This window comes from Bufo bufo, chromosome 8 (assembly GCF_905171765.1).
Source record: "Bufo bufo chromosome 8, aBufBuf1.1, whole genome shotgun sequence".
In the NCBI taxonomy this organism is placed as follows: domain Eukaryota; kingdom Metazoa; phylum Chordata; class Amphibia; order Anura; family Bufonidae; genus Bufo; species Bufo bufo.
Window position 1 is genome coordinate 22,063,107 of NC_053396.1, and position 71,505 is coordinate 22,134,611.

Consider the following 71,505-nt stretch of genomic DNA (forward strand, 5'->3'; position numbering starts at 1 on the left):
AAAATTACCTCTAGATAGGGCATCAGCTGCGACATTCTTTTGCCCAGATATATGTGAGCATATGTATCGAAACTGGTGTTGCAACGAAAGAAGCACTAGTCGTCTGAGAAACAATAACACCTGAGGGGATTTAGATGACCCGTTATTTAGGATATCCATTACTGCTGCGTTATCGGAAACGAATAACACGGTGTGACCGGTCCACTCGTGACCTCAAACATGAGCGGCTGCAACTAAGGGGTAAATTTCAAAGGAAGCTGAAGACTGAAGAAACCCTGGCAGTGACTTGACCTCGTCGGGCCACACGTTCGCTAGCCAATGTGTGCCAAAAATGGCTGTGAATCCAGAACTGGGAGCGGCATCGGAGAAGACTATAGGGGAACTGTTAAACACTACCGGTATGAGGAGAGATATACCATTCCAGTTACTAAGAAAATAGTCCCACATGGCTAAATCGGCTACTATTTGGTCGTCAAGGCATATGAGGCTGTCTTGGGAGGGAGCTGAAGGAAGGAGAGCTAGTAGTCGTGAAACAAATGGCCTACCTTGGGGCACGACTCTCATAGCAAAGTTTAACATGCCTAAACGAGACTGTAATTCAACTTTCTTAATAGTACTGGTCTGCGTGAAATTGTGAAGGACGACCCTAATCCTGTCCAATTTGTTTTCCGGTAATTTTGCGACCATGTTTATTGTATCCAGAATGATGCCTAGGAAAGTGATAACTGAGGATGGACCTTCAACCTTTTTTGGGGATACGGGAATATTGAGTTGGTGAAAACAGCTTAGAAGCGACTGTAGTGCTTTTGGATTGGACCCGGGGTGTTCCAATAATAGAAAGTCATTCAAATAATGGATAACAAAACTACAATGAAACTCGTTGACTAGTATCCAGTGGAGAGCCTGAGCCAATTTGTCAAACAACCATGGACTGCTTTTAGATCCGAAGGTAAGTTTAGAGGCAAAGTAGTAAAGATCTCTCCACTTTATACCATGCCACTGCCACAAAGTTGGACTGATGGGGAGTAGCTTAAAGGCGTCAGATATATCAGCTTTTGACAGAATAGTGTTACGGCCTAACTGCAGTATTATGGCGATGGCCTGATCTATGGAGGAATATTTCATACTGACTTCTTCGGAGGGTATGAGAGAGTTGATACTAGGGGTGGAGTGACCGTGTGGGGCTGATAAATAGATGATCAATCTTTCTTTATTGCTAAATTTGCATGTGACTACGCCTATAGGACTGACTCTCCACCGATCAAAAGGAGGGATAGAAAAGGGGCCTATCAGGAACCCCTTGGCCAACTCGATGGAAATCAGTTCATCCGCTGCCTGAGGGTGAAGCTTCGCTGACAATAAATTCCTGCATTCATAAGACGATTCGGGCAGGGCAACTAGGCCAGTGTGGAAACCTGATCTAAATCCTGACATGAGGAACTATACGAAGCTAGGGTCGTGGTGGTTGCGTAGGAAATGCAGCAGGAAATCAACGTTAACAACACTCAAATATGACTTATCCGCCTTTAATGTACAGACCGATTTGGGATGGGCTCTGAAGCAATTCACACAAACATGTAACAGCCTAAACTGACTAATTGCAGGAGGAAAAATTGAAATTATTGCAGATCTGTGACCGGCCGAGGTAGTGAATGGGCCCTTTCTAACTTGTCAACTAAACCTGAGGCATTCTGGGGTTCAGGGTACCTTGATGGCTGTGCGGAAGGGCTACTATCGGCACTTGAGGCAGCCTTGTGACACCATTCTGCTGTGTGGTAGATGGACTGACACAGAGAACAAGCTGGAGCCCTAAGGCCAGCAAAGTGTCTGCAAAATATTTCAGTATCGATATTAGCCCAGTTCGTGAGGAATTGAAATTGACTGAGGGCCTCCGCAGCCTTGGCGGAAAAGGAACAGTGATAATCGTAGAACGAACTACCACCATATTTGTACCCCAATTCGGTTACCCTGAACAAATAGAGATCTAATTCCTCCCTGCGGTCAGGTCGTACGGAGCAAATCACATCTCTATACAGGCTGAAAGCTAGAAGGAACTCAGGGATGGTAAGCTTTCTGTTTAGCCTGAGATCACGGCCCCTGAGTACTACTGAGACATCACCGCACGCGATGACTTCGCTGTCTGAGAAATCCTGAGTAGCAATCAACAGGGAAGCCAAGTTGATGTCCCTGCCTTCAAGAATATCTTTCTTGGTGTTGGCCGGTATGAAGTGAGCCGGAGTTATATTAGGAACAGAGACAGTAGTACCGGTACCTCCAGCAGCGGACGTGGACGGGACGGCCAACTCTGGGCCCGGAGGAGTGAGAATAGCACCACGGGACTCGACCGTGTCTAGTCTGGATTGAATGTCCGTGACTGACGACGTGAGATTGTTGAGCATGAGGTGAATCTGAGCGAGCGACGTCTGGACTGTGGCCATCGAGACTTCCTCCTGACGCTGAGGACTCGAAGTGGACATGAGTAGGCAGTATAATTCTGCCTTTCTGGCCGAGGCTGAAAACGGGATACCCTTCCTGGACAGCTCCGCCATCAACCTGGGTACGGTCCAATTCCGTAGTGACGGGATGCTACCCACTTCGGACAGCCTGGCGGCATTTTCGTTGACCGAGGCCTCCATGATATCAGAGGCATGAGACATGGCCCTGTAGATACAGTATGTAACAATAAAGCTCAACCATACGACCCGAGACCAGACACCAGTGACAACCCTACCACCGAACGATGTGGAGTGCGCACGCATGCCATTGTGAATGGTGTCACCTCGTGATCAATAATTACTGCCACCGACAGACTGAGCTGACTTACCCACAGCACGGGAGGAGCGAATAGCGGGATGAGGAGAATACCTAAATTAAAACCGTGAGATTTTTAGAAGACAGAATGAGGGAGCGAACCTACCACTGAAAACTTCCCTATACTACCTGTTGGAAGCGAAACTGGGCCACTCAGAATCGACAGTTGACCCTGAAAAGAAGGAACATCCCTGGAGAGAGAACGGAGAAAACATACTAAGGATCCATTCACACGTCCGTAATTTTGGTCCGCATTCGTTCCGCAATTTGCGGACCCATTCACTTTCAATGGGGCTGGAACGGATGCAAATCCACATTTCCTGGATCCGCATCCGTTTTTTCGGGATCCGCAATTTCGTTCCTGGAAAAAATAGAACATGTCCTATTCTTGTCCGCAATTGCGGACAAGAATAGGACATGTTCTATTTTTTCCAGGAACGAAATTGCGGATCCCGAAAGGCATTTTCTATTAGGCTCCATTCACACGTCCGCAAAATGGGTCCGCATCCTTTCCGCAATTTTGCGGAATGGGTGCGGACCCATTCATTCTCTATGGGGACGGAATGGATGCGGACAGCACACAGTGTGCTGTCTGCAGCCGCAATTGCGGAGCGCGGCCCCGATTTTGGGTCCGCAGCTCCGCAAAAAGATAGAGCATGTCCTATTCTTGTCCGCAAGCTGCGGACAAGAATAGGCATTTCTATGGGGGTGATGGGCTGGTGTGTTGCGGACCCGCAACACACCACGGACGTGTGAATGTAGCCTTAGTGTCTGTGATGTGCAGATCCGCAAATTGCGGATCGCACATTGCAGGTGTCCATGTTTTGCGGATCCGCAAAACACTTACGGACGTGTGAATGGACCCTTAAACAGACAAGGAAACGGCTATACATGACTAGAGACGTGAGCGAGATTGATGAATATACAAGCGTGTTATGCGTAAGCTATGAAGGTACGAAGTGAACTAGCGTAGTAATTCCGTACCTGAAAATGACTGAACACGACCTAATGAAATGGGAAAGGAGATCCTAGCTAAAACCGTAGCACATGCATATGTAACACTGTATTTTATTTCACCCCCCCCCCCCCTTTTTTTTTGGAAACAATAAATAAGTTATTGTTTATTATTCCCCCTTTTTTTTTTTTTTACATAGGGAGTGTGTATAAACGAAAACATTGCCAGACGTGATATGAGAATGTGTTTTTTTTTTTTTCACTTTCCTCTGCAGTAGCAGGGGTGACCACCAGAGGGCGCTGATCTCTAAGCCTGCCACAAACTGTCCTGTGAGCTCGCCGGCCAGCATTCTCAACTCTGGCCACCAGGGGCGCTAGGACCCGGACAGGAACCAAGCCTGAGACACCGCGCGGGAGACCTGGAGCAAGCGGGCCGGTGTAGCGTTATACTACCATACCTCGTGAGATTTCCCTACCCTCTTACTTCCTGTCGCATCAGAGATGACGTCGGGAGGCGTGCCTTACTTTTCACCATCTGCGCATGCCCAAAAGGACACTCTAGTGAAAATCTCACGGCTGAATTTAGCAGCACACCGGGACACTGCACATGCGTCGGGGAGCCGAGGTAGGGAAAAATCACGGCTCAGTGCGCAAGCGCGGTTAACTCATTAAAATCCACCCGATATACGCGCCTGCGCAATGTGGTGGTAGGGAAAAATTACGTCCAGTGCGCAAGCGCCGAGGGTAGTGTAAATATCTATTTCAAAAGCGCTTTTAACCCTTTGCAGGAGCAATTGTCATATTGGTTCTTAAGTGGGGCAGGGGAGGACCTCAGGGGTTGTCAGCTCCAAGTCGGAAAACTTCTTTATAGGCCATCTGTCAGCAGTTTTGCACCTATGACACTGGCTGACCTGTTACGTGTGCTCTTGGCAGCTGAAAGCATCTGTGTTGGTCCCATGTTCATATGTGCCCGCATTGCTAAGAAAAATTATGTTTTTTAATATATGCAAATGAGCCAGGCAGTAAAAATATCTTCATGCCTGGCACCGACTTCTCCTAAAGTCAATCAAAGTGCAGAGGGTGCAGCAGTTGCAGAGAGAGCAGAGACTCTAGGAGCAACGGGGGCGTTGCCATTACACCTAGAGGCTCATTTGCATATATTAAAACATCATTTTTCTCAGCAATGCGGGCACATATGAACATGGGACCAACACAGATGCCTTCAGCTGCCAAGCGCACATGTAACAGGTCAGCCAGTGTCATAGGTACAAAACTGCTGACAGATGTCCTTTAAGGCCAATGGATTGGAGCTTGGTGAGTAGAAGATGGTGGTCTACAGTGTCAAAGGCTGCAGAGAGATCCAGAAGAATAAGAGAAATACTGCAACACTTAACACCCGAAGAACAGCCCTCCCAATTCAAGACCCTCATAGTCGATTCACGTTCCTGTGAAGCCAGTAGAACACGCATTTATAAGTTACCAGGGTCGGACTGGACCCACCCGAGGAACTTATTCTCAGGGCCCACTCCCCTATACCATCAATAAAGTCTAATAGGTTTTGAGTCAAAGAAATAGATCCTATTGGCAATTTATTGTCTCCAAAGGCAGCTCCAAATGCTTTTTCCTCTGGACCTTGGGGCCCACAATGCTGGATCCACCGGATGAATCTGCTGGTGGGCCAGTCTGACGCTGACTTATTCTCCAATCAGTGGAGCAATCCCTTCATTTCCTTCTGGATGCTTCTCCTATTAATCCATAGAGCATATAGGACGCTTATCCGAGGAAACAAGATGGGTATCTTTCTCACCTCTAAATGTGGCACCCCTGAGGCAAACCCATACCCCTGCATTTGGCAATGTTTGCATATACATTTGTTTTGGGACAAGATACACAAATTTGCCTCCAACATCTGAACCCTAACACCCCTTTGAATTCTACCTGGGTGATCCCGGGCTTTATAGATAAAGCACAATGCAATAACCCCAAAACTTGAATGTGGGGGGAAAAAGTTAATGAAGACGGTAGTTGGGTAATCGCTTGTTTATGGCAAAAGACTTTACTGCTTGTGGAGAAGGTATATTCAGAGATGGAGATGGATCTCAGACCCATCTATTATACTGCTTGTTACCCCCATATACAGCCTTGAAGAACTGTAGGTGTACTGCCTTTATGCGTTTACCTCTGTAGAGTTTGCTGGACTGGTTACCCCCAAAATTCAGCCTGATCATTGCCTTGCACTGGCCGTCGCCCAGCCCTCCTGCTTTGCACCCAGTCACCGCACACATCTAACATCATAGTATATCCGGTGGGCTGCAGCAGGCCCTGCCCCCTCACACTAAGCCCCACCCCTTTCTAGCCACTTTGAAAAGTGTGCCACGACCTGCGACCTACAATAGCTTGATGAATGCCCCCAATGTACTTTTCTAACGGGCCATAAAATAAAAAATTTTCATGGGAGCGCCGCTTTAAAAGGTGGAGTCTAAGTATAATCACATACGTTTTAGGTTCAAAATCATGGGCTGATCCTTTCTTAATATCAGTTATAGTGCTCACGGCCCCATTTACCTGATATAGTGCTCCAAATCCCATTCGTAGATATAGATGTAAAGGGAACCTGTTTGTGTAGCAAGGTGTTTTAGTGGTTCTTTCCCCTTTAATCGCTTGTAATGTAGTTGCCTGGTACCTGGCCGCATTCCTGAAGTCTGAAGTAACTGTACATGCATACTGCATACTGAAGACCTTTAGGCCCCTTTCACACGGGCGAGTATTCCGCACGGATGCGATGCGTGAGGTGAACGCACTGCACCCGCACTGAATACCGACCCATTCATTTCTATGGGGCTGTTCACATGAGCGGTGATTTTCACGCATCACTTGTGCGTTGCGTGAAAATCGCAGCATGCTCTATTTTGTGCGTTTTTCACGTAACGCAGGCCCCATAGAAATGAATGGGGTTGCGTGAAAATCGCAAGCATCCGCAAGCAAGTGCGGATGCGGTGCGATTTTCACGCACGGTTGGTAGGAGACGATCGGGATGGGGACCCGATCATTATTATTTTCCCTTATAACCTGGTTATAAGGGAAAATAATAGCATTCTGAATACAGAAGGCATAGTACAATAGCGCTGGAGGGGTTAAAAAAATAAATAAAAAAATTTAACTCAACTTAGTCCACTTGATCGCGCAGCCCGGCTTCTCTTCTGTCTCCTTCTTTGCTGATTGCAGGAAAAGGACCTGTGGTGACGTCACTCCGGTCGTCACATGGTCCCTCACATGATCTATCACCGTGGTAAAAGATCATGTGACGGACCATGTGATGACCAGAGTGACGTCACCACAGGTCCTGTTCCTGCAATCAGCAAAGAAAGAGACAGAAGAGAAGCCGGGCTGCGCGATCAAGTGGACTAAGGTGAGTTAATTTTTTTTTTTTTAACCCCTCCAGCACTATTTTACTTAGCATTCTGTATTCAGAATGCTATTATTTTCCCTTATAACCATGTTAAAGGGAAAATAATACAATCTACAGAACACCGATCCCAAGCCCGAACTTCTGTGAAGAAGTTAGGGTTTGGGTACCAAACATGCACGATTTTTCTCACGCGCGTGCAAAACGCATTACAATGTTTTGCACTCGCGTGGAAAAATCGTGCATGTTCCCGCAACGCCCGTGTGAAAGAGGCCTTAGAAGGGGCCAGGAGGCTAGAAAGACATGATCAGGGTGAGATGTGTCTTGCTACCATCACATCTCTTGGTATCATATGGGCGTTGGCTGGTGCCATGTTAGAAACTGGCCGATTTGTTCACAGATTTGGTGACTGTTACTTTAATCTGTAGGTTATCTTTTTTATGTATATTTTTTATCATAGTCTTGTAAACGTTTATGCACCTAAGCCATCATGTTGTACACGGTGTCTGATCTGCAGGCAGGAGAAGATGAGCAGATTGATATATAGTTTTGTGGGAAACAATTTGGTATAACTTGTACTTAATTTCAATTCCTGCTTATTCTGGGTTTTGGAGTCAAAAGGCAGTTCCTATTCAATGACTGACAGCATTCCCTATGTGGACACAGAGTTTGCTGTCAATCACTGACAGGATCAACCCAGAATGAGCAGGGATTTAAATATATAAAATACCTGCAGCCACCACTAGAGGGAGCTTACTGATATTGAGTTCAATGTGCAGCAGAATGCCTTATACTCCCTCTAGTGGTGGCTGCAGCATGCAGCATGTTATATTGCTTGGATATTGACTTAAAGGGGAACCACCTATAGGTAGACGGATTAGAGTAATTTAACACTGTGACAAACAAGATTATAGAAACATTTATTGATTTTTGTGACTAAAGTATTAAAAAAAAGCTTATTTTTGTATGTAAAACAACCCCCTATGGAGGACACATGATAACTAACAGACTAGCACACCCACAGTGTCATTCATGTAATAAACACCATAGATCTACTGTTATATTGCCCAGAGTTGTTATCCACGGTGGTGCGATATTCCCTTAGGCCGCCAGATTCCTCATCGCCGGGGACGGCCGCCATAGCGTGGTGCAGACCTGTGGCTCATGTGACCCCTCCCGCTTGTACAAAATGAATGTTAGATGTTATCGGGAGACTCTGCGAAAAGAAATGAAATAGGTGATTGCCAGGCAGTGAGTTAAAGGGGTCCTTTCCAATTGCAAGGGGATCGATTGCTGGGACTTGTGGTGCTCAGAATTGCTTCCTCGTTGGTCATTTTGGTTATAGTGATGTGTGGGGGGGGGGGTCAGGAAGTTTTCTATCCCAATTCTGCGGGAATGACAGACCCATAGAAAATGAGTGGACATGGATAAGAAATATGGTTATGTGCATGTGGCCAAAAAATGCACCTATAGTACTAGTCTAAGGAGCGTGCAGCATAAATGATGTGAAACAATTTCCTAATATACTAGATAAGGCTATGCTCCTCGAATTCCTTTTAAGCATTCTTAATAAAAAATAAAATTAAAAACGTAACCTGTTCCCGCCACTAGGGGGCCACTGTGAATACAGCTGTGTACAGCTGCTACTAACAGATCGGCCCCCTAGTGGTGGCAGCTGGCACCTGAGCTTTTCCCAGCAGGTGTTTGAAGAAATGGGGACGACGGCTCCAATATATTATGAAAATACTACAAATGATATTTGCAATAATAGAAGGGGGCCCTGGACTGATCATCGATGGTTCCTCCAGTGAAGTGGAATTTACTCACCAGTTGCGGCTGGAGCGTGTGATTTTTCTTAGTGTAGGAATGTGATAAAAGCATCATAAGCAACAGGATCCCTGCCAGAAGCCCAAAGACCTGCATACAAAGCGGGAAGTCAGTTTTTTGGACAATCAGGATGAAGCACAGATGTTCAGGCACAGGAACAGGCAGAGTTCAGGGTTGGCGAAGTATGTGCAATATGGTAAATGGTCCGAGGTCAGGGCAGGTAGAGAGGATCAGTACAGGTAACAGGCACAGGTCAGGTACATGGGCAGACAGCACAACAGAACACCTTTGAAGAGGCCTCAACACGCTAAGGGGACTATATTGTTCAGGCAGCTTCCCACTGGAAGATTGTCAGCCATGGGATGGTGAAGATTAAAGTGCGCTGGCCCTTAAAGAGCCAAAGGGAGCACACAAATGAGGCCTTTGGGTAAGACCATCAACAACAGATTGGTGGGGGTCCGACACTCAGAAGCCCCAGCGATCAGCTGTTTGCAGCCGCCGACACTGGAACTGACACACAGAATGTAGCCGGAAGCACAGCGCCATCCACTGTGTAGTGGCCATACTGGGTTACTGCAGCTCAGCTCTCTTTCATTTGATGACTGTGTATTGCCATGACTATATAAATTTGTCAGAAAGAAACCTCCCTATAGAAATTCGGAGGTACAGTATGGGCTTATAGCAGGCTGTGTGGACCATATAGCAAAGCCGTATAACCCGGATCTAAAATACGCAATATTAAAGGGGTTTTCTGATATCAATGATCCTGCGAATAGGTCCTCAATATCAGATTGGCGCTCTGGTGAGCTCCTAGGCCAAGTGAATGGTGGTGAGCTGCAATACCAAGCACAACCACTATCAGATGGACAGCGCTGTGCTTAATCAGCTGCAAGGCTCACCGGAGCGCTGCGGCCTCCTCAAACAGCTGATATCATCTGATATTGATGACCTATCCTAAGAAAAACCCCTTTAAGCCAGTGTTCTTCGGAGGTACAATATGGGCACAGTAGGGCTGGAATATAAACACAGACCTGTCATTTTCATTATTATTTGGTACTCACCGATCCAGCAATGCCAGGACCATCACCACCGCGGATTAGACACACTAAGGAGAGAATTATAAAGAGACCACCGCCTATGGCCGCACGTAGAAAATCCTAGAAATGAAGAAGACGGAGGTTCAGAATAGGCATCAGGAATCACAGAGATGTGTCACAAACTCTGAATACCTTCTAGTCTTATACCTATAGGCCAGGCTGGAATATAAGAAGGGCAAAACAGGCAATTCCCCCGATTGTCGACCACTTAGGGGCATCCTCCAGACTCTGGTGTCCCATGCTTCAGGGCCTAAAGGACCAGAAAACCCAACATTTCCAGCTTCTAACAATGACCTCATGTGCTGGACCATCAACGCCCTTGGTATGGACTTAATACTAACCAATAGACCTGACAGATGTGCAGGTTGGGGGACACCTGGGAAATAGAAAATTCTAACCTTCATTATTCTAACCTTCTTTTAGAGAAGAATATGACCTGGCCAGCCCATGGGACCTAATGGCCTTGGCGCATTCTCAGCTTGCTAGTCTCCCCTCCCAGGTGAAACAATCAACCCTTCTTAGGGATACTCTTATTACATGGAAAGTGACACGGAGACTAGTCAATCTTTTATATTCAATCTATATCCCCTTTATGGGGATCGCCTGACTTCCGAGAGGGAATGACGAGCCGATTATATAAAAGCTGGAAAGAAACGGGAATAAACAAAGCGTGAGACCTACTACATGAGCAGGAACCAAGGTGGCTGACATTAGAGGAAATTAGGGTTGTTTCGATACCAAAATTTTGATTCGGTTTCGATACAATAAAAAAAGTATTGCGATACTCGATACCATGCGAAAAAAATAAAAAACACCAAAAAAAGCAGAGTGCGCTACGCATTTATGGAACGTCCGGCCCATAATCGAACAGTCCTATCCTATTTTTTTTGGGGGGGGGGCAAGGAGACTCTGTTACGGCGTTCACCGCATAGGAGATTTTTTTAAATATATTTTAATAGTTTGGACACTTTTTGGACGTGGCAATACGTTTATTTATTTATTGTTTATTATATTTTATATGTAAAATTGGGAAAGGGGGTGATTTTTTTTTTTTTTTTACTTTTTATTTAATAACTATTTCCCCCCTTAGGGGCTAGAACCTGGGATCTTGTAATCCCTTGTCCTATTCACCCTCATAGCACTCTCCCTGCTGCCCTGTGCCTAGTACACACAGCAGCAGGGAGCTTACCATGGCAGCCAGGACTTCAGTAGCGTCCTGGCTGCCATGGTAACCGATCGGAGCCCCAGGATTACAGTGCTGGGGCTCCGATCAGAAGCTGCCACTGCCACCAATGAGAAGGAAGGGAGGGGACCCTGTAGCCACTGCCACCATGATTTTAATACTGGGGAGGAGGGCGCACTGCGCCACCAATGATTTATTACTTGGAGGAGGGGAGGGTGCACTGCGCCACCATTGATAATTAAAGTTTAATAAAAAGAGGCTGGGTGCGGGCAGCAGAATCACATAGCCGTCGCCCAGCCTCTATGACAGGAAGCTGCGATCAGCGGCAGTTAAACCCCTGGGGTTAACTGACGCTGATCGCAGCTTCCTTTCATAGAGGCTGGGCGACGGCTATGTGATTCTGCACCTAGCCTCCTGTATTTGTATTAAACGTTTAACTTTCATTGGTGGCGCAGTGCACCCGCCCCTCTCTCTGCTCATTGGTTGGCAGCGGCGGCACAGGGGGCGGGAAAGAGTGACTCCTTTTCCCCTATGCTGCTGAGGAAACATGGCGCGCGCTGATAGCGGTGCGCTCCATGCTCTGTGATACTAGACTGCGCAGTAGCGCATCCTAGTATCGAAAAATGTCAAATCCCGGTATCGAGGTCAATACTGGATATCGAAAATTCGATACCCGAAAAACCCTAGAGGAACCATGCCAACAATATGACCTGCAAGGCCCCCCAACACTTTCCTTATCAACAAATCAAACATTATTGTCGGACAAAACTGAGAGACATATCCAGAGAGGTCCCAACGCCTTTGACAGCCTCCTCACATCCAACAACAGACACTCCATATCAGAGATATATTCCTTCCTCAGATCCAAGATACGCTCAGGTGGCATTCCTTCAATCTACAAAGGTTGGGCAAAGCAGCTAAGGACAGGATGTTCTAAGTGGGTGGGCAGACTTTAGAAAAAGCATACTATCTGAGAGCTGGCGGGAAACTCCATTAAAGATTATGCACAGGGCAATATATGCCATTGACATACCACCCACATCCCTCAAACCGGATAGACAAACAGAATGCCCCAAATGCAAAAGAGCCTAAATCCGACCTATACCCTGGGCTTTAGAGCTGCTCTAAGTTAACGACTTTTTGGGAAGACACCCAATCTTTAATCGAGAGGTCAAGCAGGTTCAGAAATCCCATAAAAGACCATAAAATGACACTGTTCCATTTTTGGGGAAAAGGAGGTAATCCTTTACGTGGAGGAGATGTCCATCTTCCACTTGTAGCGCGCACCATCATCATGGCGGCAAAGAAGTGCATCCTAGCAGAGTGGCCGTCTCCACAAATCCCAAACATCAGTCAAATCATAACAAACGTAAAGAAAAACCTTATGTATAGAGCGATTGATAGACACCAAGAATAAAGAGGTTTTTTTAAAAAATGGAGATCTTTATAATTTATTATTGTGACGATAGAGAAAGGGAACAAATAGTTGACCCCTTCAGATTCACTCAGCGGTACCTTGGAACCAAACCCGAGTTCGGGAAATGTTTTTTTTACAGTATAAATCAATTTCTGAAGTTATTATGTAAAGTCTCGCGAGACTTCGTAGAAGCAATAACTTCGGCTCATCAGAGCCAATACATTCTAATACTGTACAGCGCTCCTTGTTACATAAAGAATTAGAACAAAGTTTTTATGTGAATCGACTTTGGATGTTTCATCCGAAGTCGATTCGCTCATCCCTACCTATCATAGATACCATATGTTGCTTAAACAGACTCAGAGAGGAACTTATGCTGTTTACATGTGGAGTTATATTGTTTATTTGTATATTGGATGCTTATGATGTAACTACTGTTTTATGTGATTATACGGAAAAAAACGAATAAAATAGATTTGAAAAATGTTAACCTTCATTCAAAAGAGTGCTTCTTCAGGGAGGCACAAAAATACCAAACTTAAAAAAAAAAAGCTAAATCTGCCCAGCTAAGAGAGGCCATTGGCCTAACTAACTGGGACAAAAATGAGATATTTTAGGCTGGGTTCAGACCTGAGCGTATTCGATATGCACTTTTTTCAGGCGTTTGTATCGGGCGTTTTAATGGGCGAAACAAGCAAACGCCCATTTAGGCGCGTTCCCGCTAAAGTCTATGGGCGGGAAACGCGCGACAATATACGCCCCAAGAAGCTCCTGTACTCTTGAGGCGTTAGGGCGTTTTACAGCGCGTTCGTACGCGCTGTAAAACGCTCAGGTGAGAACCATGCCCATAGGGAATCATTGGTTTTTGCCTGTTGAGCGTTTTACCAGCGCGTACGAACGCACTGTAAAACGCTCAGGTCTGAACCCAGCCTTAAAAGCATCCTGAACTCTAATTGTGAGAGGTACATACCTTATGGGAATAAAAAGGGTAGAGAAACAAAATAAACCAATGTGGACGAATAGAAATGTAAAGAAGCTCTAAATGACAAAAAAGAAAGCATTTCAATCCCTAAAACAGGAGGGTAGTGAGGAAGCATTGAAAAACTTTTGAAAACTATAAGGAAAAAAATAGAACAGGTAAAAGACAAATAAAAGCAGCCAAACTGGAGACAGAGAGATTCATTGCCAAAGAGAGTAAAACAAACCCTACAATGTTCTTCAATTATATAAATGGTAAAAAGTATAAATCTGAAGGTGTCGGCCCTCTACAAAGTGATGAGGGGGGAGTCGCAGAGAGCGATGAGGAGAAAGCAAAGCTATTAAATAAACTGTCAGATGAAATACAGAATGTAAAAGTTAATTCCCCATTAAAAGTGTCCTGTCTGACCAGGAAGAAGTACAGCAGCGTCTTAAAAAGATTAAAATAGTCAAATCTCCGGGACCAGATGGCATACACCCCCGTATCCTAAGAGAATTAAGTAATGTCATAGCCAGACCCTTATTTCTGATATTTAAGGACTCTATACTGACAGGGAGTGTTCCACAGGATTGGCGCTTAGCAATTGTGGTGCCAAAAGGGGTAAAAAACAGAGCCCCGGAAACTATAGGCCAGTAAATCGGTCGTGGGTAAACTGTTTGAAGGTTTTCTAAGAGTGCTATCTTGGAGGATCTCAATGGAAATAAGCAAATAACGCCATATCAGCATGGCTTCATGAGGGATCGGTTCATGTCAAACTAATTTAATCAGTTTCTATGAGGAGGTAAGTTCTAGACTTGACAGCGGCGAATCAATGGATGTCGTATATCTGGACTTCTCCAAAGCATTTGACTCTGTACCACATAAAAGGTTAGTATATAAAATGAGAATGCTCGGACTGGGAGAAAACGTCTGTATGTGGTTTAAAGCTACTTTCACACTTACGTGGTTAATTCCGGTATTGAGATCTGGCAGAGGACCTCAATACTGGAATTAAAATGATCCGTTTTGCACATCAGGATACATCCGTTCTGTTAGGATGCGGTTGTGTGAAATCAAAATGGAAAAAAACGAATCAGTCACTAAATACATTGAAAGTCAATGGGTGACGAATCCGGGTTTTTAGACTTGCATTGTTTTTAGTTTTTTATGACCAGACACAAAACCGCAGCTTCCGGAATGCTGAAGGAACGGAAGATATCCTGATGCATCTCTTTCCATTTAGAATGCATTAGGACTAACCAGAAACGTTTTTTTTTTCCGGTATTGAGATTCTCTGACGGATCTCAATATCGGAAAGCAACAACGCAAGTGTAAAAGTAACCTAAGTAACTGGCTCAGTGGTCTGTATTGGAGGTGTCACCGTCACCAGTGAGGTACCACAGGGGTCAGTATTAGGCCCTATTCTCTTCGATATATTTACTAATGATCTTGTAGAAGGCTTGCACAGTAAAATATAAATTTTTGTAGATGACACTATGACAAGTAATTGACACCTTTTTCCCCATCAGGGGAGTGAAGGATCGGAGGCTTCGAATTTAAAGATCTGGTCCGACAGCTATTGAAGGTCTATGGGCATCTTTAGAGCGGCGTACGCGTGCTTGGATGATTTGCATTATTCTCCACTTGACATAACCTACAACGTGACACTAGAGGGCGCAGCATTCCTAGATATGGACTATCCAGCTGTCCGTTATTCATACCGCCATGCTTACACATTACTGGCACTGTAAATAGCACCTCCGCAGCTGGACACGTGCCAGTACCGCGCCAAGACTGCTGCTTCCCTCCCACCTGTAAGTGTGACTAAAAAAAAAATATTTGCACGCCCACTGGTCGTTATTTGCTATTAAACAGAATTACAACAACCCCCACAGTGTCTTTTGCTTAGTAATCCCGACAGAGTGAAGGTGCATGGTGGGGGTTGTTGTAATTATGTATAAATGGGGTTCTTTTTGATGGGGCAGGGTGGCAAAGGGTTTACCTTATTTAAAGGGGTTGGACTTTCTGCCAGACCTGCAGAGGGAAGCATGATTTCCCACTCCCCACCGCTGGATTCCAGGTCCTTCGGTCGCTCTGATCTGTGAACATCAACATTCTGTTGGACACGAGTCACGCAGCCTCTGCAGCCAATGACTGGCCACGGCCGTGACATGCCCCCCATGCGTCATATGACCCAGCGACGTGACACGTGGAAAAGCCACCTTGCAAACTTAATAACAACGACTGCTGCGTCTAAATCTCTTACAAGTTAAACCAATATGTTTAATCAGATTATTCTTATCACAAGCATGGGACACTGTGAAGCATGTGATTCTGACGTCCACAAGGCTCCACGTCAGGCCTATACAGAAAACATTTAGATCGACCCCTTGGGATTTTCGCTTCCAACCCAATGTGGCTCCCCCCCTCCGCCGTATATTCGGCAGAGGCTGCATTCCTGTTATAATTGCCGGTCGACACCAGCGGCAATCTCGTACATATGCGGCATGATAATCCTGCTTTTGCTAAATGAATCAATACTTACGGTCCAGCCCCAGTGGATAAAGGGGATCTGTTGGTCGTAGCGGGCAGCGAATAAGAAGAAAAAGATGACGGAGAAGATGAGTTCCGTGATGGCAACGCCAAGGTATCCGGGAGTGTTAGAGGCAGCGTAACAAATCAGGACGATAATGCAAACGCCCTGCGGAGAGAAAAAAAATACACAGAATTACGGCACGGTAAATGGGCCAGCCTTACGGTGGATGGTGCCCTGTGTGGTACCCGGTGTCAGCAACCCCTCCCTCCAACAGTGCCCAAGTAAAAGCGACATACAGTGTATCGCTAGGATAGGCCCTCAATGTCCTATAGGTGCGGGTCCCACCTCTGGGACACGCTTCTATACTTAGAATGGAGCCGTGTATGCGTGGCCGCCCTCCGGCGCTCGCCATAGAAATGAATGGAGGGCGGCCACACATGCGCAGTGCTCCCTCTGGGACTTTACCGGCCTCGTTCTAAGTATAGGAGGTGGGACCCGCACCTATAGGATATTGGGGGCATATCCTAGCGATATGCTCCCAATGTCCAAGATAGGAATACCCCTTTAATATATGCAAATAAGCCTCTAGGAGTAACAGCAATGCCCCAGTTGCTCCTAGAGGCTCTGCTCTCTCTGCAACTGCCACGTCCTCTGCACCCGCACCTATAGGACATTGAGGGCATATCCTAGTGATATGCCCCCAATGTCCAAGATTGGAATACCCCTTTAAAAAATCATTTTTCTCAGCAATGCAGGCACATATGAACATGGGACCAACACAGATGCCTCCAGCACATGTAACAGGTCAGCCAGTTTCATAGGTACAAAGCTGCTGACAGATGCCCTTTAAGTGTTATTTGGGTCATACAGTAGTGGGGGCGTTGCTGTTACTCTTAGAGGCTCTGCAGTTTGATTATGAGGGATCATGTTTACACTGGCTTTCCATGTCAAATTGCAGAGGGCATGGTAGCTGCAGAGAGAGCAGAGCCTCTAGGTGTAACGGCAACGCCCCCATTGCTCCTAGAGGCTCATTTGCATATCTTAAAACATAATTTCTCAGCAATGTGGGCACATATGAACATGGGACCAACACAGATGCCTTCAGCTGCCAAGCGCTTATGTAACATGTCAGCCAGTTTCATAGGTACAAAACTGCTGACAGATGCCCTCTGAGGCAGAAAAAAAAGGGTACGTACACACACTGCGCGGATTTTGTTGCAGAAAAAACTGCAGATTAGATGCAGCTATATTCTTTGCATTGGAAAGGGGGGAAATCTGCAGCATAAAATGACATGCTGCAGATTTCAAATCCGCAGTACCGTAGCTTTTCTGAAATTCTCATCCACTTTGGCGGTATTGTACAATGCTGCAGATTTGCTACATGAAAGTCTGCAACAGCAAATCCGCCGCTAATCAATCGCGTGTGAACCCAGCCTAAAAGCCGCCTAAATAACATATGCTATACTACATAGACTATATTGTAACACAAATGCTTGTTTGTCAGGTGATCGGGGCATGAAATTGATCGATGGTTGGTAGCGCATCGACCCATGTAAGGAGGGGATGTGCTGCCCACAATATGCTAACTGAATGTTTTCATTGGCTGCTGTGAAGGCTCTTCAAACGGGCGCCAATTAACTTGTTATATGGTCGATCACCACTATTTTAGGGGCGAGCTTTGGCCGGTGTCAAAGCACCCTTAGTGATGCCCTCTGAACTGTTCTGCACATAGAAGTATGGCCGTTGTGGTCACCTTGCAGAAATTCTGCACCGTACGGTCCACACAATAGTGTAGACTACACAGTAGTGACATCTACACATACAGTACACTACAGACCAAAAGTTTGGACACACCTTCTCATTCAAAGAGTTTTCTTTATTTTAATGACTATGAAGGCATCAAAACTATGAATTAACACATGTGGAATTATATACATAACAAACAAGTGTGAAACAACTGAAATATGTCATATTCTAGGTTCTTCAAAGTAGCCACCTTTTGCTTTGATTACTGCTTTGCACCCTCTTGGCATTCTCTTGATGAGCTTCAAGAGGTAGTCCCCTGAAATGGTCTTCCAACAGTCTTGAAGGAGTTCCCAGAGATGCCTAGCACTTGTTGGCCCTTTTGCCTTCACTCTGCGGTCCAGCTCACCCCAAACCATCTCGATTGGGTTCAGGTCCGGTGACTGTGGAGGCCAGGCCATCTGGCGCAGCACCCCATCACTCTCCTTCATGGTCAAATAGCCCTTACTTTCAAAGTTTTCCCAATTTTTCGGCTGACTGACCTTCATTTCTTAAATTAATGATGGCCACTCGTTTTTCTTTACTTAGCTGCTTTTTTCTTGCCATAATACAAATTCTAACAGTCTATTCAGTAGGACTATCAGCTGTGTATCCACCTCACTTCTCCTCAACGCAACTGATGGTCCCAACCCCATTTATAAGGCAAGAAATCCCACTTATTAAACCTGACAGGGCACACCTGTGAAGTGAAAACCATTTCAGGGGACTACCTCTTGAAGCTCATCAAGAGAATGCCAAGAGTGTGCAAAGCAGTAATCAAAGCAAAAGGTGGCTACTTTGAAGAACCTAGAATATGACATATTTTCAGTTGTTTCACACTTGTTTGTTATGTATATAATTCCACATGTGTTAATTCATAGTTTTGATGCCTTCAGTGTGAATCTCCAATTTTCATAGTCATGAAAATAAAGAAAACTCTTTGAATGAGAAGGTGTGTCCAAACTTTTGGTCTGTACTGTACCTTTGTGCCCACCACATATAATTGTGCCAGCCATATAGCAGAGACCATAAAACAATAGCATCATATCCCCCTACAGCGTAGTTAAAAAAAATACGGTGTCCCCCCCATTTGCCTCTTCCATGATATCTCCTAGATGAGCAACCAGTCACATTACACAGACAATTGATTTGAATGGACACTGTGTAATACTTAGTTTCCCCTGCGGAGGCGCTGCAGGGAAATCTAATACTTATTGTCAGTTTTCCCGCATAGATTATTACAGATGATCGCTGGGGTTCCCAGCACTTTGTGATCAGATCTCCCAACTAGGGGTTGTCTAAAGCGAAGAACCCCTTTATTATGGGGCTCATTTATCAAAACTGGTGTAAAAGAAAACTGGCTTTGTTACGAGTGCTTTACATGGGGGATTACAACCCTGGATGATATAAAAGTCAATCGATCCCAATTAAAGGGCCTCTTGATACAGAGATGGCCATACCTTATGCAAGTGTCTGGTCTAGCCTCTCTGCAGATATTTGGTAAGTCTACTCTCACTTTTCTACCATGACATGGACTTTGCAGACAGCTGCCACCTGCCTATCACCCGGCCACCCACGATGATGGTCCAGCCTGCCATGGATCAGGTTGCTGCCTGCTGGAAGTGGATGGAGGTCAAACTGCAGAATGTATGGCCGCTTGTTTGCCATTGTGTGTAATGCAAATCAGGTTGCAAGGAGGTCAAGCAGTAGAGCGCAAGGTCCTCTCGTGTGGCTCCTGTCCTCCGTTCACTTTGAATAGTGTCGGCAGCACATCCCCTGTTGATATAGGACAATGTGCCTGAGAAACAAGGAATTTTGGTGCCACATGAAAGACGCAATCAAGTTTGTCGGGTGATCAATGCCAATTGCCAGAAACGAGTGTTCGTACCAACGTATATTCCCGATAAATGACCTGACCCTCAGCCCATATAAATGGTTCCTTAGTCTTGGGGACTGTAACGTAACGTGAATTCTCAAACCTTCTGAATTCACGTGGACGACACCCCAGAGTGTACAAGAGATAGACTCTAACAAGAACTTCATCCAAGGTAGGATGAAAGTATTGATTTGCCCTATCTCTTGTACACCTTGGGGTGCCGTCCATGTGCTACAACATGGCGACCGGAGTCCCACCCCATATCGCATGGCCAGTGATGATTATTTACTTTTTACTATTCTGTATGTGATTTCTATATTTAAATCAAACTTGGTAAATATATTTATTCACTTAGCCTGTGTAAGCTTATTCATTCTCAAATCTTTTGAATTCACGTTACAGGGAGAAAGAAGTCGTACCAGAGAACCTTGCGCTCTCTTCTGTGACCTCCTTGCAACCTGATTTGCACTGCACACAATGGCAAACAAACAATCGGATACACGTTCTACAATTTGGCCCCCCATCAACTTCCAGTTGGCAAGCAAAGCGATCCATTGCAGGCTGGGCCATCATCCTTGGTGGCCAGATGAGGTGCCTGCAAAGTCTATGTCATGGTAGGAACTTGAGGGCTGTATCAAACCTGCCCACCGACCTACCAATTATCTGAAGAGAGGCTTGACGGAACTATTGCATAGTGTATGGACACCACTGCATGTAGAAGATGCCAGTTGCTCCATATGACGCCACATCTTCAGGGTTTATACTGTATGATCTCTCATCGTGATTATAATGGTCTCACTGTATAGTGAAGAATCATTGCCCTTCTTAGAAGAATTTCAGCTGCCTCCTACATACGCGCTCTTCTGTGCAGTCAACTGGTCTTTAGTCTATAGGGTTTTCAGCCAAGAAAACCCTACAAATTAACCACATCTCAGTTTTTACGATTCACAAGGACAGCATAAAATATACATAATATACTAATTACACAATAAAAAGTTTTTAGTTTTTTTTTGTAACCGAACTGAAAATTCAGCTGTGAATATACCGATATACTCTTATAGGGATATGTTTGATGGAGTGTTTATACTGGGGCTCCTTCAACTACCCTGGTCAGAGACATGAAGAAAACAAAGGGGTCATTTACATAAATTTTACGCCAGTTTCTGGCTTAAAAATAGTGGTAAAACACGTTTTTGTGACTTTTAAAAACGCCAGTGCGACAATATTTTGTCACACAGGAATTTTTACGCCATCCTCGCCACTTGGGAGCGGCAGGGACCGGACAAGGGCCAGGACTTTGGCCCTGGCAAATTTTGTAAGACTTACGACTGAAAATCAGTGTAAAAAAGAGGAGTAGTCAGGGGCTGGAGTAGTTTTTTTTTACTCCAAGTGCACAGACTGGTGGAGGTGCCCCTAATTTATGACAAGGCGCAAACTTTCTCATAAATTAGGTGAACCCTCCGGCAGCGCAGGAGGATTTTCGATCCCTGAAAATCCTGTGGGTGGATTTTTCGGTCCCTGGCAAATTAAATAACTGGAAGGAGGAGTCAAACATATTGTAGATATTTTGCCTTAAAGGGGTGATGACCTATCCTCAGGATGGTAGCGTATTTCTTCACTCTCCCCATCAGGGGCAGACTGGGAGATTATGGTGGCCCTGGAAAAAAAATCTAAAAAGATGCCCCAAGTTGTAGGCGGGTAAAAATTGACAGAAGGCAGGGCCAATATAAGTGGATGTGGCCACCAATACTATAGAGCAGCACAAAATATCGCCCCAGCATTTAACTCTATCACCGTCCTGAGGATGCCAATACAGTTAAATACAAGATGGCCCTTTCTTCTGCCAGTCAGGACAGGTTCATAAGTACTCCATTAATGTGGAGAGCTTCAGATCGCTATGCACCCTACCGGTGGCCACGAGGAGGCCTCAGGTGGCCCCCTGGAAAATTTCCTTATAGGGTCTATGACCAGTCCCCCCCTGCTCCCCATTGAATACACATATACGAACCGTGGGGGGAGCTGTAGGCCGAACTGTTTAGCCCACAGCTATTGACTGTGAATGGCCTTCTTCAGTCTACCATGAGAAACAATGAAGTTAAAAGGGTCAGGAGTCTTCTCGACAATCCCTTTCCACACGCTCATTAGGGCATTTGGACATCATAAAGGGGGGTCTCTGTTCGGGCCACACCCTCTACGAGCCAGATTGTTAAAGGGCATCTGTCAGCAGTTTTGTACCTATGAAACTGGCTGACCTGTTACATGTGCACTTGGCACCTGAAGACATCTGTGTTGGTCCCATGTCCATATGTGTCCTCATTGCTGAGAAAAATGATGATTTAATATATGCAAATGAGCCTCTAGGAGCAACGGGGCGTGGCCCTTACTGCTAATGGCTCAGCTTTCTCTGTACCTGCCGTAACCTCTGCACTTTCATTGACAGGTGTGATCACATTTACACTGCCTGGTCCTGTCAATCAAAGTGCAGCAGAAAGCTGCAGAAAGAGCAGAACCTCTAGGAGTAACGACAACGCCCCCGCTGCTCCTAAAGGCTCATTTGCATATAATAAAACATCACTTTTCTCAGCAATGCGGGAACATAAGAACATGGAACCAACAAAGATGCCTTCAGCTGCTGAGCGCACATGCAACAGGTCTGGCAGTGTCATAGGTACAAAACTGCTGACAGATGCCCTTTAAATACGATCATTCATCCCCTTTCAGCAGCACATCCTTTACTTATGAGGGGGATGCGCTTCTGACAAATGAGTTTTTATGCTTGTTTATGCATTTGTAGAAACGTTCGTTCGCCCGATCGTCACACACGTAAAAGGACCTTTAAACATTCCATAATGATAGAAAGTGATGCAATGTTCTCACGCCCCCATCATATTTCAATTCTCAGTGAACAGAAATATTCAGGGTTACGCTCATGTATTTCTGATTCGCATCCGATCCACATTCTTGGCAGATCAATTCATTTCTATGGGGCCGCAGGCGACACACCGATGTCATCCAAGTGCTGCCCGGATCTGCGCAGCCGTGCCGCAAATGATAGAACATGTCCTATTCTTGTCCGTTTTGTGGACAAGGACAGGCATTTCTATATGCGGGGCCACGGAACGGTATTACGGGCCCATTGAAAATGAATGGGCCCGCACTCCTTCTGCATAATTGCGGAACGGATGCGGACCCATTCATACAGTCGTCTGAATGAGCCCTAAATTGGATGAATCCTGGCTGGAGTCATTTTTTTGCCAACATTTACACCCGTTTCCAGTAAATTTGCCAGGTCCTAGCCCTGGCATGCCCCCGTCCTGTCCAACTGTCGATCATGGCCGTGTGACTAAATATCGTCGCACAGCCGGTCAAAAAAAGGGACTTCCAACTATTTTAGTTGCAAGTCCCTTAATAAATGACCCCCTGTGGCTACTATGTGGGTCATAACAGGTTTTAACGGAATTGTCCTATGAAGACACCGCATTTTTACATTGGATCTTCATGGATGGGTCAGTTCATGGCTGAGAGGTCAGATTTTTCTAAATGACTTCTCTTCAGATATACTGCAGGGCTGCTTTTACATGGCAGCTCTATGTTGTGCCTGACAGGAGGAAGGTAGGGAGTCCCGAGCAGGGGAACGCCCACTCCATGGGCCTAACTAGGCCTATGAAGAGGGGCCTTCTTCACCGCCTGAAGCCTCTGAACAGAAATCCAAGTGTAAGGACCAGGTGCTAAGTCAGTGGAAAGTTATAGACGTCTCGGTGCACGAGGCCTGGGTGTGTCCCAAAGCCATCACCCTGCATGTAATTGTATATTACTCATTCCTTCCCTACAAGAAGTGACGGACGCCCTGCAGAAGACCAGAGGCTGCGGTTACTGAAGAGGCATGAGTCAGACAGCGTGGAATATACAGAATGCAGTAACACGGCGCCTATAGAGCTGGATTTAAAGGGGCGGCCCTAAAGAATTTTACTGTAGACAGTAAAAACTGTAGGAACAGTGTAGCAACCAATCAGATTCCACCTTTCATTCTTTAGAGCTCATTAGGAAAATGAAAGGTGGAATCTGATTGGTTGCTATGGGCAACTCAGCCAGTTCTACTTTACATCAGTTTTGATAAATCTCTCCGTTTTATTTTTATTGTTTAGGTTAAAGAGAGAAGATGAAAGCCATGGTTTATTTAGTGTTTGCTTGAGACATCTCCGACAAGCTGTTCTGGCAGGGAGCAGCCTGCCGGAGATGTCTGGATCCGCCATTGCTGGACGCTACCTGACACTCGCCAACCCCATTCACTGTAGTGGGGACTGGCGGAGATCCGGCCACAACCCGGCAAACATGCAGACAATCGGGGCGGACAGGTTGCAGCCAGATTTCGCCTGGTCCCGATTATAGTGAATGGGCTTCACGGGCGGCGGTGTGGCAGCTTCACGGGCGGCACCCGTGTTTTGCAGATCTGCAATTTGCGGACCTAAAAACAAGGCGTGGTTGTGTGCATGAGCCCTAAGGCTACATGCATGTGACCATATCCGTTTTGCGTTCCCCAAACTGCGGATTTGCTAAATACGGATACAGGCCGCGTGCATCCAGTAGTAGAAATGCCTATTCTTGACCGCAAAACGGACAAGAATAGGACAAGTTCTCTAATTTACAGAACAAACACACAAGATGACATCTGTGTGCTCTCCGCAGTTTTTACGGCCCCATAGAAATGAATAGTTCGCTGATAGATAGATAGATATGAGAGATAGATAGATAGATAGGAGACAGATATAACACAAGGTCCACCATTCACAATATGCGATATCACAGCTAATCTACTCCCCCTCCCTGTACAGTGACCTCTGCACAGGTCACAGAGCATGCCTAGAAAACTCTCCCATTGAAGTCGGAGTCCCCCTCCGACCATTCTGTCTATGGCCCAGGTGGCTGCCGTAAAGCATATTTCTAAATGCTGTTAACGACAGCTCGGGCAAGGTGGCCGCCCCCACGTTCAGGAAACAGAATAAAAAGATCTACAATGGAAACATTCAAACAGATTAGAAAAAAATAAAGGATGCGTGTCGGTAACTGGCGGAAACAGGGGCGTAGCTATAGGGGGTGCAGAGGCAGCAGTCGCTAGCGGGCCCAGGACCCTTGTGGGGCCACATAAGAAGACACTGGTATTATAGAAAGTGCATGCAGGTTACACCTCTGTCTGGAGTCAAGGAGTTAGGTCAAGAATTTGGCATGGGGGGGGGGGGAGGGCATTTAAATTTTTGCCTCAGGCAGCAGGAAGGCTATGTGCTCCCCTGCCCCTGGTTATAAAGCACTGAGGGAAGGGGGGCCCAATTTGAACTCTTGCACCAGGGCTTATGAGCCTTTAGCTACCCCCGCTGGGCGGAAAGATATAGGCGACTCACTCCTTTTACGGTCAGGTTGCCAGAGATTTGTGGTGCTGATTCTGCACCTCAGAAATGTACTGTACCAGACATGTGCACGTGGTTTTCAAAGCCCCAGCTGAACGTAAAGGGAAAAAATAATACATTTTTAAAAGGCATCTGTCAGCAGTTTTGTACCTATGACACTGGCTGACCTGTTCCATGTGCGCTTGGCAGCTGAAGGCATCTGTGTTGGTCCCATGTTCATATGTGTCCGCATCGCTGAGAAAAGTGATGTTTTAATATATGCAAATGAGCCTCTAGGAGCAACGGGGGCGTTACCATTACACTTAGAGGCTCTGCTCTCTCTGCAACTGCTGCGCCCTCTGCACTTTGATTGACAGGGCCAGACAGGGAAAACGTCCTCACATCTGGTCCTGTCAATTAGGGTCCATTCACACATCCATGTGTGTTTTGCGGATCCACAAAACACGGACGGCGGCAATGTGCGTTCCGCATTTTGCGGACCGCACATTGCCGGCACTAATAGAATATGCCTATTCTTGTCCGCAATTGTGGACAAGAATAGGGCATGTTCTATTTTTTTCGGGATCCGCAATTCCGTATCCGTGCAGCATATCGTGCGGCCCCATAGAAATGAATGGGTCCGCAATTCCGTTCCGCAAAATGTAAATGGGGTCTTAAAGTGCAGTGGACGCAGCAGCTGCAGAGAGAGCAGAGCCTCTAGGTGTAATGGCAACGCCCCCGTTGCTCCTAGAGGCTCATTTGCATATATTAAAACATCATTTTTCTCAGCAATGCGGGCACATATGAACATGGGACCAACACAGATGCCTCCAGCTGCCAACAGGTCAGCCAGTTTCATAGGTACAAATGGGTTCTCCAACCCCTCAGGTCCTCCCCTGCCCCGCTTAACATAAAAAAAAAAAACACTCATCTGCTGTAGCGCCATTCCCCGAAGGACCAGGATGCAGCATGACCGCTGCAACCAATCAGGGGCCTCAGCGGCTTGGGCTACTTTCATACCTCTGGTGTGAAACTTCGGCAGACAAGAGGAGGATCGTCCGGACAGCATGCAACGCTTTGTGTCCGGCCGGTTCTCCGCTTGTCTGCCGGAATGCATACGGATCTCCGCCAGACCCCAGTATACTGGCCTATCCACAGGATAGATCATCTGATAGGTCAGCGTCCCACAACTCGCTGGCACCCCTCACCGGGTGGATTGGAGGACCCCCATTCTCTACAGAGATGGCATCTCCGTGTAATCCTGACCGGAGCGGTGTTCCCTCTGAGGCTCTATTATACATATTGGCGGGCGGGGAGGGTGGAAACTGCTGAAATATTTTCCTATCCTCCCAAAAACCTGAGCAGCACAAACAATCCTTTACTTTCCTCATAGAAAATCCACATCCTGGAGAACCTGTGATCTCCAGAGATTGCTGAGCTTTCCTCCACTCGAGGTAAAAATTCTGCTCCGTAGGCCTGACTCTAAATACCCTGCCTTGGGCCTCATTCACACGTCCCTGCGCAGATCGTCAGTGGTTCATCCATGAAGATGTCCGTGTTTTCTCCGTGTGTCCGTTTTTTGGACAAAGCTGGGCTGAAAATGAATATCCAGACCATCTCCTGCCATCCGTGAAAACCATGGACCAAACATGTATGGCATCCCATGTACGGCAGACCCATAGAGTCTAAGGGGCGCGAGGGATCTGTAATCGCGGACAAAATAGGGCGTACTTCCGCGGTGTCACCGCGGACCATCCAAGACCACTGATGTGTGAATACGCACATAAAAGTCAATGGATAGGTGAGCTATCCATGGAGACCATGTCCGTGATTCACTGACGTGCGAAGCAGGCCATCAAATCCGCACATAAATCTGCACTATTTATCGCGGTTTTGGTACCTTTTTGTGCGTTTTTTTGGTGGCGGATTTTGTTTGTTATGAACCCCTACAGAAGGTGCGGAATCGCATGAACAATTTTAAAATCCGCGCGGCAGGTCCACTTCCGCATCTAAGAAAAAAAGCAAAGCGCCCACGAGATTTATCAAATCTCATTCACTTTGAGGGAACTGTATTGCGTAGTGTTTTTCTGCGCAAAATCCGTGCAGAAAAAAACGTGCTTAATCCGCACCGTGCGCAGCGACCCTAAGGGACTGTTCACACAACGGACATAGAAAACACTTTTTTTTTTTTTTTTTTATATAGTGTGGTTTTGGTTCAGTTTTTTTTCAGCTTCCCATTCATTTTAATGGGAGATTCCGACCGGAATTTTTTTTTTTCCCACGGTGCTATTTTCCATGTGTAAAATAAATAAATAAAAACAATTGCTGTCTCCCGTTCTAACAAATGGGAGGCTTTTCAGAGGAATTTTTATGTGTAGAAACGCGCCAAAAACCACGCAAAAAATTAAAAATTTCATGTGAATCGGCCCTGTTTATACCTGTACATGGGGGGGGGGGGGGGGGTATTACTTTTTATTATCATTTATTAGTTATTTTATTATATATAATATATACATTTATTATTTTCCGTGTGCGCAAATTGACCTGCCGTGTGGATTTGGAAATCAATTGTTTGTGTGCGGTTTTTTTTTATGTGCGGAGTTAACCCTTTGTAACGCAAGGTTGAGATAGCGGAAAATCCACACCAAAAACTGCAAGCGACGCAAACGGACCAGAATCCGCACGTGTTACTAGCGGTTTTGGTGTGGATTTTCCGCGAGCTCGCCCTTGCATAAAAAAACCGCACACACAAACAATCGACACGCGGCAGTTTTCTGAATAATAATAATAATCATATATATATTATAATAATAATACCGCCATCTACACACATGTTTGAGCACTGTCTGCTGGCATGGCGTGGGGGTGGCACTGCCCTGCCCAAGGCATTTTACTGATACCAAGACCCATTCAAAAGCTGCAGGTCTGCTCTTCCTCATGGTCATAAAAGGCAAAGGGGGAAGAGGATGAGGAGGGGGAGAGAAATCAGGGAAGGAGGTTTTTTAAGGGAAAGAAGGGGGGCCCAAAAAATGTGAACTATCCCAGGACTGAGTGCGCATTAGAAAATGGCAGAGTGTGTGTGCCATGAGGCTGGCACTGCCACTCACTATCTCCGTCGCCAGGACGATCCCCTTCCTGGTCCGGATGTAGGCGCTGACCAGGCTCATGCAGCTGGCGCTCTGCTCGGCTCCGGTGTCCGACATGCTGCTGCTGCTGCTGGCACACAGGGGCACGGATGGAGCTGTGGTGGGGAGCTGGCGCTGGGCGGGTCCCGGGCGCTCCCTGGGGCTGGCAGGGGTGTGTGCGGCGCCGGCCGCCGCCTTGTAAGGAGAGCCGGGGACGGGGCTTCGGTGCAACAGGTAGAAGAGGGGGAGGAGGGCGCGTGCAAGGGGTTAACTAGCCGGGAGGGGTTAATTAACCATTGCTTCCCAGAGCAGGACACTGGCACGGAAGGGGGCTGATTAAATGGCCGATCCTGTCTGGGACACGGGCGTGGAAGGGGTTAATTGACCATTCGTATCGAAGACAGAACAGAAGGCGTGGAAGGGGTTAATTGACCATTCGTATCGAAGACAGAAGGCGTGGAAGGGGTTGAATGAGCTATTATTGCTCTATATAGAACAGGACACCGGCACAGAAGGGGTTATGTGTTGTAGCAGTGCACGTACAAGGGGTTAATTTAAATTAGCCATTCATATCAAAATCACTGGCATTGAAGGGGTTAGCGATATAGGGCACTGGCACAGAAGGGGTTATGTAACTACAGATATAGTGTGTGCAGGTATGGAAGGGGTTAATTAGCCACACAGAAAAAGGACACTGGCTCAGAAGGGGTTACGTGGCAGTGGTGCATGTACAAGGGGTAGACGTGGAAGGGGTTAAGTAGCCGTTGCTATAGAGATCAGGGCACTGGCACAGGAGGGGTTATGAAGTGAAGAAAAGGGCAGGGGGCAAGTATGGAAGGGGTCAATCAGTCGCCCCAAACAGGACACTGGCACAGAAGGGGTTATATCGGTTGTGGCGGTCTGCCGCCGGGCACGAAGGACCGTCCTGTCTGAGCTCTTCCTCCGCTCCACACGTCTGCCGCGTTTCATCCGTGAAGGATCCGTGCGTCCGTTTTTTTGCCCTCCAATATTCCACCGAACACTGCTAAGGCTGAAAATCCCTTTCCAGATCATCTCCTATCAACGGTCCGCGAAAAACCACCGACAGAACACCAACGCCATCAGTGATTTTTCACGGATCCACGGACTTCCATGGGCTTGTCTGGTTCGCACGTCTCTGAGGTCTCTGCGCTGACTCAGCGCTCTGTGTCAAATCGCTGCGGCCTGCGCAAACACATTAGAATCAATGGGCAGGTGCGATGTCCGTGATTCACTGGTGATTTATTAGTGATCGATATATATTCGGTATGTACGGTAACATTCCTGTAATCCGGCATCTGATGATCCAGAAAGTCCGACAATCCGGCCGATGATGCTGCGAGTTCCGCTCAGCAGATCCGCCGTCGGGCCGGGGCCTAAAACCCAGGGTGAAGACGCTCCCCCGCCCCCGCTCCGTGACACCCTCCTGTGATAATTAGCAGGTAATTGAGGAAAGGTCAGGGGTCAGATGCGGCAGCTGCAGGAATACCGTGGGCGCTTCTCGTCAGCTGCAGGAATGCTGCGCGATGCCTTTCCGAGGGCAGCTCTGTTTAGATCTCTCGCAGACAGTCCCCGCGCAGAACCACTCCCCGTCTCCACGGCGACTGGAGACAAAGTCTGACAAGAAGCGGCTTGTTGAGCGGTTCCATGGGAAAACCTCGCTTCCCTCCTCCCTCCATGTTCCCCTGAGGCTCGAGCACGCGTCCTGCGATCTATACGTGTCCGCAGCCATTTATAGAGGACAGAGAGAGATCGATGCCCCCCGCCGGAGCGAAAAGGTCGCCGGCAGACAACGCTCACAATCAGGCCGCGTTCACACAGTCAGTGTTTGGTCAGTGATTAACAGCCTATACATGCACACGAACGTATTTTACGTGTCCGTTCCGTTTTTTTTTTGGACGGACCGTATGCAAAACCATTCATTTCAATGGGTACTCCAAAAAAACGGAAGTTACTCCGTGTGCATTCCGTTTCCGTATGTCCGTTCCGCAAAAGAATGGAACATGTCCTATTATTGTCCGCATATGGACACGGAATGCACACTGAGTCGTTTCCGTTCTTTTGCAGTCTCATTGAAGTGACTGGTTCCGCATACGGTCCGCAAAAAAAAAACGGGACGGACACGGAAAGAAAATACGTTCGTGTGCAAGAGGCCTGACTGTGTGAAAGTGGTCTAAGGGCTCATGCACACAAACGTGTCTTTTGTCCGCATCCGATCCGAATTTTTGGCGGGTCGGACGCGGACCTATTCATTTCAATGGGGCCACAAAAGATGCAGAGCTGTCCGCATCCGTATGTCCGTTCCGAGGCATCCGTAAAAATACAGAACATGTCCTATTCTTGTTCGCATTACGGATAAGGATAAGACTGTTCTACTAGGGGCCAGACGTTCCGTTCCGCAGAATGCATACGGCCGGTATCAGTGTTTTGCGCATCACAAAACAGGTTACGGTCGTGTGCATGAGCCCTAAGGCTGCTTTCACTAACTCATGCCTCACGCAAACGTCTGTGTCCGTGAAGAAACCCGTGACAAGATGGTCAGTGATCCATCCGTGTTTGGTCTGTTTTTTGCTCTCCGTGTGTCGTCCATGTTTCACGGACACCGCACAGCTAAAAAATGTATTTCCATAGTATCTCCTCCTAATGGGATCCGTCTTTTTCACCGACTCATAGACTAAAATGGGAGTGATAGATCTGTGAAGACGGACAAAATACAGCATGCATCCGTGCTAAAACCACAGACCGCGCCAAAACACGGATGTATAAATACACCGACATGTGGGGTTGTCCGATATTTTGATACTGATTATCCTCAGGATACGTCAGCAGTATCTGATCAGTGGGGGCCAATCAGCTGTTTGAAGAGGGCGCGGCGCTTAAGTGAGCGCCGTGGCCTCTTCCTACGCTAGTGATGTCACGTTCATGGGTCACATGGCCTAGGTCTAAGTCAAGTAAATGGGCCTGGGCTGCAGTACCAAGCACATCCACTATACAATGGATGGCGCTGTGCTTGGTATGCTGTGAGGAGGCTGCAGTATCGGGAGTTAGATCTTCACTGATCAAGTACTGATGATCTCTTCTGAGGATAGGCCATCAATATCAAGATCTTGGACAACCCCTTTAAAGGGCATCTGTCAGCAGTTTTGTGCCTATGACACTGGCTGACCTGTTACATGTGCGCTTGGCAGCTGGAGGCATCTGTGTTGGTCCCATGTTCCTATGTGCCCGCATTGCTGAGAAACATGATGTTTTAATATATGCAAATGAGCGTCTAGGAGCAACAGGGGCGTTGCCATTACACCTAGAGGCTCAGCTCTCTCTGCTACAGCTGCACTTTGATTGACAGGGCCAGGCAGTGATCACATTTACACTGCCTGGCCCTGTCTACCAAAGTGCAGAGGGCGCAGCAGCTGCAGAGAGAGCAGAGCCTCTAGGTGTAACGGCAACGCCGCCGTTGCTCCTAGATACTCATTTGCATATATTAAAACATAATTTTTCTCAGCGATGCGGACACATAGGAACATGGGACCAACACAGATGCCTTCAGCTGCCAAGTGCACATGTAACAGGTCAGCCGGTGTCATAGGTACAAAACTGCTGACAGATGCCTTTTAATTTTCAGGGGAAGGGGGGGGGGGGGGGGTTACATCAGTCTGCTTCCAGAGTTTTGCTTAGTTGACATGTGGCACCATATCAGACGTAACACTGATTACCAAAATCTTTCGCCTGCAGAATTTTCTGATGATACATCGCCTTTAATCATCTGGAGTACAAAAAAAACCAGTGTGAGAACAAGTCTCAAATTAGCGTGATTTTAACCCTTTGCTGTAATATGATCCTGAAATTCCAAGAGTAGGAAAGGTATAAATAAAGCAGCAATTTTAGCTCGGCTGTGCCCGGCAGACATAAAGATATTATTGTCGCCCACGGACGCGCACGGATTTTTGGCGGCTTGCGTTGAGCACAATCTTTTAGAAATCTTTTACTCCTACGTCGGCTGTTGCCGGAGTTGCCGCTTATCAGACGAATTAAAAAGGCAAAGCGAGGACACAGGAATCCACAGCAAACACGAGACGGAAACTGTCAGAGGGCAGGCGAAAGATTTTGGTAATCAGTGTTACGTCTGATACGGTCTCACGTGTCAACTAAGCAAAACTGGAAGCAGACTGATGTAACGCGAACCCCCCTTCCCCTGAAAATTAAAGGGCATCTGTCAGCAGTTTTGTACCTATGACACTGGCTGACCTGTTACATGTGCGCTTGGTCTGTGTTGGTCCCATGTTCATATGTGCCCGCACTGCTGAGAAACATGATGTTTTAATATATGCAAATGAACCTCTAGGAGCAACGGGGGCGTCCCCATTACACCTAGAGGCTCTGCTCTCTCTGCAGCTGTCGCAACCTCTGAACTTTAATTGACAGGGCCAGACAGTGAAAATGTCATCACGCCTGGTCCTATCAGTCAAAGTGCAGCATTGCAGAGAGAGCAGAGCCTCTAGGTGTAATGGTGACGCCCCCGTTGCTCCTAGACTCTCATTTGCATATAATAAAACATCGTTTTTCTCAGCAATGTGGGCACATATGGACATGGGACCAACACAGATGCCTTCAGCTGCCAAGAGCACATGTAACAAGTCAGCCAGTGTCATAGGTACAGAACTGCTGACAGATGCCCTTCAAAGGGTATCTCCATAAAGACAGTTTAATGTCAGGGTATGAATAATTCACATGACATTTTACCGGCTGCAAAAGCAATCCCGCCTGCTGCTCTGTAACAGATGTCAGCCTCAGTCACAGGTTACAGTTTCCTCCCATTGATCATAAGGGGAAACAGTAGTCAGGAAGGTTAGCTGGTGAGAGATATCTGCTGGCGGATATCGCGATTTTAATGGAATTTGCTGATGGTCTGCTGGCAGCTTAGGAGGAGTCGGCGGCCAATAGTTGTCCTCCCTGTGGCCGTTGGCTCCCTTCTATCTGCGTACCGCCATACAGTGTGCGACTAATTGGACCCCCCCGTTTGCAGAGGGGTGCCGGTACATGCACGGTCACTGACCATTATTGTGGAAGGTAGTGAAATAGCTGCGCACGCTCGCCCATCTTTTTCAGATTTTTTTTCTCATAGACTTTAATGTACTCTGCATGCGGCAAAAGAGGATGGATGCAAGCCAAGGTAAGCGCACCCCACTTTACTGCGCAAGCGCCGAGATCTCGACAAGGCTGCTGATGACTATTCCTGTCCTAATGGACGTCCATCAGGATGGATGGAGCAGAATTTGGACGCAAGGAGCTTCACTCCTTGGCATCGCCACCTTCTTGACTTCAAACAGCTCAGTGAATAGCGTTGTTGTACCCTGGCGCCCTTAGGGCAGCACCAGAAGCACCACCTATTTCACTGCGCATGCGCCGTGGTGCAGTGTCAGATCTGGACAAGGCTGCTGCTGACGTTTCCTGTCCTCGTGGACGTCCGTGAAGACGGACGGGGAGGGATTTGGGAGTTTGTCCTCACTTCTTAGCGCTGTCACGGTCATATTGGTGTTTGACCGTGACACGGTTGCCATGCAGACTGGTTGCCGGTGGCAATGTGTTGTTGGCAGTTTGCATGTGCACTTCCCCTTTAAGGTTTGCCTTCCTGATGTTTGGTGAGCAAGGGGTTAATCTTCTAGCTAGTGGGGATTATAGTGTGGCTTGCTGGGTGCAGTGGTTCTACAGCCTTGTTTGGTGTTGGAGCTTTGCTCCTTGCCTGGGTGTTTCTGCTCGGTCCTTGAGGGCCACCTTATGGAACATACTGTCACGGCGGGGAGTTGGGAAAACCCCCCACCATACAATGTAAAACGGATAGGGGGTAGCAGCTACACCAGGCAACCAAGAAAGAGCTGGTCACCTCCTATAGCATCCCTAAATCTGGTCCTGTTCTCCTATCTGTATGAGCCGGCCCATACGCTGGAACCTCAGAGCCCTGAATTTCCCCGAGGTTAGGAGACAGGGACAAGAGACAACCAGGTTCATCCAAGACACGGATGAACCAGAGTCTCCACAGGCCTAGCTGCAGGGAAAAGTGGACGACTGAATACAGCAACAGAGTCGGCAGGCAAGAACACCAGAAACACACTTACCTGCTGCAGCCACCACGACTGGAACCCGTGCAAAAGTACAGGTGCCCACACACCAAACCGTACAAACAACACCACACACAGGTATCCAGCACACCTGATACTGCCAGGGCCCCACACAGCAAGGTGCACTGCATCCTGACTTATGGTTCACCCCTCCGGGAAACCAGCCCCCTTCCGGAGGGATCAACAACATACTGGGTGACGTATAGCATACCAACAACAGCCATGTAACAACCAACAAAATGCTTCACACACCCAGAACATAAACCCACACCACACATACAAGTGAGGGAAAAGGTACATAAGGGAGGACAATTTATGTTCCAGAAGGTGGCCCTCAAGGACTGAGCAGAACCACCCAGGCAAGGAGCAAAGCTGTAGTACAACTGCCCCCAGCCTGCGGCCACACCCAGGAAACCCCTTAATCCCCACTAGCCAGAAGATTAACCCCTTGCTCACCAAACATCAGGAAGGCAAAGTGCAAACCACTGGCAACCAGTCTGCATGGCAACCGCGTCACGGTCAAACACCAATATGACCTCCACCTCCACGATCCATCATTTTCATACAGCGCAAGCTGTGAATAATATATATATTTTTTTTTGTTGCAAAATTAGTCATTTGCTTTGGCAATAAAAGACACCTCTGGTCAGGTACTGATGGGGGTTTGGGGGGTAATGTCCTTGTGACAGGTTCCCTTTAAAGCGGTTAACCCATGAAAAGTGTTTATCACCTATGTACATGTAAAGTGTTAAATGTCGGCTTGCTGGGGGTCCGACTGCTGGGACCAGAGAACGGAGGGACCCCGGGTCCGCAGTGGTTGTGTGCATGGCGGTCCACCACTCCATTCACTGCTGGAGCACCTTCAACTTTAAAGGGGTATTCCTACCAACAGGATATGGCCTAAATGTATGATATGTACAATTACCAACATTTAAAAAGTATATATATGGACATTTAAGCCCTGCCATTGTGACCACCTGGGATCACAACTCCCCAAAAAATTATAGACAGATATTAGACAGACAGATAGGAGTTATAGATAGATAGGAGATCCCAGCCTGTTTTCATGACTGAGCCTTGAATACTGATAATAGACAGAGCTACCAGCTGCCACAGTGCTGTGAAACTACAACTCCCAGCTTGTTCTGTCAGCGTATGAAGCTTTCATGGCCCACTGGGAGTTGTAGTTTTCTAAGGTATTTAGCAGGTAATCGTGCCTCAGTAAAGAACTACGCTGCCCGGCATGCCCCGCGATACATAAGGCCTTCCCAGCATGCCGTGCGCCGTGACTCCTCCGGCTGCAATAATAATGGCGGCCCCCGGCTCTTCTCAGGCCCCGGTATCGTTCGGGTTCAGCCGTGTCTCCAAACCGAAGCTCGTCGTCCCCAGCAGTAAGGAGGCGGATGATGGGGAAGAGAAGGAGTATCTGCTGGCGGCGGAGGGGAAGGAGCTGCTGGGGTGAGAGCTTCCCTTCTGCTAAGGCTATCTGCACCTGGGAAAGTTGGGTGACTGGCAGTATGGCCGCTATGGCTGAGCCTTTCCTTGTGTCATGAGCTGCAGATTTGGCATTCAGGACTCTGGGAAAGCAGGGTAACATGGGTGTTGCGGTGGCGCGCTCCAAGGGGCGGGTTGCGGTAGCGCGCTCCAAGGGGCGGGTTGCGGTAGCGCGCTCCAAGGGGAGGGTTGCGGTAGCGCGCGCTCCAAGGGGCGGGTTGCGGTAGCGCGCGCTCCAAGGGGCGGGTTGCGGTAGCGCGCGCTCCAAGGGGCGGGTTGCGGTAGCGCGCGCTCCAAGGGGCCGGTTGCGGTAGCGCGCGCTCCAAGGGGCGGGTTTGCGGTAGCGCGCGCTCCAAGGGGCGGGTTGCGGTAGCGCGCGCTCCAAGGGGCGGGTTGCGGTAGCGCGCGCTCCAAGGGGCGGGTTGCGGTAGCGCGCGCTCCAAGGGGCGGGTTGCGGTAGCGCGCGCTCCAAGGGGCGGGTTGCGGTAGCGCGCTCTCCAAGGGGCGGGTTGCGGTAGCGCGCTCTCCAAGGGGCGGGTTGCGGTAGCGCGCTCTCCAAGGGGCGGGTTGCGGTAGCGCGCTCTCCAAGGGGCTGGTTGCGGTAGCGCGCTCTCCAAGGGGCTGGTTGCGGTAGCGCGCTCTCCAAGGGGCTGGTTGCGGTAGCGCGCTCTCCAAGGGGCTGGTTGTGGTAGCGCGTGCTCCAAGGGGCTGGTTGGGCTCCAAGGGGCTGGTTGCGGTAGCGCGCTCTCCAAGGGGCTGGTTGCGGTAGCGCGCTCTCCAAGGGGCTGGTTGCGGTAGCGCGCTCTCCAAGGGGCTGGTTGCGGTAGCGCGCTCTCCAAGGGGCTGGTTGCGGTAGCGCGCTCTCCAAGGGGCTGGTTGCGGTAGCGCGTGCTCCAAGGGGCTGGTTGGGCTCCAAGGGGCTGGTTGCGGTAGCGCGCGCTCCAAGGGGCTGGTTGCGGTAGCGCGCTCCGGGGGGGGGGGGTTTGCGGTAGCGCGCTCGGGGGGGGGGGGGGGGTTGCGGTAGCGCGCTCGGGGGGGGGGGGGGGGGGGGGTTGCGGTAGCGCGCTCCGGGGGGAGGGGTTGCGGTAGCGCGCTTCGGGGGGGGTTGCGGTAACGCGCTTCAAGGGGGGGTTGCGGTAGCGCTCATATTTATTGTCGCATTCACATATAGCTGGGTAAGTTTTGCGCATGTGGTGGTTATGATGGCTGCCGTCGCCATGTCTGTCCGCCGCCTTGCCCATCCTGACCTCTGCGCGAGGCTTTTTAGGATGAATTCACACGCTGCAGGTTTCACTGAAAACCCCTCAGTAATTTATGCTTTGCCTGAACAGGGTTTTAAAACCGCAGGTAAAAATCTGCTGGGAATTAAACGCCAACCGCAGAGGATCTGTCCGCTCATTTCACCCTTTGGGTGTGTAAAATCTGCCAGAAACCGCCACACACTCCCCGTGGCTTCCAAAGGTGTCTGAACTGGGCTCAGTTGTGGCTGTAAACCGCCGACCGCGCAGTATCCCATTTAAAACAATAGCACGTGAACACTTCCGGAATTGTGGCTCAAAATTCTGCCGGCAAAAGATTCGCAGAGGGTTTAACCGCTACCAAAAACCACGTTGAAGTCCATGGTGTACGGCGCAAAAGATGCCGAATCCTCATGCGTACGACTGTATTTTTGATCTGTGTCCGCCCAGCACTTTTTTGCGGATCGCACACTGACCTACTCGTTTCTATGGGTCAGCTAAAAAAAACGGACATTACATGGATATCATCCGGGCTGCAAGTTACAGAACCAGGCTTATTCTTGTCTGTTTAGCGGACAGGAATAGGCCTTTTTTTTTTTTTTTTTTTACAGTGGGTCCCACAAAAATCGCAGGCTGCACACGGACCGCATCTGTATTTTGCGGATCCGCGGCTTGTGGGCTACACACTGGATGCGGGCATGTGCAGGAGGCCTAATACAGTAACCGTTAAGTAGAGGACATTATCAAAAGATGTACACGGTGTGGAAATTTTCTGCGCGGTTTTTGAAATCTGCAGCCTGTCCACCTCATAGCTGGTGGTCGTAACCATGGAAACGAGCCGTGTATAATGTGATGGAGAAAAAAATGAATCCAGCCAGCAAAGGAGGCAATATGGAGAATGACAATACATTAGTAAAGGTGGCTTTACACGAGGAGAAGCCGATTGTTCAGAAGGAAGCGTTCCTTCCCGACATTCGGCTGCTCGTTAAGTGGAGGAGAACGCTGCATTTGCATGTAGTGATCACCTCCACAGTGTGAGGACGAGCCATCGCTGCTGCTATCACTCGTCGTCCTCGTACATAATCATTGCTGTGTAGACCGCCAAGATCCGCTGCCCGGGATCGATGATTGAGGTGTCCGCACCAACGATTATTTATTTCAACCGATAAACGTGCGTTTCACTCAATCGTAGGGTGATCGGCGGCACCTTTAGACCTGCAGATTTGGGGAACAGGCGTTCGTTCCCAATATTCGGGCCATTACCTTGTATTATGATTAATGCTATTTGCAGAAGTGAGACAACCCCTTTAAATTGCGGATCTGCAAAAAAACAGATACCGGCCGCAAGGGCCAGCCCCTATTAAAACAGTCCTATCCTTGTCCATAATCCAGACAATAATAGGACATGTCCCATTTTTTTTTTTTTGTGGAACGGCCGCGCAGACATACGGACACGGGATGCACATGAAGTCATTTCCGTTTTAAAAAGCTTTGAGCGCAAGCCCTTTCTGTGAGGCTCCCAGCCTGGGTCCGTAACCATGAGTCGTACTTACCTGCTCCGTGCCTGCCCCCCCCCCCCCCCCCCCCCCATGTCCATGCTCTGGTCCCTGCAGTGCTTACGCCCAGCGCAGTATGGGCATGGTCACCTCCTCTGCTGCAGCCAATAACTGGCTTCAGTGGTGAACAACACATCGTCGAAAAACTGACTGCCTCCGGATGCCACTCGTGTGCTGTCTTTTTTTTTTTTTTTTTCACTGAGCCATTGACTTGAATGGAACAGTCCCACGTTAAAAAACGGACGATGTAGAACATGCTGCGAGTCTGAAAAAAAATAGGCGTATATCCTCTGAAATGAACGGGTCGGGGATTCAGTCTGGAGGCTGCCCGGATGGAAAACCTCGCTCGTGTGAAATTAGGGCTGATTCACCCGACCGAGCTCGGTCCGGGAAACGCGACCTGCGCGTCGGCCGGACTGACCGCAGCTTCCCTGATCTGAACTAACTAAACCGAAGTTGATTCAGCTCCTGTCTGGTGGGGGGTCTGTTGTACTGCAATGACATCATCACGTGAGCACAGTGCGATGGACGCCCCCCCCCCCCCATCAGATAGGAACTGACAGGATCATAAAACACTATGATACGGTCGGGTCTGGGGGATGCGGCCGACGCATGGGCCCCCCACAGATAATGTCATCTCTGGGGGTCCAGTAGAGGACCCCTTTAACTGATGAGACGCTGTTTTTAGTGATGGAAAACTCATGTGCTTTTTTTTTTTTTTACGTTTTGGAAAAATGTTCTTGATTCTCATCGGTACAAGCTTCGGGCTATTAATTCAAGACACGACTTGAACGGGAAAACGCGCATTTTTTAGAAATGATGATGATGATGACAGCAGAGATATATATTTTACAACCGAGCATGTATTTGGCTAAGGTGCATTCGCACGGCCGTGTCCATTTTGTGGACCGCAAAAACACAGACACCGGCCACGCGCACCCCGCATCGTGGCGCGGACCCCTGCTCTCACCTCAGCAGCTCCTTCCCCCTCCGCCGATGCGTTTTTCACTGAAGCCCCATCCACTTCTATGGGGCCAGGGCTGCGTGAAAAACGCAGAATATAGAATGTGCTGCGATTTTTCACGCAACGCACAAGTGATGCGTGAAAAGCAACACTCATTGAAATGAATGGGTCCGGATTCAGCGCCGATGCTATGCGTTCGCGTCGCGCATCGCACCCACGTGGAAAACTCGCTGTGTGAAAGGGGCCTTAGGAGGCCATTATAAACTGGACATTGTTAAAGGGGGTTCTCTCAGTCTGTCCATGTGCACTGTTAGGATGGATGCACACTAGAAGAGGGGGTCGTCCCCCCACATACTGTATTACTAGGTATGTACTGAGCCGGGCCTTTGTTGATCAGATGATGTTGAGGAATCCCCCTTTAAGTATATCTGTATTGGGGGGTGTTCCAAAATATCCATTATATCATCAGTGCATCTCCTGCTGCTGAGAGGGAATCCATTCCTTCTCATCTTAGTGGTTTGAAAGTCCTTGGACTTAAAGGGGCACTCCTCCTGTGTTTAGTGCCAAAAGTGGATCATCCTCTTATAGAACATGACGGTCTGTTTCTGACAGAGCTAGAACCAGCCCTGGGGAATCCATCCGTTCATTGCTACAATTGACCTTTATAGATTTATTTCAAGCTGGCAGCTTTGGGGGTGTGCCCTTTCTCAGGGGGCGTGTCCTATAAAATATATATATCTCTCACAAAAAGAACGGTAAATAAACCAGTAAAGGAATGCAGCAGGAAAAACACATAAGGCTACATGCACACGACAGTGAAAAAAAACGTCCATTAAAAACGGACACACTGTCAGTTTTTCACGGCCGTTTTGCATCAGTGTGTGCATCCATTTTCTGGCTGTGTGTCCGTTTTTAATGTCCGTTTTTGCGTCCATTTTGCATTAGTTTTTCATGTCCGTTAAAAACAGACATGAAAAATGGATGCATTTGATTGGCACCCTTCTGAGAACGCCCACAGGATGGTAGGCCCCCTGGTAAAATAATGTCGCCCATAGTGTGTGATTTTTATTTACATTTTTTTAACGTCCCAGTTTTAATAATGTCCTCAATAGAATAGAAATATATATTTTTTAATGCCCCCAATGTAGGGCACCATCTTAAATAATTTCCCCCATGGTTTACATAAGGGCACACCGCAGTTTTTTTTTTTATATATTTTTTTTTTTATTTAAAAGAAGAAAACCACTCGCCTCATCCGCTCGCTCGCGCTGCGGCAGTCTCTTCTCTCTTCATTGAGCAGGACCTGCGATGTGCGCGATGACGTCACTGAGCGCTCCCACGTGGTTACGTCACCACGCATATCACAGGTCCTGCTCAATGAAGAGAGAAGAGACTGCCGCAGCGCGAGTGGATGAGTTGTTTTTTTGGTTTTTTTAACCTCTAAATGGCCATATAAAGTATACCCGTTTTTAACGGCCGTTAGACGGGTGCACTCCTGTCACACGGTCCCGATTGATTTCAATGGGGTCCGTCTGGCCGTGGAAACAGCCAAAAATAGGCCACTGTTCACTGGCCATTAAAAGAACGGCCCTGTGAATAGCCCCATAGACTTTCATTGGTGCTCAAAATGGCCGCATGACGGCCGTTACTTAGACATTATTCGCGTCGTGTGCATGTAGCCTTAATGAGATCAAGCAGGCATCGGACATGTAATAAACCAGATCAGTGCGAGAACCCTAGAAGCAAAAATAACTGTGACTGAAAATCAAACAGTATCCGGATTAGTTGAAAGATCCACTAGTCAGAAGAAGGGAGGGTTGTGTCCTTTCTGCTGCAGCTCTCTCCCTATAACAGCTCAGGGGGTGTGTCCTTTCTGCTGCAGCTCTCTCCCTATAACAGCTCAGGGGGTGTGTCCTTTCTGCTGCAGCTCTCTCCCTATAACAGCTCAGGGGGTGTGTCCTTTCTGCTGCAGCTCTCTCCCTATAACAGCTCAGGGGGTGTGTCCTTTCTGCTGCAGCTCTCTCCCTATCACAGCTCAGGGGGCGTGTTCTTCCTGATGCAGCTCTCTCCCTATCACAGCTCAAAGGGTTTATCCTTTAGGCTGTAGCTTTCTTCCTATCACAACTCATGGTGGCGAGGTCGCTGCCATATCCAACCAGGGAGTGTACCACCTCTCCATTCATTCTTTGCCTGTTGTGGCGACCACCTCACCAGGAGGGATAGGTGGTCACAGGATCACCTTTCTTTATATAGGTGTCAAATACCCACATGACATGAGTATTTTATTACCCCATTCACACACTGATTTTAAAATCCTCAGCGCGTCGATACCACACGAAAAATCCAATTACAAGAGGATCCGTGACAGAAATGGGAGTTCTGGGCATCCACGGTACAGCCTCTGAAAAATCCACGTCTGATCTGCGGATCACCAACCTGTGTGAACACAGTCTGACGCTTCTGCTGAGCGGTTCAGCTGGAAGTCATTGCTCTCCACAGCATCTTTTTAGGTCTGTTTTTAACCCTTGCATGTTCATTCTGTTTGCAGCACTAAACCAGTCGCCGAGACCAAACCTCTAGTGATCCCTCTGATCCAGAAGAACAGGTGGTCCCAGCTGAGCAAGGAGAAGGCCGAAAATGGCGTCCCGCAGAAAGAGCTTGACCCGATGCTGTCACAAGCCGTGCAGGAGCTTATTGAAGGTATGGTTTCTCACTCTCTCTCGCGCTCTCTCTCTCGCGCTCTCTCTCTCGCGTGCTCTCTCTCGCGCGCTCACTCTCTTACTCTCTCCCATGAGCTGGTCAGACAGGGGGGCTCCGTCTAGGCCCACTGTGATTTGGAGGACAATAATCGGACCATATTTTTTGATTTGATGAGCTCTTCTGACAATCTGAAGCACTCGACTGCGCAACGTGTTGGGAAATCTTGAGGATATGTGATTACGAAAGGGAAGGATGTGATTTGGCGGGACCGGAGATGTGTCAAGAGGGCACGTCAGTCCTGTAAGGGGACGAGGAATATCGCAACCATCTGGTTCTCGCCATCATTTCCATTAGGGATATTAAAGTAGAGGTTTCGTGCAGCCTCCCTGCAAACCCCTCTGTGCCCCGTTGGCTAAAAGGGTGATCTCGTCATGACAACCTTATACCGAAGCCCACCCACCGTGCTGCACTTAGATGTTATTGGCAAGGCTATGTCCACACCTGACTGAAAACTGCAGATTTTTGTGCAGCATATCCAGTACCAGCAAAGTGGATGAGATTTTCAGAAATCTTACCCACATACTGCGTAAAAAAAAAATCTGCAGATCTGAAACATCCAGCATGGCAAGATATGCTGCAGATCTCCACCGCGGATTAGCAGTGGAGAGGGTGGAAGCCGTAGCCATTTCTGAATCCGTGGCAAAGTCTGCGGAAGGCTTTTCTGCTGGATTTTCCATCACCCGTGGACGTACACTTGGGCCTCTTGCACACGGCCCTTGCAGTCCCCACTGCACGGAACGGAACCACAATTTGCAGTCCCTAGTGCACGGGCAATGTCCGTGCGGCGGCCATGACGGATCCAGACCCATTCAACTTGAATGGGTCGGTGATCCGTCTATTCCGCAAAAAGTTATATTTTTTTTGCAGAACGGAAGCGCATATCGGAAGCACTCCGTAGTGGTTCCGTTCTGTGCTTCTGTTCCGCAATGCATCTACGGATTTGCGGACCCATTCAAGTGAATGGGTCCGCATCCGTGATGCGGAATGCACACAGCCGGTGCCCCGTGTATTGCGGAACCGCCGTTTGCGGCCCGCAATACGGCCGCTGGAGCACAAAGGCCGTGTGCAAGAGGCCTTAGTTTTACATGTCGTCTAGTCCAATGACTTTTATACTGATGGATAGGTCATCAGTATCTGATCTGTGGGGGTCTGACTCTCAGGACCCCTGTCAATCATCTGTTTAGGAAGGCCGTGGCACTTCAGTGAGCGCTGTGGCCTACTCGCAGCTTACGTCACGTGGCCCAGGTGCAGTTTAGTCCCATTGAAGTGAATGAGGCTGAGCTGTTATCTAATCTACGGTGCTGTGCTTGGTGAGGAGATCACAGTGCTCACCAGAGCGCCACAGCCTCCTCCGAAAGCTGATTGGTGCGGCGTCCAGGTGTCGGACCCCCACAGATCAGACGCTGATGACCTGTTCTAAGGATAGGTCTTCAGTATAAAACATTCGGAGGGAAAAAATTGGGCTTGGTCCGTCAGATCAAGATCTTGCTTTTCCATTTGCAATATACTTAGCCGCTCCCCTTATAACATCCATATGCCCCCTTAAAGGAAATGTGTCGCCAAAAAGGTTATCTGCCAGTTATAATCAGATAGCGACACACATCCTTTTTTTTTTCTAATCCATTTTTATTTTCTGATTGTAGATTTTTTTTATTTTTATTTTTATTTTTTCTATTCTCTGAACTTGATTATGGGGGGTGGCCATCTTGTCTGAGCTGTTCTTAACAGCATTAAGAAAATTTCTTTACGGCAGCCCCAAGGGCCATAGACACAATGGTCAGGAGGGGACCCCAATGACTTCTATGGGAGAGTTTTCTGGGCATCCTCTGTGACCTGTGTAGACGTCATTGTACAAGGGAAGAACAGATGAGCTTTGTGAATGGAGGGTCCTGTCTTATCTATACACAGAGGTGATATCCTCGCAGTCCTGCTTGTAATGATAAGCAGATAACTGATAAGTGGCGCCAATTATTAGACATGGTGGCCAGCACAAAAAAAAAAACAGCAGGATTTTTGGTTTTAGTTTAAAGAATAAAACGTGACATGGAAATTTAAAAATAATATCTTCAAAAATTATTAAAAATCTGTTAAACATAATAGTGATTTTCACCAGCAGGTCATTTAAATGAGTGTAACGTTTCTCAGGTTCCCTATTTTGTAGTCCTGCCGCCCACCAGAGTATTTTCATTAATTTGCTGTAGTCTACCAAATATGGTTGACTGGTAGTGAATAGCACTGGAGGATTGGATTTGTTTCCATCTTGTTTTATTTCATTCATTGATTTATTTTTTCTCATATTTGTCTATAGAATCTCGGAAGAAGGAGCAGGAAGATTCTGAGGGGGACCAAACTGTCAGCATACCCCTGCTCATGCAAAACAGAGTACCCGATGGCTATGAAGATGGGGACAAAGTAAATGTGAGCCTGAGGCCAGAGCCTGTAAGTCCCCTTTTTTTTTTTTTTTTTTTTTCTTTGCCCTCTGATGCGTAATTGTCTCTTTAAAATAAGACTGTCACCTACAATACACACTATTAGGAGGGTTGTCCAATTTTAAAAATGCCCCCCACAATGCCCGGGCCCCTCCTATAGATCTTACTTGCCCTGCTCCCCGGGACCCGCGTCGCTCTGGATCCTCGCACGGCCGCTGCTGCATCTGGCGACGGCGGGTGCAGCCAATAGCAGGCCGCGACGGTGACCAGCCTCCCTAGCATCATGGGCGACGGGTGATTTTTGGTTGTCATCTGTACGACGGGAAGATGCAGTGGCAGCCCTGCAGGGATCCGGAGTGACGCGGGGTAAGTATGATCTTTAGGAGGGGTCCGGGAGCATTTTTAGAATGGGATAACCAGGTGACCTGTTGTTTAAATCACATTTTTAAAACACTTAAACACTTTTGTAAGATTTTTTTATTTTCCATGTCCTCTATATTTAAGAAAACTAAACAAAAAAAACACACACTAAAATCAGTGTGCAGTTTTTAACCTGACCACTAGGCCTAAAATATGCTATGCGTACGCTGTGTGACCTGTGCAGACGTCAGGAAGGAGCTGATGAGCTGTGATATCACCTCTTGTGAATGCTGGATCCTAGGTTATCTATACAGAGGTTGTTACTTGTCATTGTAATCCTGCCTGTGGTGATAACGATAATGGCTACTGAAAAGTCACCCATAATTCTAAAAAAAATGTTTAACATAAAAACTTTTTGACGACCCTGTAGACAATGACCTGGGATCACTAATTAATATCTTGATTGCACCCGTTGTGCTGCCCCCCAGGCTTCACTGTGATACATAATGGAGAGCACCTCGGATCTCAGCTGATGAGTCCACTCAGTGTATTACAGCAGGAATCAAGGGCGTATTGTGGTCATTTTAACTTATGCCCTATGCACATCATAGGGAGGTAAATAAGCATTGGAGAAGATTTTGAAGTCCTATTCTGTTCTTATTCTCCAGGCGGAGGCTGCAGACTATGAAGTGGTGCCCGTGGAGCATTATGGGATGGCCATGCTGAGAGGGATGGGCTGGAAGGAGGGAGAAGGCATTGGAAAGACCTTCAAGCAGTGCGTATGATTTATATTATGGGGGCCTAAGGGCCGTTTCACACTATCGGCAAACAGATCCAACCGGGAACAGCCTGTCGGATCCGTCCTTGGCGTGGTACAGCCACGCGCTGCCGGCATTCCATCTGGCCCCATTTACTATAATGGGGTCCGGCAATTTTGCCGAGGAGTAGCCAGACGAAAACTGCTGCGTAAAGTTGCAAGCGAATGGTACCAAGGTGCGGTTCCAGGCCATCTATACTGATCAGCGGGGGTCATGGGTGCAAGTGCTTCCTCCAAGCAAACATGAATGGCCTATCCTAATCACAGGACATCAATGTTTGTCCTGAACAAGTCCTTTTAAAGCGGTTTTCCAGGACTTGGGTATTGATGACCTGTCCCAGGATAGGGCGTCAGTATCAGATTGGTGGGATCTGACAACTGGCACCCCCACCGATCAGCTGTTTTGGGCAGCTGCTAGTGCTGGAAACTCTACAATGGACAGAAGACTCCATCCACTATGTAGTTTCACAGCTCGGCGCCCATTCACTTGAGTGGGAGCTACACTACGCAGCGACAGAGCCTTCTGCTGCTGACTCCATATAGTTTCTGGTAGGTGCTGGGTGCTGGACCTCCACCAATCTGATATTGATGACCTATCCTGGAGGTGGAAATCCTTAAGGACCAATTTCTACTTCCTGGATGAATAGAGATCCATAAGGATATATTGGCTTTATAGAAAGCATATAATGTATGTTGAAGGCTCGGCAGACATATACCCCAAACCCAATGATTGAAAATGGAAATTAAAGAAAACTCGTATTTAAATGAGGATTATTCATTCACTCTCCATATTTTATTCCCACGTAGGGATGTGAAGCCATTAGAGCAAAAGCTCCGTCCCAAGGGACTAGGACTAGGTGCGGACCGGTCTGCTATCAGTGACCTCGAGCCCCAAAGACCCTGCAGACCCCCGAAACCAGGGGACAAACCAGCGGAGGAAGCAAAAGGCCTTGGTACGGGAAGCGCAGTGCTGATACAGAGTGGCGCCCACAAAGAACTGTACGGGAAGGTACGGCTAGTGCTTGTGTCCACTTATCAGAGGCAACTCTCATCCTTATACCATGATCATTATTTCCTTGTCTCTCACATGCGATGTATAGAAGAAATAAACTTGCGGCACTGCAAAGAAATCCGGTGAGTGCCGCAAGTTTATCTCTTCTATACATCACATGTGAATTCAGTCTATATTGCTGAGCACCACCTATGCACCGCACGTGAAGTGTATCCCAAAAAGAGGCAGCAGTGCCGACACCAAAACTATTCCTGATTAGTGTTGAGCGAACCTATTTTTTTAAGTTCTGCGTCCAAAGTTCGGGTTATCGAAGGATTCCGTTATGGTCCATGGTAGCAGAGATTCTTCGATAACCCGAACTTTGGATGCAGAACTTAAAAAAACAAGTTCGCTCAACACTATTCCTAATATGTTATAACTAATTTGCTTGTCTCTGCTTAGGTGGAAGGCCTGGATGCAGACAACTGCCGAGCATTGGTAAAGCTGGCTATTGGTGGAAAAGTTGTGACCATTTCCCAATTTGCAATACGATTGGTCAGCAGTGCAGAGTACAGCAAATATGCAAAGGATCTTAGTAAGTACAACATGGAAATGATTTTGCAGTCCTGCGTGATGTTTGGAAGGGACAGAACTCAGGCGCACCCTGCACGTGGTATTACACTCACCATATAATTACATCAGATCATACTGACTCAATACATACTCGCCTGATGGGCGTTTCACGCTTGTAAATTCTCAGTCCTGCAGCCTCCTGCGGTTCTTATCTCCACCCAATGTCCGGGTTCAGATAATGCAGCAGATTTTGAAGTCCATTTCAGCTTCTCTTGACTCCTTGCAGTTTCTTATCCTATGGAAAGGAGTAATTATTTGGTTACCTGGATATGTATTTGCACAGCGGTTACTGATTTACGCAGGTCTGTTGGGTGGCGGCCAGCTGTAGGCTCCTGCGAGGATTTTACAGTCTCTTTGTAGAAGAGGAAAGTCTATTAATGTTACAGCGTTCAGTGAACCGAACGCTGGCCCTGTGCGTGTGGATGACAAGTCGTGGTTCTTCCTGATGAATTGAGGGCTTGCTGTGCCACGCGGTCTCGCTCTAAAATAACACGTACATACGGTTCACATGTAAAGGGTTTTATATGTGTATTTCACTCCTAGTTAAAAGGGGTATTTGCATCTTAGACAATGGGGGCATATCGCTAGGATACGCCCCCCCATTGTCTGATAGGTGCGGGGCCCTGAACGGAGCCCTGAATGTGGTGGAGGGCGCATTGCGCATACACAGCCTCTCTCCATTCATTTCTATGGGGCCGCTGAAAATAGCCAAGCACTGGCTTGGCTATTTCCGTCGGCCCCATAGAAATGAATGGGAGTGGTGGCCACGCACCCTTTCACTTCTATGGGGAGAGCACTTGGTGGGGGCCAGACCCGGGGAAACGTGGAAACATGGGGTCCTCCGTTCTTGATATAGGTGCGGGTCCCAGCACCTATCAGACAATGGGGACATATCCTAGCGATAACTTGTCACGCACATGGGATAAAAGTTCTTAATTTGACCTAAGTGTATAGGAGAACTGTCCCCCTATTATAGTGGTTTAGGGGGGGTGCTTTATGTCCCCGACAGAGTACTCGGGCAGGAGCTTATTCACATCTTCCTATTGAAATAAACCTTCATGTTCGGCTGGGCGTCCCTGAATATGGTGAAGTTGTAAGAAGTACGTGTCTCGTGTTTGTCCTGTCACCACACAATGCAATGCAATTTGCAACCAGCACGGTATAGAGCAGGAGGAGCTGAGCAGATTGATGACCTAGCGTAGATCTCCTCCTGCTCTATAACATGCTGCCTGCCGATTGCACTGCTTTTTGTGTGACAGGTGGTGTCTTTCCAATAAAACCTGCTGTCCGGTTAAACACCAAAATCCTTGTGATTCTGTCTACAGCACCGGATAGAAAAGGCAAGAGCAAAAGATGAAAAAAAACAATAATGGATGACTGCAGGGAGCCTTCCTATCAGCAGACACTGTGACTGTTTGTCATATGAGACAACTGTGACAAATATCGTGCAGGCACTTAGGCATAATCTGTGAGAGATAACCATGGCATGCGTCGCTGAAATGCTGGCTCATGGTCCGTAATAATGGAGCAGGTCATAGCGTTCAGGGGCAGGGCTGGTGCCTTTTCGAATGAGACTGGATTAGCACCTGGGCACCCTGTCAGAAGACACTAGACTGGTCCTAACTGTTTGAAAGATGCTTTTTTTTTTTTTTCACCTTTTGTACAGACCGGTGGTAATCCTACTTACCTGATCCTCGCCACTGGTTCCTGGCTCCATTGCTGCCCGGCTGGCTCCGTAGTTTCCAACTTTCCCTGCTCCAGCATCCAGTTTGACGCAGGGGTCTCGTGACCCAGTGTCAAGCTAGATGTTCACGTGGGGTGATCTGGGTATGATTACCACCTCCCGTACATCCAGAACACTCGTAGGTTGGTGAAGCTGACATTCCAGCTGGTCCCATAAATGCTGGATTGGTGATGAATCTAGTGACCGGGCAGCCAAGGAAGTGCTGTAATCTTTTCGAGACATTCCTGGGAAACCTTTGCTGTGTGCTGGTGAGCAGTGATGGCCAGTTCGCAGTGTTCGCCAGCGAACACATGCGGGCTGCCATCTTGACTCACCCGGCCGGCGATGCACACGTAAGCCCTTACCTGTGCCGTGAGCCGGTCTAAAATCAAATGCGGTCACCGGGAGCAGGCAGTTCCGAGAACAGCCCGATGAAGGCCCCCGGCGGCTGTTCTCGGAACTGCCTGCTCCCCGTAACCGCATTTGATTTCAGCTTGCGGCACAGGCACGGGCTTACGTGTGCATCGCCGGCCGGGTGAGTCAAGATGGCAGCCCGCATGTGTTCGCTGGCCATCACTGTAGGTGAGCATTGTCCTATTGGAAGCCCTGCCATGAGAGGAACCCATATGGCGGCAGGATGTCCTGCACATGTCACTGAGCTGTCGGTGTCCCTGGTATCACTACTAGGGGTGACCGACTGTCATATGTGATGGCTCCGCAGATCATCACACCAGTAGTTGTGGCCAGTGTGTCCCTCCACAGCAGAAGCAGGATTGATGCGTTCACCACGAGGCCTCTATAGGTTTCTCATTCACAAGACCACTGCAAATGAAGGTGACAGTGGCTGTCCGTCAATGGTAGGACTTGTAATGGGCACCATAACACCAAATTTCCTTCTGCTAAGCACCTGGAAATGGTTCGGGCAGAGAGGGGTGTAATGAAGGAGCCAACTGTCTGATGGTGAACAACGAAACTGTGGGAGCTGCTCGTCCTTGTTGGCGGATCAAACAATCCTCTCCATTAGTGGTCTGTCTGGACTGTCCAGAGCCTCTTCACTTAGTGTGGGTGCTGTCACATAACCACGGCACCCAACACCTCCTAACGGCTAGGTCAGAACAGCCTAAATGGAGAGCAATTCCTCTAGACGATCATCCTGCTTCTCTCAGGCCAGTGATGCGCCCCCTCTCAAAGTCTGTAAACTGCCCAAAAGTAGCCTCTGAGAAACTTTTTATAGGGCAGCAGGGGAAGCACTTTTACACCCTCTTGTGGCAAGACCCAGTGTCTAATCAGACCTCACCTGTAGTCTTTTACATAACTGCCATATGAGTCATAACTACATGCCGAGTTTTGCAGCAATCCAACATTTCTATTTGGGTGCATTATTTAATATATTTTTTTGTCCGTGAGTAAATTTGAGGTCCATACACCAGACCAATTACCTTCAAAGGCTATGATATTTTTTTTTTTATTGTTAATTTGCTTCCTAAATTTAAATGTCCTCTTTCTTCTGTAGAGTCTGTCACCTAGATGCTGTTTCTGACATAAATCTGTCAAAGCTCTGCTCCTGTCTCTGACTGCTCTCGCTGCTTCCAGTGTTACCGATAGCAGCAGGGAGGGGGTAGGTAGTTGTATCTGGCAGATCAGCGTGTGGAGAGGGGAAAAACCTCCATGGACAGCAGCTCACACAGGCTGTAGATGGGATAGTGCACACAAGGTAGTTTGCAGGGAAAAATACCAAAGGTTGTATACAAGTGTGAAGAGAGAGCAGCTGGCGGCCTCTAGAGGGAAGAAGGGGAATCGCGCGTTACTCAGCATCCGTTATTATTGGCACAAGTGAGATGTAGAAGGAGAAACCAGTCCAGTAATGAAACTTTGCTGATATGTGAGAGCTAGTGCGGACAGCAGCATCCTGGACACACAGACCCAGCGTATATTACTGGGAGGGACATGATATCAAGGGCTTTCAGAAAGTAAACTATATATGCCGTCCTGAAATTCCACCGCTCTCTTGATTCTTATGGTGCATCTTTTGTTTCTCACCGCCCCCCATTTCATTATTACAATGGGGCGGGAAGTATGCCATCTGTGCTGCTATTTTCTGTATTGGTCATTGCCAGGGATGATTTAGCATTCGATGCCAGTCATACTGTAGTGCCTATCGCCAAGGGGATTTGGCCATTTACCACGCTGATGGGCTGCAAATGATCCTTGGCCTCTGCTATGGTCTCGGGTCGCCCTAGCTCAACTGTCTACTCCATCAGTCAGTGAAATATCTAATGGGATCTGTGTGCACCCCTTACAAGGACTGTGCCCAGCTCGGATATTACATAGAGACCCGTGTTCAGATAGTAAAGTGGTGATTGTCTTGTTCCTCCCTCTGCCCCCCCCAATTCAAGCCTTCATGAGTCTGAGTCCACCAAGGATAGCTTGACCCCATTTCCAGTGATGAATTAGCCATGTACGTGTGGTCACTCTCCATTAGTCGGTGAAGGACACAAGTGGCAGTCTTTAGCATCGTGGCTGATGGGCAGTGGCTTTCCTTGGCACTGACTTCTGGGTCTGTTTCTCAGGTCGGTTAAGTAAAGCAGAGCAACAGAAGGAGCGGCATGAAGATAAGGAGGAACAGCGGAGGGAACGCTCGCCAGACAGAGAGCAAAGAAGACGAGATGACGAGGAGACCAGAGAGCAGAAAAAGAATGGACACTCCAGCAGCCGAGACAAGAGACATCGACCAAGGAGCCCGGACAGGGAGAAAGAGGAGAAGAAGAAGCAAAAACAGGAAGAACAGAGGTAAATTATGAGACATCAGTGACCGCCAAACTGTGTAGTTTCCGCTCATGTCTGTACGTGATCACTGGAAGGCTGCTCAGTTTGCAGTGAGTCCCACGTTCTATTTCCTGTGTGACAAAAGTCGAAACCACACACAATTTGGCCAATATGTTTGGTCCCCGTGATGATCTGGATAGCTGTTGTCACTTTTACGTTAGATAATTGCATCCGTGGATGTATGGGTGCAGGATCTCGTCACAATCATTGCCTTGTGATCATTAAATGGACAAAATGTCTACCGTATTTGTCTGATTTGATGGAGGAGAGTTCACCTGGTACTCCAGTATAATGTTATGTGATGCGTGCTTCATCCACTTCCCTCCTCACATGTTTTCTCACTATTTGGTGGTCTCTGAGGCTGCAGTAATTAGTAATGAGTCCTCATCACTGTTCATAAAGGGACTGACGCATCAGCTTTATCTATCAGATCCCTATAGACCAAGGATGCTCAACCTGCGGCCCCCCTCCAGCTGTTGTAAAACTACAACTCCCACAATGCCCTGCTGTAGGCTGTTTCGGGCATGCTGGGAGTTGTAGTTTTGAAACAGCTGGAGGGCCGCAGGTTGAGCATGCCTGCTATAGACCCTTCCGGCTCAGCTTGTCACTGACTGCATCGTCTCATAAAATGAAGCCGTGTAACAAGATGATCCGTTCTCTTGTGGCTTCAGCCAAATCTTACCTGGAGCTTTTCTGTGCAGGTTTAATGGGCATCTGTCAGCAGTTTTGTACCTATGAAACTGGCAGACCTATTAAATCAGCGCTTAGCAGCTGTATTGGTCCCATGTTCAGATTTGAAATAAAGTTTTAATATATGCAAATGAGCATTAAGGAGCAACGGGGGCGTTACCGTTACACCTAGAGGCTCGGCTTTCTCCAACTGCTGCGCCCCCTGCACTCTGACAGGGCCAGGCAGTGTAAACATGATCATTCATCCCTGACTCTTTCAGTCATAGTGCAGAGGGCGCAGCAGTTGCAGAGAGAGCAGAGCCTCTAGGTGTAAGGGGAACGCCCCCGTTGCTCCTAAGGCTCATTTGCATATATTAAACCATAATTTTTCTCAGCAATGCGGACACATATGAACATGGGACCAACACAGATGTCTTCAGCTGCCAAGTGCACATGTAACAGGTCAGCCGGTGTCATAGGTACAAATCTGCTGACACATGCCCTTTAACAGGTGATCCTTGTGTTTCTTTCTCAGTTGGTTACATCGCGACTTGAAGGTTCGGTTTATAGACAAACGTTACAAAGGAGGAAAGTACTACAACTCCAAGGTAACTGTTACTGGACCTTTATGAATGGGTGTCACCTGTTGGTAGTGTTCCTCTCTGACATCTGCATTAGGGCTTATTCACACGGCCGTAGTGCACCCACATACGGCGCTTCTGCAATACATGGGCCACCAGCCGTGTGCATTCCGCATCACGGACGCATTCACTTGAATGGGTCCGTAGGTGCGGAACGAAACCCCACGGAAGTGCTACGGAGTGCTTCTGTGGTGTTCCGTTCGTTCCGCAAAAAGATGGAACTTGTGCTATCTTTTTGCGGAACGGACGGATCGCGGACGCCATTCAAGTGAATGGGTCTGCGGACCGCAATTTGCTGTCCACAGCACGGGCACGGAGCTCTTGCGTTCGTGTGAACAAGCCCTTACTGTCTCTGCTTTATTTTCCATTAAGTTTAGACCATGCAAATTGCTTTGTGAAATTGTCTGATTTTGCTGGGAGAAACTTTACTGTCGATTGGTTATTTTCCACTGCCGTGCCGGGCAAATGTAGAATTGCGCATGGTGATTTTTAAAAAAAATTTTTTTTATATATATATAATTTTTATTGGCGTTTATAACACATAAAACAGATCATGTTTGAAGTTGTCAGTACAAATAGCATATCGTACAAGAAACCGTATGACTATAGGACAGTGATGCGGGCCCTAACAGCAAACTTCGCTCTCTCCTCTACAATAAGCCATCAAACGTCAGTAGTATATTATGACACTTGCAATTTTCCTAATTTATTTGCTATTTCCGCCCGATGATACCCGTCAGAGGTAAGGAATGGTTGCAATCGGAGAGCACCACACTAATGGAAGCTGACCACCTCTCAAAGAATGGTTTTGATAAATTTCCCTTTTTATATTGCTCACCTTCCACTTTCTCCATATTAAACCACATTTTAACCTGACATAAGACAGATGAAACGTGGGGTTGTAGGCAGTTTTTAAAGAGACACCGCTTTGCTGCTAGTAGAACAATATGAAGAAGAGGTGGCACCGCCGGTCCTTCTGGATGGACATGGAATGATATAAGTTCTGGCACAATTGGCACCTGGAGGCCTAGATATCGTTTGAGTTGAGATTGGATGGTTCTCCATTACTTCACCGATTCCAGACAGAACATGGTGATTTAAATAGTTACGTTTGCCAGAGGGAGGGCTGCTGCACGTTATTAGCAGTTCTCCACTCTGGTTCATAAAGGGGGCTCCCTACTTCTAACTTTGCACTTTAAAGGGGCTGTCCAAATTCCAATATTTTGGGGCTAACTGCAGTAAGGCTGTTAAAAAAAAAATAATAATAATAATAATAATAAAAAATAATCCTCTTAGGCTACATTCACACGTCCGTTTTTTCTTTCCTGATCTGTTCCGTTTTTTCAGGAACAGATCAGGACCAGATCTGGACCCATTCATTTTCAATGGGTCCTGGAAAAAATCGGACAGCACAATGTGTGCTGTCCGTTTCCGTTGTTCCGTTCCGCATGTCCGTTTAAATATAAAACATGTCCTATTCTTGTCCTGAAAAATCGGATCCTGGACCAATACAAAGTCAATGGATCCGCAAAAAAAGGAAGACATTCGTATGTCATTACGTATGTCATCCGTTTTATGCGGATTCCGTTCCTGTAAATTAGGCTTCCTCCCCAGTATTAAATGTGCCCCCCTCCCTCTATATTCATTGGTGGCCAGTGCGGCAGTGCGGATTCCCAGTAAGTGAGGTGAGACCGCACTGGGCACATTTATTAATACTAGGAATCCGCACTGGCCACCGATGATGGGGGGGGGGGGGAGAGGTGAGGCCGCACTGGGCACATTTAATACTGGGGAGGGAGGGGGGTCTGCCCCCTCCTGCCTGGCAGCACCTGATCTCTCACAGGGGGCTATGATTCGCACAATAATTGTGCGGATCACAGCCCCCTGTAAGAGATCGGGTGCTGCCAGGCAGCAGGGGGCAGTCATGGACACCGTTCTCAGTATATTCTAACTAGAAGCGTCCCCATCACCATGGGAACGCCTCTGTGTTAGAATATACTGTCGGATTTGAGTTTTCACATGTTTCCGTTTTTGCGGATCCGCAAAAAATGGATGACATACGGAAACATTTTCAGGAACAACGGATCCGCAAAAAACGGACCGAAAATCGGGATGTAGAAAAAAACGGACGTGTGAATGTAGCCTTAACCAGGCTGCAACTATGACGCCCCATATACTGCACCCGGATCCCTACAGCCAGTGACTGGCCTCAGTAGTCTCGTGCTGGGCACCTCTGGGGCTACAGCAATCGCCTGTGGCAGTATACCACCGTTGCAGTCTGGCAGAGAAGACACAGTGGAGGTGCTGGATCGGAGGGTGTATTGTAGAAGGTGTTGTGCTTTTTTTGTTTTTTTTAATAATTAATTTAACAGGGGGGTGATACAGATTGACATTTGTCTATGGCAGCTCCTGCGGTCTTCGTTCTGTGACACCTCTTTGTTATGTTGCCTGCAGAACTACAAAGTTAAAAGAATTTGGCGAGTCCCCACCAGTCCCTGAGGCTAATGTCTTACACTGTGTGTTCTTATGGACACAGCAGCAGATGTGAACGTCGTCTCAATTTATTTCTTGCGCTCATGATAATTAACTCGGCTCAGTGTGAAAGATTCCTCAAGTCCCTCATGATTTTCTACTCTGGCATTGATGATTGGGTTGTCATATCCTACTCCATTCTTATTCCTCTATTCCTCCTTGCAGATGATGGTAGAAGATGTCTCTAGCCCCACAATCTGCGTGTGTCGGACAGAAAACGGACGTATCCTGGAAGGTAAGTACAGGCCCCAAAGCAGCCAGGGGTTACACCGCTCACACCAAATCAGAATGTTACATCCCGCAAGGGGCACAAACCTGCTTATCCCCCACATGTAATTAAAATGCACCAGATATATTTAGTGTTTTGGCGCAAAGAATAGATGCCTTCCTTAGAGGGTTTTTCCAGGTTCACCAAATTGATGGCCTATCTACAGATCATTGGGGATCTGACTCCTGGCACCCCTGCCAAGTAGCTGTTTGAATGGGCCATAGCTTCATCCTAGTCATGTGAACGGGACAATGAAAATACTGCAGTCCTCGCACGAGTAATGCAGCCCATTCAGACAGATGATTAGTGAGGTTGTCAAGAGTCAAACTCCCAATATCCCAATATTGATGACCTGAACTGAGGATAGACCTTTTAGGCCCCTCTCACACGAGCAAGATTTCCCACACGGGTGCAATGCGTGAAGTGAAAAGGTGTGCACGCTATAAAACTTGGAAAAAGTATGCAAAGACCAACTAAGTAGCCGCCTTGCAAACCTGAAGGGCCGAAGCCCTGTGATGCACCGCCCAAGAGGCCCCCACTGCCTGAGCCGAATGAGCAGTCACCCGGAGGGGTGGGACCCGGTCCTTAACGCTGTACCCTTCCACAATGGCCAAACAAATCCATCAGGAAATAGAAGCCTTCGACGCTGCCAGCCCTCTTCTCAGCCCCTCTGGAATCACGAACAGGGAATCCGTCCGCCAGAAAGATGCCAGACAGATACTCGAATGGCTCGTACCAAATCCAGGGTATGGAGAGACTGCTCCCGAGGATGAGACGGGTCCGGACAAAATGAAGGGAAAACAATCTCCTCATTTAAATGGAATGCTGACACCACCTTCTGCAGGAAGGACTATACAGGGCGAAGGACCACCTCATCCTGATGGAGAATCAGGAAGGGCGACCGACATGACAGAGCCGCGAGTTCTGACACCCTACGGATGGACGCGATTGCCACCAACAATGCCACCTTGTAAGACAGGAAGCGCAACGACACCTGCTGCGAAGGCTCAAACGGAGAAGACTGGAGAGCGTTGAGCACTAGATTAAGATCCCAAGGATCCAACGGAGGACGAAAGGGGGAGCAGCATGCACCACACCCTGCAGAAATGTCCGAACCGCTGAAATTATAGCTAAATTCCTCTGAAATAGAATGGAGAGAGCCGACACTTGCCCTTTGAGAGAGCTGAGAGCCAGCCCCAGGTCCATGCTCGACTGCAGGAAAGCCAAGAGTCGCGGCAAAGAGAACCGAACGGGAGGCAGCTGATGCTGCTCGCACCATCTAAAGTAGGACTTCCAGGTCCGGTGATAGATTCTGGAAGACGACGGCTTCCTTGCCCGAATCGTGGTCTGGACCACCGCATCCGAAAAACCACGAGCCTTCAGTACGGAGGCTTCAAAAGCCATGCCGTTAAATGTAGCGACCCTAAATTCGGGTGGAAGATCGGCCCCTGCGATAGCAGGTCCTCCCCGAAGAGGAAGACTCCAAGGTTCGTCAACGAGAAGGGAGACTATGGACACGTGCCACATCCGGCGCGGCCAATCTGGGGCCACGAGAATGACTACCAGTCCCTCGGACCTGATCTTTTGGAGGAGACGCGGAATGAAGGGAAGAGGCGGGAACACGTAAGGAAGCGTGAACTTACTCCATGGAATCGCTAGCACGCCGGGGCTGCAGAAAGCTGAATTGCCCTCAACTCCAGAACATTGATTAGAAGGGAGCGCTCCTCGCGTGACCATACCTCTTGAACAGAGAGATTTTCCAACACTATCCCCCCCCCCTCTCAACCCCTGAGGCTTTTTTCTCCGTCGTTAACACCTTCCAACGGAGAAGAAGGAACGAGGGGCTTGACGTCAACAGAGGAGACGCCAACCACCATCTGAGGTCCCGGCGAACCGGGGCAGGGAGACGCATGGGCCGATCCAGAGAGGCTGGGGACAGAATGGCTCGCTGAAGCTTTCTGGTATGAAATTGATCATAGGGAACTGCTTCGAAGACAGAGACCATGTGACCCAGAGCCTACATGCAGCGACGAATGGGAACCGGACCTGACTGCAACAAGGGCAGAATCTGAAGACTGAGAGCGGATAGCTTCTCCGGAGGCAAGAACACCTCCCCGACGTCTTCTACCCCCCTGACTCCAGGTGGATCACTACCTTCGGTGTGCGGCCCCTTGGGGAGGTTCGGGACAGAGGGGACTTGCAGTGGACGGCTGTGGTGATCCGAACGCTGGCGGGAAACAGAGGCTTTGTAGGAACCTCTGGTCCTCCTTTCCTTCTGAAGAACAGGAAGGAGCAGGGGGCTTGGGGGGACCCCCTGGTCTTCCGCCTCCTGGGTGGAAGTGCAGGTAGTTTTAAGGACTGCCTGAAACTCCTGCTAGGGAAATAACAAAAATCAGCTGACCTGTAACGGAGGGAGGTCTGCCTCCTGCAGACACTAAGCTAAAACTGATTTAGCTTAGTCCCTGCAGGAAGGATATATCTGAAGGGGAGGAGCTTACACTTTGTGTACTTAGTGTCCACCTCATAGCGGCGACAGCTACACCCCTGGTCAAGCCTGTGTCCCCCAATGAGACGGATGAGAAAAGGATCTGACCCCAGGACATTTCCTTTAATCCGGCATCTATAAGCTGCTCAGATCATCAGTATATAAAATGTTCACCGTATGGTTGGAGAAGCTTCAGGAAAAGATGTTAAAATGAAATCTGCTACTAATCTGATTTCAGACACAGGGATTTTAGTTCTGAGTCTTCTGCTCTTGTCAGATCCCACATTATATTGGAGTCCTGTGCCGGATTAGCAGACATTCTGGACTATTGGCTGCCAGATGATAGGAATTGTACAGTGTTATGTAATTGAATAGCGTAGAATTTAGGAACTGAAACTAAAAATAGATGTTCGATTACAGAAAAGTGGTATCTTATTTGTATTTTTCCTCCCAGAAACGGCTCTGCTCTGGTTTGTGGGCCGTGTCTGGTATTGAAGCTCAGCTCCATCCCAATGGGGTCCTATAATATCCTTCCATATTGACTGATTCTGATATCCAATGTGTATTATTGTCTCCCACAGATATAACACAGGACATGTTGGAAACCGTCATCCCTAAAGACGAGGGAGACCACGTGATGGTGGTGCTGGGAAAACATCGAGGGCAGGCAAGTGTGCCGTTTTGGCGTATATAAAAAACCATCCCACATTCTGCTGCCCGTTGCACCTAGAGGCTCATTTGCATATATTATAACCTCATCGTGCTGAGCAATGCGGGCACATATGGGCATGGGACCAACAAAGATGTCTTCAGCTGCCAAGCGGACATGTAACAGGTCAGCCAGTTTCATAGGTACAAAACTGCTGACAGATGCCCTTTAAGTAAAACCAGCCTTCACTCATTCCACAAGGATCTCCAGTTGTTAAGAAACTACAACTCCCAGCATGCTGTGATGGGCAGAGGCAGAAAAGCTATAGACTGTATTTACTAACTTGCCATTTCTGAAGGTTTGAGATTATTTTTTTTCTGCAGGTGGGGAAGATCCTACACAGGGAAAGGCATAAGAGCCGAGCATTGGTGCAGCTAGAAGAAGAAAGTGACGATGCAGTCACCTTAAGCTATGATGTCATTTGTCACTATGTCGGGATGCGTGAGGACTGACCACCGTAACCATGGCAGATGCACGTTTCGTACATTCTGTCTAGGCTATTGTATTTTTTCATTTTATTTAATACCTGTAAATAAACTTTTTTTTTTTTTTTTTGTAAAATAGCTGCTGTTTTATTGTGTAAAACTAGCACTTTAAAGGGGTATTCTGATTAGAAGAGGTTTTCCCCATCTAGTGAATAGTGGATAACTATTAGCATGCGCACCACCTCTCTGTTCAAAGTTTATGGGACCGCTGTACATGGCTGTCTCCGGCAGTCCCATGGACTTTCTGGCGCGCAGCACTGGCGACTGGGCCGGCATGTCAATATGAATTATTTATGCTTATTACTAGGTGCATGCATGTGCTGTATCAGGATGTGTGCAGCTAGTAATATGAATAGTTCACATTTCCATGTCTGTTTGATGTCGGAAAATCAGTTTGAGTCTCTTCAATGAAGAATTTTTTTAACCTGTGTGTCTCATCCGTATTCAACGGACACGGCTCAGCTGAAAATTAAAGAGCATCTATCAGCAGTTTTGTACCTATGACACTGGCTGACCTCTTACATGTGCATTTGGCGGCTGAAGACATCTGTGTTGGTCCCATCTTCATATGTGACTGCGATGCTGATAAAAATGATATTTTAATATATGCAAATGAGCAACGGGGGCGTTGCCGTTACACCTAGCGGCTATGCTCTCTGTGCACTGAGTGACAAGACCAGATGTGATGACGTTTACACTGCCTGGCCCTGTCGATCAAGGTGCAGTAGTTGCAGAGAGAGCAGAGCCTCTAGGTGTAACGACAACGCCCCCGTTGCTCCTAGAGGCTCATTTGCATATGTTAAAACTAGGGTTGTCCCGATACCACTTTTTTAGGACCGAGTACAAGTACCGATACTTTTTTTCAAGTAGTCACCGATACCGAATACCGATACTTTTTTTAAATGTCATGTGACCGTTTTGGGGGATCTGTGGATCTGTGGATGACGCACTGTCATGTGGGGGATCTGTGGATGGCACTGTTATGGGGGACCTGTGGATGGCACTGTTATGGGGGACCTGTGGATGGCGCTGTTATGGGGGATCTGTGGATGGCACTGTTATGGGGGATCTGTGGATGGCACTGTTATGGGGGATCTGTGGATGGCACTGTTATGGGGGATCTGTGGATGGCACTGTTATGGGGGATCTGTGGATGGCACTGTTATGGGGGATCTGTGGATGGCACTGTTATGGGGATCTGTGGATGGCGCTGTTATGGGGGATCTGTGGATGGCGCTGTTATGGGGGATCTGTGGATGGTACTGTTATGGGGGATCTGTGGATGGTGCTGTTATGGGGGATCTGTGGATGGCACTGTTATGGGGATCTGTGGATGGCACTGTTATGGGGATCTGTGGATGGCACTGTTATGGGGGATCTGTGGATGGCACTGTTATGGGGGATCTGTGGATGGCACTGTTATGGGGGATCTGTGGATGGCACTGTTATGGGGGATCTGTGGATGGCACTGTTATGGGGGATCTGTGGATGGCACTGTTATGGGGGATCTGTGGATGGCACTGTTATGGGGGATCTGTGGATGGCACTGTTATGGGGGATCTGTGGATGGCACTGTTATGGGGATTTGTGGATGGTACTGCTATGGGGTGGGATATCTGTGGATGGCATTGTTATGGGGTGGGGGGATCTGAGGATGGCATTGTTATTTGGTGGGGGATCTGTGGATGGTGCTGTTATAGGGGATCTGTGGATGGAACTGTTATGGGGAGGATCTGTGGATGACACTGCTATATGTCATCCACAGATCCCCCTCATAACAGTGTCCCCCAATACACCGGGCCCCGCCGCTCACCGAAGTATTTATAAACGTGAATCCTTATCCTGTTATTAAGTTGAACTAACGCTGCCCTCTCCCATGTTCCCCTGTATCCCCCTGTATCTCCACAGCACTTACTTAAGCTTCCATAGCAGGCAGAGCGGACGGCACCAGTAACGTCACTCACTGACGTCGCGCGCCTGCTCCGCCTGCTTCACTCATAAAGTGGGCGGAGCAGGCGCTCTACGTCAGTGAGTGACGTTACTGCTGCCGTCTGCTCTGCCTGCTATGGAAGCTTAAGTAAGTGCTGTGGAGATACAGGGGGATACAGGGGAACATGGGAGAGGGCAGCGTTAGTTCAAAAAAGTATTCTATTTATGTATCGGGGCGGGGTATCGGCGGCTGAGTACCGCCGAGAAAACTCGGAATCGGTCCCGATACCGATACTAGTATCGGTATCGGGACAACCCTAGTTAAAACCTCATTTTTCTCAGCAATGCGGGCACATATGGACATGGGACCAACACCGATGCCTTCAGCTGCCAAGTGCACATGTAACAGGTCAGCCAGTGTCATAGGGACAAAACTGCTGACAGATGCCCTTTTAATTTCCAGAGCATCTCCTACCAGTGGTCCGTGAAAAAAAAAAAACACTGATTCAACACTGATGCATCACGGACCAAAGCAGCGCATGTCCTCCTGATGTTTGAACAAACACATTGACATTTAATGGGCACATGTGCTGTTTGTGGAGAACACGGATAGAACATGTCCATGATTCACTGAAGTGTGAACGAGGCCTTACAGAGGAGACTCTGCACATAGAGGGTCAGGGGTAAGCGTTCACAATAATTATGCCAATCAAAGTAAATATCTTCCATCCAGTAAGGACGCTGCCACACGTTCAGGGTTTTTTATTGCAGTATTTGAAGCTAAAACCCGGGAGTGAATTAAAAAAAAAAGTGAGACGCTGTATCTGTCTTTAATACTTTTTCTCCTTTTATGATCCGCACCGGATTTTGGCTTCAAAAACTGCATGAAAAAAATAATGGATGTGTGGCAGCACCCTTAAGGGCTCATGCACACGAACATGTGCCGGCCGCGCCCGTATTTCGGCCTGCAAACAGTGGGTCCGCAGTATACGGGCATTGGCCGTGTGCGCACCATCTCACGGATGTGGACCCATTCACTTGAATGGTTCCGGAAGATACAGAGCAGAAGGCCACGGAACCACTATGGAGTGCTTCTGTGGCATTTTGGTCCTGGCCTCCACTCTGCAAAAAATAGAACGTGTACATGAGCCCCAAGGCTAAATCCCCATGGGTTCAGATTTACAAAACTTGACATGTTGAAGATTTCAGAATCTGCGCAGCAGGTCAGTTTCTTCACAGAAGAAAAAAGACAAAGCGTACTTCAGGTTTTTTTTTGCACAAAAATCCACACGGAAAAACTGAATGTCTGCAGATAGCCTAAGGGCCAGTTCACACAGAGTTTTTTTTGGCGCTGATTTTGGAGTGTTTCCGCCTCAATATCTGCTCCAAAAAATGCCTGAAAACAAAACGTTCATTTCAATGGGAAGCAGCACATTGTTTTTTTCATATTTTAAATGGAGCAGCGTGCCCTATCTAGGGGCAGAATCGGCGCGCTGACTCTCCCACTGAAATGAATAGGAAGCATAAAAACAGATCCATGTGGTTTTTGTGCATTTTCTGGTGCAGGTCCGCGTCAAGCTGAAAATCCAGCTTTGTGTTGAAGTGAACACCCATTGGTTAAAAAAAAAAAAAAAAAGTCAAAAACGTGTATTTTCGTCCTGGGGAAAAAAACACATTCTGCCTTTTTTTTCCCCCCTGAATAAGTCATGTGAACTGTCTCTAAGGGCTACACCGTGATCTCCGAATCCCCTTACTTCTCACAGGGAAACCTAGAAGTCCTACAGTCGCCCATCGGGACTTTTGCTTGGCCAAATATCGCCATGTAGCCCAAACCAAAGGCTGGTGGGAAAAAAACATTTCACGCTCTGGCCAGATTCCACAAGGAATTTCCTCCCATTGTTACAGATGTCTAGGAATGGCGGCCAATTAACGCGGTATTCCGGTTTTGCAGCTCTCGGCATTAATTGACAGGAAACAACACACATGCTATCACTTACTAGGGGCACATTCACACAAACTTGTTTTGCATCCGTTCCGCATTTTTTTTGCAGGTCGGATGAGGACCCATAATTTTTTAAAGGGGCCGCAAAAGATGACAGCACACCGTGCGCTGTCTGCATCTATATGTCGGTTCCGTGGCACCCGCAAAATTATACATGTCCTATTACGGATAAGGATAGGACTCCGGTGTCTGTTTTGCGGATCAGCAAAACAAGCTATGGTCGTGTGCATGAGCCCTAATAGTGATTGTTTATCTGTTTTCCTGCACTCCCATCGTGGCCACTTGTCCTTTTCCAACAGGTTGGTTACCTATTGTGAAGATGTCGTATCTACATCTGAGGCTTATTGCACACAAACGTGTGCGCTCTGTGACCGCATGGCGGACCCGCAATACATGGGCACCGTTCCGTGCGCATTCCGCATAACTTCAATAGGTCTGGAGATGCGGAACGGAAGCACTACGGAGTGCTTCAGTGGGGTTTCGTCCCGTACTTCCGTTTCGCAAAAAGATAGAACATGTCCTATCTTTTTGTGGAACGGCCGGATCGCGGACCTATTAAAGTGAATGGGTACGCGATCCGCTGCGGCTGCCCCATGGTGGGTGTTCGTGCATTGCGGGCCCCTGGGCGCACACATTCGTGTGCAAGAGGCCTGAGGCGTGGCAAGGCTTTTAAGGCTGTGACCTGGTAACACCCAGCAGGACCTTTACTGCAGACTGCTGGCAATTTATTAGTAAACTTCTAGCAGGAATAATAGAAGAACGGCACAACACAAAGTCCTAAGAATAGATGCTCCAGAATTGTTATTACAGGAGAGGTGAGAGGTCCTCTACTTATATAATGCAGTAAAGTTAAATGAATGCTGTTTTGTTTTTTGCGTAACTGGAAAACCCCCTTTAATGAGCTGCAGCCTGACTGTGCGAAATATCAGACAGGCCGCAAATCCTCCAATCTATCAAAAGCTTTGTGCTGGTCATAAATGCATATAAAATATCAGCTTCCCATTGTCTAAGGGCTCATGCACACGAACATGTGCTGGCAACACTGACGTCGACCGTAGGGCCTGCCGTTTGCGTACGTGCCCCCATTCACTTGAATGGGATCAGCATCCAATGGTCCGCACTGCAAAAAAGTAGTCCACGCACTACTTTTTTTGTGGTGCGGAGGCACTCCATAGTGCTTCCGTGGGGTTCCATGCCTCCACACCGCACCTTCCGGATTGCGGACTTATTCAAGTGAATGGGTCCGCAATGTGATGCAAAAATGGTCGGGGCCCGTGTATTGCTAAGCTGCTGTTTGCGGACCGCAATACGTGCCCGGCCAGCAAACGGTCGTGTGCATGACTGCTTATTTCTAGGGAAAACAGGATCATTCAGGGCTTTCTGCAACCTGGGCCACACCAGCTGTTGTGAAACTACAACTCCCAGCGTGCACACTTGCGCAGCTGTTTTCAATTTTTTGGAACTCCCTTAAAGTTAATAGAGCACGCTGGGAGCTGTATTTTCACCACAACTGGATGTTGCTGTTGCCAGAGCTGGGATATACTCCGGAGCTGTATTGACAATTCTGCTGGCAGTCCTTCGAGTCACTCTGCAAGCTTGTAGTCTTTTCACACTCACGTTTTGGTTTCCGTTTGTCAGATCCGTTCAGGGCTCTCACACGCGGTCCAAAACTGATCAGTTTTGCCCTAATGCATTCTGAATGGAAAAGGATCCGCTCAGAATGCATCCGTTTGCCTCCGTTCCGCTTTGGAGGCGGACAACAAAACGCTGCTTGTCCGTCTGACGAAACTGAGCCAAACGGATCCATCCTGACACACAATGTAAGTCAATGGGGACGGATCCGTTTTCTATGACACAATCTGGCACACTAGAAAACGGATCCGTCCTCCATTGACTTTCAATGGTGTTCAAGACGGATCCGTCTTGGCGATGTTAAAGATAATACAAACGGATCCGTTCTGAACGGATTCAGGCGGCTGTGTTATCTGAACGGATCCGTCTGTGCAGATCCATGACCGATCCGCACCGAACGCGAGTGTGAAAGTAGCCTTTAACACGCCTGTCAACAGAACTGCTATCATGAAGCAGGACCGTTTTGCCAGCTCTATCATGTGACTGGCTGTAAAGATCACACTAACTGTAGAAATCACCTTTGTACAGTCATTGAGATTGCATGGAATGGTTGGAGATCTCTATAATGAAGCCTGCAGAACTGTGAGTGCAGCTCTGGAGTCTGATTCAGGATCATCGCACACTGTGTGATGCAGTGTATTTATAGATATAAATAATATTAATATATATATCTCTATATAATGCAGTGTATTTAAAATATCTGTAAATACACTGCATCACATTATATTTACACATCAAGTAGTGAGGAAGCATGTCCCTACCTAGCCATAATTCTACTGCCAAGTGACAGGCATTGTAATATAGCTGAAGCTGAGGAATCCTGTGGAGGAAGCAGAGCCAAGCAAAGGTGTGCTGGGACTTGTGGTACAACAGCAGCTGGAGTTGCGCTCAGCGCCATGGTTGCTATTCTAATCAGTTCCCTCATCAAAGATGGCGCAGGGTGTTTGCGTGCGTCACTTCCGCCCTGCGGCGGCTCTGAGCATGTAAACACGGAAGTGCGGTCTCGAAAACAAAGCGGCTGTCACCCGCAAAGGCAGGTAGATGGCGGGAGGCTTCCGCCCGGGACGAGGGCTCTGGCCGTCTCTGTCACCACATAATCCCCTCTCTCTCTCCTTACAGCTGCGGTGTTCCTGTGTCCGCCATGTCCCAGCAGCGCGGAGTCAATGGCCTCCGGTTCAACCAAGACCAGAGTAAGTGACGTCAGTGAGTGGCCATCGGGGGGCAGGGTCATCACCCATCATGGCGTCTGCTGATAGCCTTCATTTGGTGTTTTTAACCCCTTAAGAGGGAAGTAGAGACCTAGAGAAAGGGCTGTATGTCTGTGCAGAGACGACTGACCCATAGGGGGGTATTAAAGATTGTGCCGCCATCTGCTGTGTATCAACCATACCGCCTTGAGGACTTCTGCGTGGGTCAGGGGTAGTCGTCTGACCACGTTCATTGGCTCTAATGTGTTGAAAGGGTTACTGACTGGTGTGTGGTTGGGATAGTACCCCCATTGAGGTCAGTGCGGTGTCTGCTGGGAGTCGGGACCCCCGCATCACTATAATGGGGCGGCTGGCTGAGCATGCATGTATGCTGCCGCTCCATTCCTCTCTATGAGACTGCCCAGATACCCGAGTACAGCGCTTGGCCAGTCCCATAGACTGTGAATGGAGAGGCAGTCAAAGGGGGGGATATATAGGACCCCATTATTGTGATCGATAAAGGGACCCCATGGTCGACCGTTCACCGATCAGACACTTATCAACTACCCTGTGCATGGGGGATAATTGTCATTCTCACACAACCCCTTTAAAGGGCATCTGTCAGCAGTTTTGTACCTATGACACTGGCTGACCTGTTACATGTGCGCTTGGCAGCTGAAGGCGTCTGTGTTGGTCCCATGTTCCTATGTGCCTGCATTGCTGAGAAAAATTATGTTTTCATATATGCAAATGAGACTCTAGGAGCAACGGGGGCGTTGCCATTACACCTAGAGACTCCACTTCCTCTGCACTTGAGAGAATTGACAGGACCAGGCAGCGTAAACATCATCACACCTGTCAAAGTGCAGAGGGCGCGGCAGTTGCAGCTAAAGCAGAGCCTCTAGGAGTAATGGTAACGCCCACGTTGCTCCTAAAGGCTCATTTGCATATATTAAAACTTAATTTTTCTCAGCAATGTGGGCATATATGAACATGGGACCAACACAGATGTCTTCAGCTGCCATCAGGTCAGCCAGTGTCATAGGTACTAAACTGCTGACAGATGCCCTTTAAGGTGGCTCTCTGACCAGATGGATCCCTGTGGGCTGTGAAGTTAAACGCTTTCACCGCGCAGCAGCAGGTTTAATACTGGCTTTTCTTCTCCGATCAGTGTGTGATGTGAGAAGGAATGGTTTTTCATTATTTTTTCCTCCCTTTATCAGGCTGCTTCTGCTGTGCCATGGAGACAGGAGTGCGGATCTTTAACATTGAGCCTCTGATGGAGAAAGGACACCTGGGTAAGTAAAGCAGACTGTGAGACTGGAGGTTAAGGGTCTATTCACACGTCCGTGGAATGGGTCCGCATCCGTTCCGCAATATCCGGAACGGTTGCGGACCCATTCGTTCTCAATGGGGCAGGAACGGATGCGGAGAGCACACTATGTGCTCTCCGCACCCGCATTTCCGGAGCGCGGCCCCGATCTTCCGGTCCGCGGCTCCGGAAAAAAACAGAACATGTCCTATTTTTGTCCGCAATTGCAGTTCTATGGGGGTGCCGGCCGGGTGTATTGCGGATCCGCCATGCACTACGGACGTGTGAATGGACCCTTATGTCGTGTTTTTTCCTGGTTCCTAGAATTATCGACGTAGTGATGTCGTATGACCGCGTCAGCCAAGCATAGCATAACCACCACCTTGCACCTACCTGTTGTGGTCCTTGTATTTTAAGCTGGGGCTACACTACAAATCTTGGACACGACCAAAGACCGCCGTGTGCCAGTGCAGCCATTGCCATGACTCCAGAATTGCCAAAAATCCAGCAGCTTGCAAATGGAGCCTTAAAGGGAACTTGTCACCGGCTCAACACATACCTGCAAATTCTCCTGCGCTTGTCAGCTGATCAGTCCCATCTTGATTGGTGTCCCCATTTCCAAGAAATGAGGCTTTTTTCGTTTATGCAAATTACCTTTTGAGGCAACGCAGGTGTTGCCGTTGCACCCGAAGCTCCATTCACTTTCTGTGCCGGCTGCACGTTTTCTACCCCCGCTCTGGGTCAGGGAGTTTAGACGTAATCACACTTGTACTGGGCAGTCACAGGTTCCATCCACCCAGCGAATTGCAGTACTGTCCTGCGCATGCGCCAATCAAAGAGGCGAATGCCCCCCCCCCCTTAAGATTTCAGCGAGGTGGAGGCACACAAAGTGAGTGGAGCTTCAGGTGCAACGGCAATGCCCTGGTTGCACCAAGCGGCTCATTTGCATAATCTATTATTGTGGGCACCTATCAAGATGGGAGAGTATACTCCAATCAGCTGACCAGCGCGCGTTATTTGCAGGTATGTGGCGATAGAGTCCTTTTAAAAGGACCCCAGCCAGTGGGGGAGCAAGAAACCTGAACGTCATGTAGGGGGAAGTCCCTCTTCAGGACTCCTATGAGTAGGGATGAGCGAATCTCATCCGAAGTCGATTCGCATAGAACTACGTTTCAATACTGTACGACGCGAGTGCTCCGTACAGTATTAGAATGTATTGGCTCAGATGAGCCGAAGTCGATCCGCTCATCCCTACCTATGAGCCAGAATGGAGAGCCGCTCTGACGGGCCTAGTGGGCAGTGTATTACATAGAAGCCGGTGCAGGGGAGATGTCCGCCTTCATAGCCGATTTCTTTTCACCTTCACACTTAGAGGCCGATCACGCTCCTCTTTTTGAAATCCGCATGCAGCTGTACCGCGTCTTTTCCATGTTTTTATAATGTTATAATTAAAAAAAAAAATGAATTTTCAGGGTGAAACACATTGATTTCACGTGTTTCTTCTGTATAAACTGTGCGTCTTATTACAGCATTGCTAATTGGGGTAAAGCCACTTCCGGTTTTCATCCACACCTCCACCGGGTGTCTACCTTTTTAGACCCAAAAATAAGACGTAAAATCCTTTTATTCCGGGTTGGCAGTCACTGACCACCATTGTATTTCTTCTGACCAGACGCAGAGCAGGTGGGCAGCGTCGGGCAGGTGGAAATGCTGCACCGATGTAACCTGCTGGCACTGGTGGGCGGCGGGAGTAACCCCAAATTCTCCGATATCTCAGGTAATTACTTCTTACTCCGGTAGCAGCTCCGGCTCAGGATGAGCTTCTCATATCTCCTTGTTCTTGAGTAGTGCTGATCTGGGACGACTCGCGGGACGGCAAAGACAAGCTGGTGCTGGAGTTCACGTTCACCAAACCCGTGCTCGGGGTACGACTGCGGACGGACAAGTGAGTCCACCGATCTGGCTTCTGACATTGTAAGGAGTGCGTCTTGTGCTCTCCTTTACTTTTTGGAGACAGGAACAGGTTTTGAAGGTGGGACCCGCACCTCTCTGACATTGGTGCTATATCCCAGCAATGTCTGAGAGGACACAGCCCCTTTAAAGGTGTTTTCTAGAATTTTAATATTGATTCCCTCATCAATATCTGATCTGTGGGGGTCCAATGCCCAGAACACCTAGGATTAGCTGTTTTGGGCAGCCAGTGGTGCCTTTAGCTATATATTGGACGAGGATGGAAGCAGAAGGCTCTATTTACTGTGTAGTATCGCGGCCATTGTAGTAACCAGCTCCGTCCACTACACAATGGACCCAGCATTGTAGTTCTGGTGCCGCTGCTACTCCGGAACAGCTAATCGGCAGGGGAGCAGGGTTTCGGATCAGATATTGATGGCCTATCCTGAGGTTAGCCCCTTATTATTAAAAACTAGGAAAACTCTTTTATAGCCCCGTGTAGTCATTTATGGCACATCAATAGGATATGCCATAAATGTCCAGTAGGTGCTGAGACCCATTCCCGAATCGGGAACAAGCCCCCGCCGTGGATGTGCACGTCGCCCGCTCCACTTACTGATCGAGGACTTCCTAAAATAGCTGAGCCAGTGTACTCGCTATTTTCAGAAGTCCCATGATTGGAGGGGTGGCTGCACATGCATGTCTTACTCGCCATTCACTAGTGGACATTTATTGCATATCCTATCAATAGTTTATTTTTATTTTTCATGCAGCTAAATGTTAGTCTATAGCAGGGATGCCCAACCAACTCCCACCATGCCCTGCTGTAGATTAATAGCTGTGGGCTGTCCAGGCATGCTGGGAGTTGTAGTTTTGCAACAGCTGGAGGGCCGCAGGTTGCGCATTCCAGGTCTATAGTGAATGTCGCTACATGGCATTTTTGGTGTCGAGTTTGTGTGTTGTGTTTTTTTTGTATTGTTGGCAAAACACAGCGTGCTCTCGGCATGGAATTTATTTATTATGCAACTCTGTGGGAGTTGAAAAAAAATGCCTATTCTAAGTAAACAGTTAAAGGGAACACACATTCACCACCGAAAGAACACACATTCACTTCAATGCGGCCGCAAAAGATGCGGACAGCACTCCATGCGCTGTCCGCATCCGTTGCTCTGTTCCGTGACCCCGCAAAAAAAATATAGCATGTCCTATTCTTGTCTGTTTTGCGGACAAGAATAGGCATGTCTACAATGGGCCGCCCCCGTTCCGTAAAAAACGGAACAGTCGTGTGCATGTAGCCTAATTCTGCCCTTCTGATCGCTAGCACGGTGATAGTCACATGTGTACCTGGAGACAACGTCAAGGGGTGCTATGGTTTAAACAAATGGAGCGCAACCTCTGTCTATAGAGTAGTACAGGGACCTGTATC

The 71,505-nt window shown here is 48.0% G+C and overlaps 3 protein-coding genes across 5 annotated transcripts in view; 2 read left to right on the plus strand and 1 right to left on the minus strand.

The window, feature by feature from the left end:
- Nucleotides 1-4,614: 4,614 nt before the first annotated feature.
- On the minus strand, nt 4,615-28,516 carry LOC121009147 (proteolipid protein 2-like). The gene is made up of 7 exons (XM_040442046.1): nt 28,336-28,516; nt 16,199-16,354; nt 10,060-10,155; nt 8,999-9,088; nt 8,019-8,387; nt 7,966-7,970; nt 4,615-4,625 (listed from the first exon to the last, which is right to left on the minus strand). Exons 1-5 carry the CDS (start codon nt 28,429-28,431, stop codon nt 8,334-8,336), a joined length of 492 nt encoding a protein of 163 aa, XP_040297980.1. The 5' UTR covers nt 28,432-28,516; the 3' UTR covers nt 4,615-4,625; nt 7,966-7,970; nt 8,019-8,333.
- Nucleotides 28,517-35,762: 7,246 nt separating this feature from the next.
- On the plus strand, nt 35,763-60,130 carry GPKOW (G-patch domain and KOW motifs). The gene is made up of 11 exons (XM_040442047.1): nt 35,763-35,945; nt 42,288-42,439; nt 44,808-44,938; nt 45,957-46,063; nt 46,913-47,114; nt 47,559-47,691; nt 52,023-52,242; nt 53,483-53,555; nt 56,286-56,355; nt 59,455-59,540; nt 59,906-60,130. The coding sequence occupies exons 1-11, from the start codon at nt 35,797-35,799 to the stop codon at nt 60,032-60,034; spliced, it is 1,452 nt and encodes a 483-aa protein (XP_040297981.1). The 5' UTR covers nt 35,763-35,796; the 3' UTR covers nt 60,035-60,130.
- Nucleotides 60,131-66,591: 6,461 nt separating this feature from the next.
- The window catches only part of WDR45 (WD repeat domain 45), a 19,227-nt gene continuing 14,313 nt past the window's right edge, over nt 66,592-71,505 (plus strand). For 2 of the 3 annotated variants that reach the window (XR_005780709.1, XM_040442048.1), the window contains exons 1-5: nt 66,592-66,663; nt 66,750-66,820; nt 68,041-68,115; nt 69,802-69,906; nt 69,978-70,074. Coding sequence is in view for 2 of the 3 variants with exons in the window: in XM_040442048.1 (XP_040297982.1) it covers nt 66,772-66,820; nt 68,041-68,115; nt 69,802-69,906; nt 69,978-70,074 (326 nt within the window). In the remaining variant the exon portion in view is untranslated. Of the gene's footprint in view, nt 66,668-66,749; nt 66,821-68,040; nt 68,116-69,801; nt 69,907-69,977; nt 70,075-71,505 lie in introns of all 3 variants that reach the window. The other variant, XM_040442049.1, reaches the window with a different exon arrangement.

Excerpts from the sequence above, each read along its gene's own strand:
- LOC121009147 (XM_040442046.1), bottom strand. The coding sequence starts at position 28,431 with ATGTCGGACACCGGAGCCGAGCAGAGCGCCAGCTGCATGAGCCTGGTC. Across the intron at positions 16,355-28,335 it reads TCGTCCTGGCGACGGAGATA|GGCGTTTGCATTATCGTCCT; the intron begins GTGAGTGGCAGT and ends TTCTCTCCGCAG. Across the intron at positions 9,089-10,059 it reads GTCCTGGCATTGCTGGATCG|GTCTTTGGGCTTCTGGCAGG; the intron begins GTGAGTACCAAA and ends CTTTGTATGCAG.
- GPKOW (XM_040442047.1), top strand. The coding sequence starts at position 35,797 with ATGGCGGCCCCCGGCTCTTCTCAGGCCCCGGTATCGTTCGGGTTCAGC. Across the intron at positions 46,064-46,912 it reads ATTGGAAAGACCTTCAAGCA|GGATGTGAAGCCATTAGAGC; the intron begins GTGCGTATGATT and ends ATTCCCACGTAG. Across the intron at positions 59,541-59,905 it reads TGGGAAAACATCGAGGGCAG|GTGGGGAAGATCCTACACAG; the intron begins GCAAGTGTGCCG and ends TTTTTTCTGCAG.